The sequence below is a fragment of the Clupea harengus genome, chromosome 17 (assembly GCF_900700415.2).
Source record: "Clupea harengus chromosome 17, Ch_v2.0.2, whole genome shotgun sequence".
Classification (NCBI taxonomy): domain Eukaryota; kingdom Metazoa; phylum Chordata; class Actinopteri; order Clupeiformes; family Clupeidae; genus Clupea; species Clupea harengus.
The window spans coordinates 18,219,895-18,291,983 of NC_045168.1; the positions used below are offsets into that span (position 1 = coordinate 18,219,895).

Genomic DNA, 72,089 nt, shown 5'->3' on the forward strand with positions numbered 1-72,089 from the left:
CCCTGTTAAAATGTTGCAGATTCTTGAAACAAATGGCCTTAAAACAACATTCCCAAATATATATGTTGCACTTAAAATGTTTTTAACTCTGCCAGTCTCAAATTGTGAGGGTGAGAGGTCGTTTTCTGTTTTAAAACGAGTAAAAAATGCATTAAGAACCACTATGACACAGGCAAGACTTTCTGCTCTTTCTTTACTGTCCATAGAAAATGAAGTTGTTGAGGGAATGGATTTTGAAGATATTGTGCACGAGTTTGCATATTTGAAGTCTAGAAGGAAGGCCACTGAGTAATCTTCAATTGAGAACATAATTAACTGTATGTGTTGATGTGAGAAGTTTTAAAAGCTAAGATAGGTCATTAGGCCTAATAATTGAATTGTTTGTTTCTTCATGAGTTCAGTGTTGAAAAGAGGCCAGTTGTGAGGCATTAAGTGTTTGAGTTAATAATATGTGTTTTAATGTGAGAAAATAATTAATTTGTCTATATGAATTTATATAATATATATATGTGTATATGAATCCTAGTGTGTTAATTGTTACTGCTGGAATTGGTTATTGGTTGGAATGGTTACTAGAATTAATATATGCGTGTTAATGTGAGAAGTAAAGTAAAAGTAAAGATAGGTCATTAGGCCTCATAATTGTTTGTGTAGTCATGAGTTCAGTCTTTAAGGGAGGCCAGTTGTAAGTTCCATTTGTTTAAATAAAATAATAAGGATATATAGTAGTGAAGTGATCAACATCAAATGTTGAATTGTGATACAATAAACATGATCTTGACTTTGAAATGACATGCAACAGTGTAGCCAATGGTTTACTTTTACTCAATACACACTAATTGCCTGCTTCATGGCTGGTGATAATTTCACATTTTTGCATTTTTAAAATGTTCTCTGGTTTTAAGTTAAGGCTTCTCTAGCTGTCTGTTTTATTTCACTGTTGCAGTCAACAGATAGTTGATTGGCTACATATTGAAACATTCAATAAGTACTCATCAAGCCACCAAGTTCTGTGAAAGATTCATTGTAAAAAGTTATGCACAGTTGTGCATCTGTTTTGTCTTTTGAATGCATGCACTTTATGCTGAGGCTATTGTACACACATACATCTCCACTGAGCCATGCAGAAGCCTGATAGTATAGAGCTATATGATCTTGATGATAGCGACTTTGCGATTGTTTGGCCGAGGGGGGGGGGCCCTTGAGCTTTGTTGCCCAGGGCACGGAAAATTGTTAATCCGGCCCTGGTCTCATAGTCTCATAGATACATCCAGGGTGGCTACAGAAAGGCCTATTAACACTAGCATATTGGGCCCAGTACCTATAGCAGGCCCGCTGCTTTATTATAGGCTGCTTCTATGCTATGCTGCTTGCCGTTTTCACTGCGCTGTCCCTGGCCTGCAGGGCACAGTGTGCTCAACCTGACATAGATATCTACTGCTTAACTTCTGAAGTGTTTGTGTTTTCTCAACAGACCATTGATGGATAGCCCCTTGAAGGCCTGCAAAGCAAAGCCATTCTACTGGTGACCGTGCACCTGGGAATGTTGTCCCTTTTCTTTATATCTTGAAGATGTCTTGAAGTACAATTTCAGACCTACAGTAGCTGGGCTTTAAGTGGGGCTGCGTGGAGTTATAGAGTAAGCCTCGGCGAGGCCGTAACACTCTCCAGTCTTCCAACCACACATTTTCTCAAAAAAATTATTTCACAATGAGTTCTTACAGATGTTGATAATCTAATAAATGGCATCAAAGAAAATGTATTAGATTATGTGCAAAAATGGTATACATATGCAATCAGCCTTTCTATTTAGTTGTACACAAACCATCACATTTTGAGGTTGCATTACATTTTACTAATATTATGTCCACTTATTGTATTCTGTTTAGTTTCAGCTCTGTAGAAGAAAGAGAAGCATTTTAACGAGAGTTTGTGCTATGTAATGAACACTTCACTGTCTCACACATCACGTCTCAAAACCTAACGTGGTACACTAAAAGCCAGCTCTGATTCATTTTCTAGGAAACTGTTACTGTTGAGAGAGTCCTGTCACAGTGAAACTAACATGTCAAAGTGGAACTTCATGCTTTCATTGTATTGGATTGTTGGTTTGGATTCTGTTTGAGATACCACTTGGTAGCACAAATCCAACAGTATGCATACCAATTTAATTTAATTTAATTTAATGAACATAAAAAGGCAAATATACCTGCTGGAGATTAAATATTGGAGTATCATGAAACATGCAGTAACCACATCTATTCAAAGGAATCCGCTCATGTTCAAAAAATCCATATGCCCTCTTTCAGTTCATTTTCTGTCACATACCACGAATATTTGACCGGGCATATACAGCTGCCAAATACCTGCATGGACCACAGTTGCTTGATGGACCTACGTAGTAAGAAAAGTAATGTAATGGTTTGGACTTGGAAGGAAAAGTCAGATACCATACTTGCAGAAAAGTAATCATGATGTTGTGTCTGCTGAGATCTGGCACAGTTAGAAAGCAATTTCAGCCAAATCACTAGTTAATGAAACCCAGAGTCATGGGTTGTCCCCCTTATTTCCCCATGGACTTGACCAATCACAATGCTTTCCACAAACAGGCCTCACTCTCTGCTAAGTAAAGCCAACAGTCCTTAGACGTATTGCTGTTTCCATATAGTGGCACTAGCACTAGCTCCTCCACTCACCCCCCTGTCAAACTCAATTAGTACATCAATCTGCAGTCTAATTGCATGCTTCTTGTTGCATCTGGAGGTTTGTCAGGCAGAACAGTGGCCATGGATTGGCAAGGGAGAGTGGATGGGGGAGTTGGGTCTCTCTTGCTATGAACATGTATTCAAACTGCAGGTGTACTTGACAGCGGTATGAAACGTAACGGGCTGGCTTTTCTAGATGCAACAGTGGTCTGCCTGAATGGAAGGAAGCAGAGCGGTTGATTTCAGGTGTTTAGTGTGTATGGGGACAAGAGGAGAGGGGTTGGTGTCACACTGTTTCTGAGAAACATAAACTGCACCTCAGGTATTATGGTACCTGTCAGAACAAGCCAATCCAATTTGATCCAGCTTAGTGACTGAATGCACAAACTCAAGGTGGAGTCCCTGCTTACTCCTCCTACTCTCCCATTTAACCTGCCATTCACCCACTCTCACTTGAGCTTTGGCAATGATCCAATAGTCAGGGAAATTCCTGAATTTTCCTTTGCAACTGCAAGTTTCAATAATGCAAGTTTGTATATGGTCATAGGACACGCCTGAGTGAGCACACAGAGTATCAACAGCATCTACAGCCTCCTGTCTCATGTGCGTCATCAGAGGAGTGGCAAGGGATTCCAGGAAAAAGCCTGAGGCAAGTATGAGGCTGAGTTTGAGAACCTCCATTCCACACCACTTCCACTTTCATTTTCTCCCAGATGCAGCCTCAGTCTTTCCTCTCAGTCTCCTTCCTCTCAGTCTCAGGAGAAATGAAACAAAGTTTACTGAATGATCCCAAGCACAGGAGCTGGAATTGGATGACGTGCAAGAGCTAAATGGAACAGTTACAATATTTCCTGAGAGCAAGCAAAGTTCAATTCAATTCAATTCAATTCAATTCAATTCAATTCAATTCAATTCAATTCAATTCAATTCAATTCAAGTTTATTTATATAGTGCCAAAACAATAAAATTGTCTCAAGGCGCTTTACAGAGCCCAGTGCCTGGACCCCCTTAGAGCAAGCACAATGGTAACAGGGGCAAGAAAACTCTCTGTTAATCAGGAAGGAACCTTAAGCAGAACCACGGCACATAAGGGGGGACCCATCTGCTTGAAGTCGGCCGGGAGGAGATAGGAAGGGGGGGGGGGGGGGGGGGGGTGTTGTGTGGCAGAAGGGGAAGGGAAACAGCAAGTGGTAGATGTACATAATATACAAACATTATGTGGTATGGTACATGATACATACAAAAACAGCTTAGTGGGTAAACAGTGTGCTAATAGGGTTACTGAAGTAGCTTTTTTAGGTAATTAAAGAGACCCAGTTTGCCACTGGGTGCATGATTATATAAGTGACCAGTACTGGTAGCATTTTCAAATGAATTCTCATGGTATATGGCCATATGAAGGACAGATGAACACACTTGTCATTCCTAATAGCTGCCTAGGCTCTGCTCTCTTGAGCTCTGTGCTGCAGGCCGGATCACCCTGCTTTCACATGCACAGCGCTACATCTCCAACTAGATCGCCAGAAGACACGAGTCAGCATGCCAGCAAGCCTTTTATCAGAGTCAACTGTGCTATTGATGGTGGCGTAAGGTTTTTGCATGCCTTTTCAGCAGTTAGATTGCTAGTGTTCGACCAAAACTCTTCACTGATGCTTTAATGTGGGCATGCAAAGCCAAACAATGTGTGTGTGTATCATGGAGATACTTTATATCATAACCCTACCACATTAAATAATAACCATTCCCTTGTATTGTTGAACTTGTATTGTACTCCCCTTGTATTGTTGTACAAAAAGCATGTAATGTGGTTTATCTGACAATATGTCAATGTTTTCCACTTCTCAACCTGTCCGTTCAGTTTAGCTGGTGATGCTGAGAGAATCTTCCTGGTTTCACTTTGTGTCAGTTCGACAGGTGTGGTACAACTGCTCAAGCATCTCAGCCCTATAAAAGAACCAGGACCTCACAGACCAGAGTAGAACAGCACCTGGAATTACCACCACAAATCAAACAACAGGTAAGGGGTCATCTTTGTGTGCAATTTACCTTACATTTCATCAATACTCTCATACCATATATATTGAACTTTTTGTTATCACTATTACAAACATTTCCTTTCCATCACCTGCTGAAAGAACTATATTTACTCGCTTAGACAAATGTTACTTACTAAGACAAATATGTGTTTTAGTTTTAGTAAAATAATATGGGCTGGATCAAAGTGGTCATCCTCTGCTGGCTCATGCCTCTTCTGCATGGCCATAAGGAGTGCACTCAGAGGATCCGCTGGAAGGACCTTCTCACTGAGGTGGACAGCCTGGTAAATACTCTTGTAGTATTTTCTCAATATTTTATGGTCATCCCAGTCTGTATAAACATTACTTTGTGATCTCCAAGCATTTATCACAGGTATGCATTGGACATGATGAACTCCATTTGAGTACACCAATTATTGAATGCATTGAAATGAATGTCAGATCAGAATGACAATCTAGTTCAATCAAGTGCAACTTAAAAAAACAGGTTGAGAGGCTGAGTGTGTAGAATAGTGTATTTTCTCCAAATATTACCAACATAGTGTGTGTGTTTTATTGCAACCAGAACAGAAATATCTCCCCTGAGTGTGGACATGACTTTGATGAAACAGTCCTCTGCAACCCGAAGGAAATGCTTGACCAGGTAAAAACAGCTACTGTGAAGTTCATATTCCCCTTTGGGTATAGACTAGATAAAGGTTGTATTTAATTGGGAAAACGTGACTAGGAATACATCAGTACCAGTTTGACTTTCTGTCTGCAGATCAAATACAGCACTGTGGTATTTATGGATATCATGGAAAAGGCTAAATCCGTCTACGAGAAAATCAAAAATTCTAAAAACGTTGTTGAAGTGGTGGACCATACCAGACGTATTCTAAAACCCTGTGTAAGTTTCTTTCAAAAGTGTTTGATTTGTATTACTGAGTGGACAAAAATGTAATTTTGAAACACAAACCTGGTATTTTAATTTACTTCCCCAGGTGAAGTGATAGTAGTCAACTAATACTGTTACTTTGGCTCATCTTTTTGCAGGTCCATCAACCACATGGTGCTGTTTCTGAGCCGGTTGCAGCATGCTTCGCCAAACTGGAAGCTTTTCTCATGAATCAATCTCATTGTGCTGGGGAAATTGTGAATATCAGAGTCAGAGAAATCCTCCAAAGGCTGCAGAACAGGCTGCGAACAGAACGAAGATGAGGATGAAGATGCTGCTGAAGCTAAGGAATGAGCAATGGATGTCACTGCTTTAGCTAACACTGCACAAAGCATATCTGTATTTATTTAACATGTCATGTCATTGTTTTTAAGTAAAAACAGTTGTTTATTTAATCAAACCATCAAGTTTGGTTTATTGATGAAATGCAGTGTCAATTCAGGATTACAAAGAAAATTAGATTGCCAATAATATCCCAGTTTCAATAAAGCCATGCATAGAAACCGCAGTAAAGGTATCAATAGACCATCACAGATATTGCTGATATAAGCATGCTGTGTAAAATGTAGTTGTCGTAGTTTGCATCATGGCCACTAGATGGCAGCAAGATCATCATCCCAAACCATCATCGTGGTTTTAGTAGAGGGCGCCCATGAGTCAATGTTCTTCAAGTGTTGACACAGGTGATTGAAATGAGTGTCAGCAGGTGCCTTCATGGATTTGTCAACTTCCTATGCAATTCATTCATTCATTCATTAATATTTGTGGAAGTGGAATCATGAAAATAGGTAAAGCAAGCGGCTTTTATGAGGCTATAACACGAGGACACTTGGTGTTAATAGGCCTCCTAAAAGGAATGCTAGAAAATTAGAATAAGGGATGAGTAGATTCCCTAACAAGTTATCTAATGCTACCTCTCACTGACACCAGATGCAAGAAAAGTGTTTCTTAATATCTACAGACTTCACATCTTCCTAGTGCCTTGGCGTCTAAAGCATGCGCAATATATTTGTATGTGTCAAAGATCACTCTAATAGCTCCAATCAATTTACCATATCGTGCAAGAATGCGCTCGCTCAAGTGTTTCTTTGGGAATGAAAGGGGGAACATTGGAAAGGATCACCTTTTTCTAGGGGTTAAACAGCGGAAGGACAGGAAAGAACTGATCCTTCTCTGTGATGCCATATTCCACAAGATGATCAACCATATCAACTTGTCTGTTCATTCAAGATGCTGACAAGATATTCTGAGACCCAATATCGCTGCCGACAGCTACTAAACAATCCTCAACAGACACGGATTCATACGGCATACACTTGCATCCGTGCCGGGCAATCAATTTGAAAAAGACTATCTGAACCGGCCCCCATTATGGAGTTCAACGTGGACCAAAGTCAGCGTAATAAACTCCAATAAGCTACGTAAACAAACTAAAAGTCACTCCTAAACTCCGCCAATCACGTGCTCACACTCAGAAACTCACACATGTGCCAAGACATAGAGAGAAATACATAATGACCCATGTCGTAGTAGAAAAGCAACTCAAATCTCATAAACCATATTTTATTAATGGTTTATGAATTGTACAAGTGATGCAACATCCACTTAGACACATCACATCTTCCTATGCACTTTAATTCACCATTATCTGTATACACCGTCTAATGTATTTATAGTATCTTTAATGATCAGCTGATACATAATGACCCTGACATGGTGGAGGAGCAGCTAAACCACCATACACTTCATATTGAATTATAATGTATTAAGAGTGCAGATGATTTAACATCACTTTAGAGACGTCACATCTTCCTATGCACTCTGACTCACCTTTATCTGTATACATTGTCTACACACTGTCACAGTAGAAAAGCAACTAAACCACCATAAACTATACATGTAGTGAAAGTTTATGAAGTATACAGGTGATTAAACATCACTTTAGACACATCACATCCTATGGGCTTTTACTCTCTATGATCTGTATACACCGTCTATTGTATTTACGGTACTTTTCATGGTTGGCTGATTACATACTGACACCCTGCATGGTGGAGAAGCAACTGAAACAATAGATGTTTTGAAGGTTCATGAAGTGCTTTAACATCCCTAACATCTCCTAGAAAATGGAGAAATCTATGAATATATTAGCAACCCAATAGTCAGTAATATTTTCCTAAATTCGATAATAATGCAATCAGTCTTGGTTATAAAGTGTGAATATTGTTAAAACTCTTTATACCCTTATAAGTAGCCAAATAACTTAATCAGATCAATAGTTTTGCCACACATAGTTCCTCTAAACCAGGGGTGTCAAACTCAAATACACAGAGGGCCAAAATTAAAAACTGGGTTCAAGTCGAGGGCCGAACATATTCAATATTTATTGAAAAAAAAAAGATGTATTGTTTCATATGTAAACATGAACTTAAGTTGGCATAGGCCTATTGAATCTGGGACAAGCAGCCTAAAGCTTAGGCCTATTCGTTATTGCCTATAAACACAGATATCAAATTTCAAAATAAAATAAACATCAGTGGCATTCATTTCTTATGCGTCTCTTTTCTGCACATCGCAGGCGCTCCATCTGTGGTCAGTCCCACAAGTTTGTCCCGAGGCAGCCCCATTCAATTTACACATTTGGATACCTCTTCAAAGAGATCTTTCCCCTTAGTCGTGCCATGCATTGATTTAAATCCCAAAAGTTCCTCTGTAACGCACAGAGTCGAGTCCTTTCCACCGATGAAGATTGACAGCTGGGCAGTATCAGATGTGTCGCTGCTCTCATCCACAGTAAGGGAGTGTGAGATCAAATATTTTCCCTTTCCCATCAGCTGTTGTTGTAGATCGGTGGCAAGGTCACATACACAATCAGCAACGGCGTTTCTGCTCAGGCTCACATTTAAAAATGCTTACTATGGCGTCATTTTATCAGGGCACACAATGTCGCAAACTTTTTATCATGCAGTTCTTAACAAATGCTCCCTCTGTAAAGGGTGTGGCCGCTTTAATTCAATTCAATTCAATTTTATTTATATAGCGCAATAACAACACAATTGCGATTTTAGCGATCTCCGCTACTACAATAAAGCTTGCCTTCACAGTCTGCTGTGACACCAGCTTTCTTTTCAACTCCTCTACCTTCTGAAGCTTCTGTTTCATGTATGTTTGTACTTGGTGTTTCGTTTCATAGTGCCGTTAAATTGTATTCTTTCATTACAGCCACATCGGCTCCGCACACAAGACAAAACGGTTTGCCCTTTACATCGGTAAACATATTCTGCCTCCCACCTCTCTTGAAAACCCTTGTTTTCAAAGTCCACCTTTCGTTTGGCCATTTTTTGGGTGGAGAGGGACAGGCCGCAAGCTAAACTTTGACTTCAGGTGATGAGGCTGCAGACAGTGGGGCAAGGGCTCGCGCTTGCGGGTCTAAATTGACGTAGGCTACCAACGCACTGGCAGTGCATTGTGGGACTTGCAGTATTAGCAGTTCGTGCGACATACCTGCGGCTGCGGCAGGCCAGCTCTGATAGACATTAGATATTATCTGGCGGGCGGGCCAAATAAAATGACAAGGCCCACAGGCCTTGAGTTTGACACATGTGCTCTAGACCTAGCGAACCTAAACCTAAATGTGTCTTATACTAAAATAATGTATACTGTATAAACTGAAACATGGTGTTATGGCGTTCTAGTTTAATATTGTTCTCTTTAATGTGATAATGGATAATACTAAAATTATGATTAGCATATTTCCAAAGTGTTTTTCACAACTAAAAACAGGTATTATTTTTCTGTGGCATAACTGTAACATCCGTTTAAAACATAAAACTTAAATAATTCTGTTAACATTAGAGCAACCCATGTGAAACTAAGTAAGGTTGCTACATAATATGCCTGCAACAGTAACATGCAAGAATTTCACTTTTTGAATAACTATAATGACCTAGCTCCGTTACAGGTGATGGGTTATTTTGGTCGAATAATATGGTACTTTTGCATCCTCTTGCCCAGTGCTATGAAAAGATGCTCCGATTAATCAAACTGTTCGTTGAGGCGCTTTAACACTTCCTCATTTCCGATCGCCTTACTGGGGAATACCTCCCAATGTAGCGTTCAATTGGACAAAGAAGTGAGGGTGTATACGTGATCTGAACATCCATTGGACAATTTTACTGTCAAGTTATTGCAGACTCAAGTGTATGCAAATCACAGTTGAGTTTTGGACTGTAGGGGGAGTGATTCACCAACACCGGCTGGAAGATAGGGAAAGGGGGTGGCGTTGTCACAGCCCTCGCTGCGTAACCGGTGATTTTTATAGACTTTGCATTAATTTATATTCTTATATAATTGTCGCGTTAGTTTCTGTGGTGAAGATGGCACTGCCAGACAACAAGAAATTCTTTGAGAATCTTTCGGGCGGTGGGAAAGCCATCGCTGTGCTCACGAGTGGCGGGGATGCTCAAGGTAGGCTGCGTGACTATTGACAGTGAGAGAAAGCTGTGACATTGTATCAACGGATGGGCCCATAGAGGGCGAAAAGTACCCATCCAGACAGACAGATCTTGTGTGCGTGGTTACAGTCGCATGAGTAACCTTATGATAATGCCGGTTTGATTGTCACGTTAAACACAGAATATGTATGATGTCGGTTTGGAATTTTCAGGTGGACACTGTATCAGTTAGGCCTGGAAAGACTTAGAGGCTAGTTAGCCATACCCTTCAAGGTGAAGTCGCCTAATGTTGGCTTACCACCGGATTTATCCACATATAGGATGTTCATGACATAATTGCATAGGTCTGACATCGCGAGTTCTCAGTTCGTGCTAAGCCAGTGTTAATTACTATAGTATGTTCATGATGGCCTCACATTACTGCATTGCGGAGTTCCGTTCATTTCATGTGATCATCGTATACCCTCGCGTCTCTTCAGCTTCCGCCTAAATAGTAAGCTTCAAACCATCCTCAGCGAGGAGCTATCATCACTAAATTAACATCATCCGATCTATAATTGCACAGTGGTGTGCTTGACTTGCAAATGAAATACTGTGAATGACATGCGTGACTCTCAAACCAGGAAGTGGCAACTATTCGATACAATAATCAACAATCAGCGATTTAGCTGCCGTTATTTTTATGTCCACCATCACCCATTGGAAGCAGTTGTCTTACGATACCTACAAATAGGCCAAATAGGTGTTACCGCATGGTGCTCAGACGGGGTAGGAGCCAGAGCTAGAGCTTTATGTACAGTGCGGATGTGCTCCGTGAGTCATGAGTATGGTGGAGACCGATGAGTTGTGTAGGGATGTGTGTACGTGAGGATCTGCAGTCATCGCATACCGAGTGCGCGTACGTCATAGGGAACCTAAAGTCAGACAGCAAACTAACTTGCCATGCGTGAGCAAGATAATGACAAATGCTGCAATGAAGATGTCCTTGATAAAGTTGCCCACCATGTATGGCACCTTTACTGAATGATTCAGGTCTAAATATTAAACTCTCTGTGTGGGAATGGCATGGAAGTGGTGCTTCCTAAGCATAGCAGCATGGGCAAATAGTCATCAAGAAAATGGGAAGTGGAAACTCATATTAAGGCATCGTTTTCTAATTAATTTAACAAGTGTTGGGAACTTGGGTTGCTCTGTTCTTCAGATGAAAAGGATGAAGCCGTTTCCAGATGACTAATAAAGCAGGCCCACTGTCTTTAGTGGCAAAGGCTTTGGTAAATTCTGCCTACTCAACAGTCAAATGGGCAACAAGGTTCAGATAGAGAGAGATGCGCTGTAGAGAGGCAAGCACATTACAACCACCCAGTTTGACAAGTCTGTGAGAGGTTTATCAAGTACAATTTGTTTAGTTGGTGTAGTGCCTTCAATATCCATAAGTTAGATGTGCCTTTCCTAATTATGCCCAGTGAATTAAATTAGGCACAGGTGGAATCCAATCAGTCCAGTCATGGAAGCAGCTGAAGGACCATTGATAGAAGTAGGATACCCCCAGAGCTCAAGTGCAGGTGTCAGAACAAACGGTCTGAATTCAATTCATGTTAACATGAGGTCAGTGATTGAAATATTTGAGCCACCGCCCACACACACACACACACACTCAAACAAAAAGACAACACGAGTAAATATATTGTTTTGCATTTAGTAAACAGGATGTTCGCCCCATAGTGATAAGAAGTTGTTTTGTGATGAAAGTCCTGACCCACTGAATATTGAAACATTGTTGACTTGTAGCCTATAAAGTGCTACGAGACATAGTGTGCTACGCAGACATAGTGTGCCACTCAACGCACACACAGAGTCTTCCACTCGCACGACGCAGAAGTTTGTCTTTGGACTATTGAATGTGAAAATACATTTAGTTTTAGTGAGATCCGTGAGATTTAGTGTCACGTATGTGAGGCTTGAGAAATGTTGAGAGATAAAACGTGACACTTGACAGGTGAGAAGTCATCCAACATACTGACAGTACAATATAGCCTACATATGATGTGTATAGATTTAACTATTGACTACAGACTGTTGTATGGCATATGATTTATAAGGCTAAATGTTTTGAGTATGTCGTCCTGAAGGTAAAACATTTGTGGGGGGTACCAGTATCAAGAATGATGCATTAGCAGAGGCTGGTTCTGCACAAGCTACTTGTGTACACTTCATTGCTTATGCATTTTCTTGTAGGCCATGTTGCTTGGCAACAGCACTGGAGCTTAGCAGCTAGCATTTCAGAGTTCTGCCAATTTGGACAGCACAGTGAAACCAGGCCTTTATCCCATTGTTTATTTTCTCCCGGAGTCTGCCAGGTTCCACAGTGCCACTCCATTTCTTTGAGGGATGTCCATTGGATTACACACACGCGCACACAAACACACACAAACACACACACAAACAAACGCATGCACACACAAACGCATGCACACACCACACACAAACGCATGCACACACACACACACACACAAACGCACGCACACACACACACACTTAAACACAGAGAGAGTTCCTTAACTGTAAGTCCCACATTAGTATGCTGTCCTCTTGGAGCTGTTCTGAGTTCCTCGGAATGCCACTGACAAGCTTAGTGAGAGAGGGTAGGAGGAGTCAATGAAGCTTTTACCTAACATGGCATTGAGTCCTGCTCAGAAGCACTATGCATGCGAACACATACACACAAACATACAGAACACACACACACACACACACACACACACACACACACACACACACACACACACATACACACATACACACAAACATACAGAGCACATATAGTACAGTCTATTGGAGGATAACCTACACACACAGATACACATAGCATGTAGAGACCCTATGAGAAAACAAAGCCAGTATCTATCTATGTATCTACAGTATGTAAGTACAGCAAGTATGTGGAGTATGCGTGTTGTTCAGGAAGCAAAACTAGCTTGCAGTGCTGTTTCTCATCTCTGTGTAACACTTCCTCGTTACACAGTTTGAATGTTTGTCATTACCATTTCACCCGTTCTGCATTAATGGCCTTTTTGCCTGCAAATACTTGAAATGAACTGATTGCTGAATCTTTCTTTTGCTTGAACAGGTATGAATGCAGCTGTGAGGGCTGTTGTTCGCATGGGAATCTATGTTGGAGCAAAAGTCTATTTCATCCATGAGGTGAGTTGAGCCTCAATAATTTGTCTCGGCAAATACAACATGAAATAACATAAAGCCTGACTCATGGGAGATGGGCAGCATAAAGTAGGTTTATACAGAAGGCAGTGCCACACACTATATGCAGTTTAAGTTCAAGCTAACTTCACATGCCACAATTAGGCCTCTGGAAATGTTAAGCAAGACTATCAGTTCTTTGGACTCCTCGCATCAAGGCATCAGGGACGTGCACAGGAGGGAGCTAAGGTTGCTCAGGCAACTGCCCGTTTGCCCTTCTCGACTGAAGTTGCCCATCCGAAGGAAATATATATATTTTTTAAATAGTATTACGGCTGCAGAACTTCATGTATGCCTAGATAAGATAATTGCGGAATGAGCGTCCAGGGGACGGGGGCGTGGCAGCGGCGGTTAGTGAGAGTTTGAAATGATATAGGCAAAATATGCGTCCAGGGGACGGGGGCGTGGCAGTGGCGGTGACAAAAATTAACGTGTTGCCCCTTTTTTCCAGGGCAGAGCAACTGCTCTTTAGAATTCCTGTGCACGTCCCTGCAGGGCATGTTCGCAAAGACCCTACAGAGGAAGCCATTTATTTGTCATGCAAACACCACAGGGGCAGATCCAGCATCCTCTGCATACAGTCCTTATTTAGAAGCTGCAGGTCTGTGATTGGCATTGGCCTGGAGATATAAGCCATTTCCCCAGCTTTCCCATTTGGCCAGTTAATATACAGCCATCTTGTTCAATTTAGAATAGCATTCATTGAATGCACAGAAGTGTTAAGGGGTTTACCAGGTAGACGTGTTGTAGTGTCATCAACATCTGAATTTGTGGTTACAACAACGTGATCTTTCTTGTCAACATAGCTGTAAGCACGCAGTCCTCACACCATTCGGTTCTGGAGGTGTCCATCAATTCCCTTTCTGTTTCTGCTTCCAGGGCTATCAGGGTATGGTGGATGGTGGAGAGAACATTAAAGAGGCCTCGTGGGAGAGTGTCTCTAGTATGCTTCAAGTGGTGAGTGCCATGGAAAAGCATTGAATGTTCACAAAGATGCTTGCTTTGTGAGGTGATGAGCAAAGATTGAAGAATTGTAATTAGAAAAGCTGTTGACATGTATGAGAGAACTGGATGACTATAGTCTGAAACGTTTCATGTTAAAAGGTCTAGTTTAACTGTGGATAACAGCTCTGTAATGTAAGCACGCTGTGTGTTCTGTCCACTGTGTGCTGTTATGAAGGCTGTTTTATTGTGGCAACAGTGGTTTTGCCTTGAAATGCGTGAATGATAAATATATCGATAATGACAGTGAGTTGCCTTCTATGACCATATCTTGATATTCAGACCATTTTACTGGAATATGATCCTGTCATTTTTAGGGTGGCACAGTCATTGGCAGTGCCCGCTGCAAAGAGTTCCGGGCACGGGATGGGCGCCTGAAGGCAGCTCACAACCTGGTCCAGCATGGCATCACCAACCTGTGTGTGATTGGAGGAGATGGCAGCCTGACCGGGGCCAACCTCTTCAGAGAGGAGTGGAGTGGGCTGCTGGCAGAGCTGGTGGAACAAGGTGTGCAAGAGACAGGATGAGGCTGTGTAGGATGAGAGAGGATGAGACTGTGTAGGATGAGACTGTGTAGGATGAGAGTGTGTAGGATGAGAGAGGATGAGACTGTGTAGGATGAGAGAGGATGAGACTGTGTAGGATGAGAGAGGATGAGAGAGGATGATAGAGGATGAGGCTGTGTAGGATGAGAGAGGATGAGACTGTGTAGGATGAGAGAGGATGAGACTGTGTAGGATGAGAGAGGATGAGACTGTGTAGGATGAGAGAGGATGAGAGAGGATGATAGAGGATGAGGCTGTGTAGGATGAGAGAGGATGAGAGAGGATGAGAGAGGATGAGACTGTGTAGGATGAGAGAGGATGAGGCTGTGTAGGATGAGAGAGGATGAGACTGTGTAGGATGAGAGAGGATGAGGCTGTGTAGGATGAGAGAGGATGAGACTGTGTAGGATGAGAGAGGATGAGACTGTGTAGGATGAGAGAGGATGAGGCTGTGTAGGATGAGGCTGTGTAGGATGAGACTGTGTAGGATGAGAGAGGATGAAACTGTGTAGGATGAGAGAGGATGAGACTGTGTAGGATGAGAGAGGATGAGGCTGTGTAGGATGAGGCTGTGTAGGATGAGAGAGGATGAAACTGTGTAGGATGAGAGAGGATGAGACTGTGTAGGATGAGAGAGGATGAGACTGTGTAGGATGAGAGAGGATGAGAGAGGATGAGAGAGGATGAGAGAGGATGAGAGAGGATGAGGCTGTGTAGGATGAGAGAGGATGAGACAGGATGAGACTGTGTAGGATGAGAGTGTGTAGGATGAGAGAGGATGAAACTGTGTATGATGAGACTGTGTAGGATGAGACTGTGTAGGATGAGAGAGGATGAGACTGTGTAGGATGAGAGAGGATGAGAGAGGATGAGAGAGGATGAGACTGTGTAGGATGAGAGAGGATGAGACTGTGTAGGATGAGAGAGGATGATAGAGGATGAGGCTGTGTAGGATGAGAGAGGATGAGAGAGGATGAGAGAGGATGAGAGAGGATGAGACTGTGTAGGATGAGAGAGGATGAGGTTGTGTAGGATGAGAGAGGATGATAGAGGATGAGGCTGTGTAGGATGAGAGAGGATGAGAGAGGATGAGAGAGGATGAGAGAGGATGAGAGAGGATGAGGCTGTGTAGGATGAGAGAGGATGAGACTGTGTAGGATGAGAGAGGATGAGACCGTGTAGGATGAGAGAGGGAGCGAAGGACAGAAGAAAATTAGGCAGTAAATGAGAACTTGTAGAAAAACAGAGGACCGAGAGAAAAAAAGGGTCAAGATAGAAGTGAAAATGGAAGAAATAAGAGACTTGGCAGGAGGAAAAGAGTGGACAGGGAAGAAGATTGTGAAATTAACTGTATACACCCTAGACACGTGTGTATTACATTTACTTAAACACAGAATGACTACTTATTTACTTTCCCTTTGGAATTCAGAATGTCTCATTTTTATACATTTACATAAATATGTGATCGGAGACTTCGCTTTGAAATGTGTATGGTTACTTTCTTTGCATTATTTGACATGTTGCTGATGTTACAAAATATATTTTTTACTAGAGTAGACTACCATTGGTAAAAGAGGCATACTCTCAGAGATGGTGCTTGTAGACGTGTTTTTATTGTTCTCACCTGGGCCCTGTTATACCCATTATAAAGGTGTTCCTCTTCATGTAAACATCCTCTGGCTCTCCTCCCAGGCCTGATCGATGATGAAGCTGCCCAAAGGTACTCTGCCCTAAACATCCTCTCGCTCTCCTCTCAGGTCTGATCGATGAAGAAGCAGCCCAAAGGTACTCTGCCCTGCACATCGTGGGGATGGTGGGCTCCATTGACAATGACTTCTGTGGAACTGACATGACAATCGGAACTGACTCCGCCCTCCACCGAATCATTGAAGTTGTAGACGCAATCATGACTACTGCTCAGAGGTGTGGATCTGACTTTATGAAGTAAACCCATCCATTGTTATTGCTTGCTATACTGCTCGTTTAACTCTGATATAACTCACATTCAATTGTTCTTTCAGCCACCAGAGGACCTTCGTGCTTGAGGTCATGGGTAGACATTGTGGGTAAGAAACATAAGCGCTGGTTGCTGATGTTGCTCTGATGCTTTTAGCTTTGTTGTGTCTGTCTTTTCAGATATGTTGTTTATGAATATGTGTGATGGATACTATTGATTTGTTTGCATTGCCCATTTGTGTGTAGTTATGTGGTTAATTTGTTTATGAGAGGGAGTATTTATTGATATGGTAGCTCTTGGCGTGCTCACTGGCAGTGTGTTTATCTTTGTTTATTATATGGCTCCTCAGAATGCTGAAAAGGATCCATTGAATTGAATTGGCCATCCCAATGTTCAGAGGGCCGATATTTATTGATAATGACCGCTGAAAAAAAAATGAATGACTGTTATATGTAATATATAAATATATATAATTCCACAAGTAGTCCGTTTGCTTATCGTAACTCAAATGAGTTGTAACTGAAGTAATATGTTGCTATGCAACACCTGAAAGTTTTATTAGCATGAAGAACAATTTCTTTTCTCAGCGGAAGCCAGGAAACGGCAATAAAATCATTTAAATTAAATATTTATTTTATGGCTTCGCCAAGTAACCGTTTAATAAGTGCTGCAGAGGGTTATTGGTCCGTTCTGAAGTGATTTATTTTCCGATACTGACGGGCAGACTGAACATGGCCCCTTACATATGGACAAGGCAGCTCAGGCCCACATACTGTACGTGTGTGTGTGTGTGTGTGTGTGTGTGTGTGTGTGTGTGTGTGTGTGTGTGTGTGTGTGTGTGTGTGTGTGTGTGTGTGTGTGTGTGTGTGTGTGTGTGTGTGTGTGTGTGTGTGTGTGTGTGTGTGTGTGTGTGTGTGTGTGTGTGTGTGTGTGTGTGTGTGTGTGTAGCTACCTGGCTCTGGTGAGTGCCCTTGCCTGTGGAGCAGACTGGGTGCTGATTCCTGAGATGCCTCCAGAGGACGGCTGGGAGGACAAGATGTGTCAGAAGCTCTCCGCGGTAACCAGGACTCAGCCGACCCAACTCATCCAAGCACCACACTCATCTCAGTAACCAGGCCTCAGCCCGACCCAACTCATCCAAGCACCACACTCATCTCAGTAACCAGGCCTCAGCCGACCCAACTCATCCAAGCACCACACTCATCTCAGTAACCAGGCCTCAGCCGACCCAACTCATCCAATCACCACACTCATCTCAGCTCTACTGTACTACTGACCCAACTCATCCAATCACCACACTCATCTCAGCTCTACTGTACTACTGACCCAACTCATCCAAGAACCACACTCATCTCAGCTCTACTGTACTACTGACCCAACTCATCCAATCACCACACTCATCTCAGTTCTACTCTACTACTGCTCACTGATTTATTACAATTGCAGTATATCATAGTATGACAAGTATGTCATGTGTAAGTGCAGCTGATGACACAACTTTTATTCTTAACTTCACCTGGATATGTAAGGACAGTATGCACTACTTAACCTGGACATGTAAGGACAGTATGCACTACTTCAACTTGACCTGGATATGTAAGGACAGTATGCACTACTTCAAATTATCAATGAAATTATTCTTCACACTTTTTCAGTCTAGGGAGTCTTGGTTACATGTGGGTTAGTGTATTTAGATTTAGTTTAATATAATATATTATAATATGCTGAATATTAGAATATTTTGGAGCATGATTATTGTACATTATAGATAATACAACAAACAACGAACAATGAACGCTGTTTTAGTTTGAACTAAGGTAATGTTCTAGGCCCTGCTACAGTGAAAGAGATATCAAAAGAGATGTTGCAATTACAGAGTCCATTCAATTTCATCTGATTATCTTGGATTAAGCTACACTTAGCTTTAGACCGCTCCAAATCCTTTTTTTAATCCTTAAAGCACCCTGTGTATATGTTCTGGCTGTATAACAACTGTCTTAACTGTCTCAGACACGGTCCAGAGGATCCAGGTTGAACATTATTATAGTGGCAGAGGGAGCCCTGGACAGACATGGAAAGCCTATAACCTCTAGCATTGTCAAGGATGTGAGTACCTGGACATGTTGTGGGGGTGGGAGGCCAAAGGCACGGAGACAGCCCAACAGGTGTGAGGGAGTCACAGCCAAGGTGTAGGTGTCTTGGCAAGAGAACTATGGACAGAAAGTCTGGGGGGGGGGGGGGGGGGGGCAGATTTGTTAAGACCAGACTACTCATACAAAGGGCCTTGTCTCCAGCCTTTCAACTCCCACCCCGCCAACTCCTGTCACTATCTGTTGTAGGTAACGTGTGTTTCAACCTCCCCCACCCCTACTCCCTTAGAACCGAGCAGGCATGAAAAGACTGAATATCATAATTATAGCCGAGGGAGCCATTGATTTCAAGAACAAGCCCATAACGGCGGGCTATGTAAAGGATGTAAGTAGGCCTGAAGCCGTGCTGTCCTGCTCCTGCTCCTGCACTGGCCTTTCAGCTGACTCTTAGCTTGTGACCTTTGTGTGGCTTCCCTCTCTAACCGTCTGCCCCCTGTATGGAAAGCTGGGGTAAGGTGGCCTTGCTGAACCCCCTCTTGTTTTGTTTAATGTGTATCTTGCACTCTAACTGCTCGCTCTCTACTGCCTGTGTCATGCGGTATCAATGGAGTGTGTTGTCACCATTTCCCAGCTGAGCTTGTGACCTGTTTGATGTTTTTCAACATTTACTTGTATACTTGATTGATCTACTGTATATGTAGGATAATACAGACATATTTGAATAGTATATATATGGTACAACATGGTGTCAAACAAGGTGCAAAATCAAAGATGTTTAACCATCAGATGAATCATAAATGTAGTGAAATACCATAGGTCCTGCAGGAGTTGTTCCAGTAACTGCTTTGTACTTAATTCAGTTTCTGTTTATTTGGCCTTACATCATTTGATTTTGAAATTGAATTTTTCTGAAAACTGTGTTTAGACTACAAATGACTAAAAAAAGGGAACTTTTCTGGCCCTCACTAACCTCACTGAAGACGGTTGTGTTTAGCATGTAGCCTGCACTTTCTCCCTGAGCCTTTCAACTGCATGCATGCTTTCCCTTCATGAAAAGCATAATGAATTTTGTATTTGTAGTGTAAACATTGTAAATGGTTTTGACAAGTTATTTTTAACATAGACATCTGTAGAGTTATTATAAGTTTGTGTAGAGGCAGAATAGGTATAGTATATTCTCATTTAGAGTTTTGAAGGTACTTTGGAAATATTCCCCAGCACACCCGTCTTTGCTGTACTTGTCACATTTGTCTTGTGATGGGAACAACAAACTGCAAATGCACTCATTTGTCCTTCTGAGTAGTTAGCTGCAGGAGTTTGTTCAGTAGCACCGTGTGCTATTTCAAGAGCAGATAACAGTGGAACTGCTGTGGAATATTTCCCTGTTGTTTACATGTTTAATGCCCCCCATCAAAAGCCTGTGGAAATGTTTTTGACTTTATGTCTAAATCAGGCAAGTGATAGTCCCCACCTGATCTGTGAGCCTTATGCAGGTAAACCTAGTAACAATGGTCTCTCTCTCTGCTTCTCCCAGCTGGTTGTTCGTTGCCTGGGCTTTGACACACGTGTGACCATCTTGGGTCACGTCCAGCGGGGTGGCACACCATCAGCCTTTGACCGGATCCTGGTGAGTGGCACACACTGGCCTAGACTGAGGTGAGAGGAGGGGAGAGGAGCACTACCCAGCCATGTTCTCATGTTCTGAAGCTGACAGAGGTCTAGGATAAGGCCATGTTCTCATAGACATGTTCTGAAGCTGACAGAGGTCTAGGGTAAGGCCATGTTCTCATAGACTTGTTCTGAAGCTGACAGAGGTCTAGGATAAGCCTGTTAGTGGATTTGGCTGCTGGGAGTCACGTGGACACTGACACCACAGCTCTGGGAGCAGAGGAGACAAGAGTGGGTGGACACACTCTGTGTCTGCCCTCAAAACATGTCTAACCTGAGGAAGAGTGGGTGGACACACTCTGTGTCTGCCCTCAAAACATGTCTAACCTGAGGAAGAGTGGCTGTTTTTGTTCACTCCTGCTTTTAGTAATCTTTTTTGTGTTTTGACCTTCTGTCAGAGATGAGGGTGAGAGATAAATTCTTCGGGTTTATTTTTGGGGCTTTTTCCTTCATTCGGTGAACAGACACAGGAAATGAGTGGAACGAGAGATGGGGAGTAGGATTGGGAAGTGAGTGGAACGAGAGATGGGGAGTGGGATTGGGAAGTGAGTGGAACGAGAGATGGGGAGTGGGATTGGGAAGTGAGTGGAACGAGAGATGTGGAGTGGGATTGGGAAGTGAGTGGAACGAGAGATGGGGAGTGGGATTGGGAAGTGAGTGAACGAGAGATGGGGAGTGGGATTGGGAAGTGAGTGGAACGAGAGATGGGGATTGGGAAGTGAGTGGTACGAGAGATGGGATGTGGGATTGGGAAGTGGAACGAGAAATGGGGAGTGGGATTGGGAAGTGACTACGGGTCAGACTCACACTCCCTTGGGAACCTGCAGGGCACATAGTTGAGATGCTACCACTGCGCCACTTCCTATTTTGACAGAGGAAGCTGAATCACTGTTCTAGTGCGTGAGAAACTCAAAATGTCCTTTTGGAAAGTGTGTGTTTTAGGCTATGTAAATATATTTGATTCTCCATGGCAGTGTTTGTGAATTGTGTAATATGCTGTATATATTCTGTGTATATTTAAATATATATATATAATTGTGTTGTATTCACCTTTGTGTGTCTCTTTGTCTGTCCCCTCTCTTGTGTAATCAACTCTCTCAGGCCAGTCGTATGGGAGTAGAGGCCGTCATGGCATTACTGGAGACCACGGCAAACACGCCGGCCTATGTGGTGTCTCTGTGTGGGAACCAGTCTGTGCGCCTGCCTCTCATGGAGTGTGTGCAGATGGTAGGGGCTGGAGCACTGCCAAATGATCTCAAGACTCAGCGTGTGTGCGTGTGTGTGTGCGTGTGCGTGTGCGTGTGCGCGTGCGCGTGTAAATACATCATCTACACACCCAGCACACATACATCATCTCCAACCCAACAAGTTCATCAGTTCTGAAAAGGTTTATTGTGGGCATGACCAATTCCAGTGGCAGTGCAGTGATGCAATCTTCCTGTAACGTGGCCACACAAAGCCTCTCTGTGCCTCTCTAAGGCCTGGATGTCTCCATCTCCCACTCTGCTCTTTGTGTGCTCCACGTTGCCTTAAACGATCACGTCATCGCCCACTAGAGCTGTAGAGAGACCCCTGCTCAGATGAATGAGGCAGACTTTGAAGGCCCCCTAGATCTGTCTGATGTCCCCACTCCTCTATGAAGGCCCCCTAGATCTGTCTGAAGTCCCCACTCCTCTATGAAGGCCTCCTAGATCTGTCTGAAGTCCCCACTCCTCTGTGTGTCTTCCTTCTGTCTCTGCTTTGCATACCTGACTGACATAAATGGCAGTCTTGATTAGTTGGCACCTGGTTTAGCCATTCAGCTGCTTATAATTAGACTAACCTTACATGAGCTTGGAGCAGAAAAAGGTGGAACACATGCAGTACAACAAGCTCCATCATCAGGGTTTAGAACCCATACTCTAGGCTAGACACTAGTTGTGTTTGCATGCACCCTAGGATTCCTTTACTAATCTAGTAATAAGCTCAAATGGAATATAAAACTACTTGGGTAAACCGTTGAATCCGAAAAACTTCATATTGAGGTTGATTTATATGAAAGTTCAATCCGATTGAATGAGCTAACCCTGACCCCAGATAGTCTTTGAAATGGAACTATATTAAAGAGGAATTGCTATGTTATCGCTTGGATCTGACTGCCCTGCAGACACTTTGTACATGGTTATTTGTGCCACACATAGTACTGACATTTGATGAACATGGTTAATATGCAGTTAGAGCCTTCCATTCGGTTGAAACTCTTGAAACATAATACTATAATATTGTATAAAATACCACAATAATATTTGATAGCTTATGAGATTGCCTGAATAAGTATAATATACTTGAGGTGTTGTAACTTTGAGTCAAATGAAAACTCTGTAGATTGACTTCTTGATCTCCTCCTCACAGACTCAGGAGGTGCAGAAGGCTATGGATGAAAAGAGATTTGAAGAGGCCGTCAAACTGCGTGGCAGGTAACACGTCTTTACGTCTTTAAACCAACAGTCTATTCATAGAGGAAAAAGATAAGCCATATATTTTCAGATTCATTTCAGTTTCTATATCACTGAGATGGTATGTGTAACTGAGATTCATGTGATAGCTTGTTTCATGAAGGTCACCTTTGATGTGAATTGACTTTTAGCCTGAATGCTACCATAACAAAGGTACTGTGTGACCTACACACAAGTGTGCCATACTGGTATGACTCCTCCCTCTTGTCACTTCAGGAGTTTTGAGAACAACCTGAAGACGTACAAACTGCTGGCTCATCGTAAACCAGAATCGGATCTTCCCGTTGTGAGTGTCTGCTGCCATTGTTGTTCTTTTCTTGACCCTTGGTTTGCATAAACAGTACAGTCGGTCATACCTTTACTATCTGTCCCCTCTGACACTACATGGGTCCGTTTGCTTTGTAGTGTTGTACCTGTGTGTGTGTGTGTGCGTGTGTGCGCGTGTGTGCGTGTGCGCGTGTGTGCGTGTGTGCGTGTGTGCGTGTGTGCGTGTGTGTGTGTGTGTGTGCGCGCGCGCATATGTACACACAGATTACTTTGTCTGTAAAAGTATACTATTTTGGCTGTGAATTCTCTCCATGTAATTGACCTTCACACCACCAGAAATGGCTTCATCTCGCCACCCTGGCCTTGGGACCGTACTTTATTTAAACTCTAATTACCACTGGTACATTTAGAAAGCCTGTGTTTGGGTTGTACTGTGGAGACCTGAACTTCAGGTTCTATAAAAGCACTCAGTGTAATTGTGTTGGGCATTTGTGAAGCAGCACTCTTAATCACACGCACGTCACATTATCTCTGAGGTAGAATTATGTAGAGGTAGAGTATGATCCAGCATAATCGAGCAAAGAACTCCATTTAAGGTCTGTCACATAGACATAAAGGAATTTAAAATGAAATACTTTTTCTTTGAAAGCATTTTAGCTACATCCTGATTCGTTTCCAGTGCAGATGCTCCCATGCTATGATCTCTCATGACTGCCATTTTGATAGGATTCAGAATAATGTAACACAGGACCAACATTAATATTGGAAACCAATAGGATAAAATAGGCTCAGAGTGTGGGTGGATGTTTTGTAAGTCAAAGTTAGCTACATAAATGAAGCCACCCCCTGAAAGAGCGTCTAAATTCATCAGGTTGGTGGCACCCAGCGGCCTCAAATCAAGAGATTGCTTCTTGTGCCTGAGCTGTCCATATCTGAAATAGGTTTGTTTGTGGTTGAGTGGCGAGAGCAGGATGTGTATTGACTGTCCGTGCGCTGGCTGCCCGCCTCCCCTACTGCGGGACAGTCTTAGCTGAGGGAAGAGCTGGGCACTCTGTTGTGTTTTGGCAATAATCAATCCTCAGCCAAGGCTTCAGTCAAGCCTGAGGGCCTTCACACTCAGGGCCCCCACTGAGCAAGAAACACAGTGGAAAATACACACAGCAGCTCTTGATCTCTGTGTGTGTGTGTGTGTGTGTGTGTGTGTGTGTGTGTGTGTGTGTGTGTGTGTGTGTGTGTGTGTGTGTGTGTGTGTGTGTGTGTGTGTGTGTGTGAGAGAGATATGCAGGAAGAGGGAAAGAAGGGGGTGTGAGCTCTGTCTATGCAGAGTGATAGATTAGTTCAAATTACATTTTAGAACTTTGTGTTTATATTTTCAGGAGTATAAGTTGTGTACCATGGAGCTGTGTGAAGTTCTCATGGAAAAGAATGTGATTTGTGTGGGTGCATAGCGCTACTGTGAGGGCGTTGCATAACTGATCCTGAGAGAGTGATATCTGGTATCTGGTCCTCATCTCTCTCTCCCTTGGCAGAGCAACTTCAATGTGGCAGTGTTGAACGTGGGCGCCCCAGCAGCGGGCATGAACGCAGCTGTGCGCTCAGCAGTCAGGGTGGGCATATCCGAGGGACACAAGATGTTTGCCGTCAACGATGGTTTTGAAGGCTTCTACAAGGGACAGGTAACCTTCCAGAACTCTTGCCATCTCAAGTATGCTATTGTGCACAAGTTTAGTCTTCAATTCAGTTTCAAAACATTCAAAACTACTGACAAATATTTTTCATGGGTGAGACATAAACCTGTCCAAAACAAAACAGTCCAATCTGGGCTTTTCACAAGGACAAAACTGCTAGGGATGTTATATTTTTGTTGTAAATAAATCTGAATTTTGTGCCATCTAATTACAACTCAAACGGAAGATTATTCCTTAACTACACAAAAAAGTAATTGAACTACTAATCATTTTGCAAATATGAATGTCATTGAACTACCAGAAAGCTACTGCAAAGTGTATTTGAACTACTAGTGTAATGACATGTAGTTTCACACTGGGTGAAAGTTACAGTATATGGCTAATACTTACTGACTCCATCGTGTCAGGTGTTTGGTAGTCTCCCATGCAGATGAGTTTTGCAGGTCACATGACAGGTCACATGACAGGTCACGGGCTGTGTGGCTCTGGTCTTGGCACTCTGATCTTGGTGTGATGAGGTTAAGCAGCAATAGGCAGCTAGGAGGCCCAGATTATTCTAAACTACTTAACCTCACTTCCTCTGTTCTCACCTGCCTGTGTGAGTTTTGACCAACAGAGGGCGACATTTACCTTTTTTATTCAGACTGGTGAGCCATCATGTAACATGCCACTATATAATCTGGATAAGCACTTAATAAGGATTTAGGAGCAGCCCATCTATCTTTTTTATTTCCACAGACATATGAACTCAAAACGTTTGCTTTTACCCTCAATATCTGTCTAGTGCTTTATCCTCTATGTGAGCCCTTTCATAGCAAAACACTTTTATCAATGACCTTTGCATGTAACCTGCATACATACAAACTGACTACACAACTACTCTTCAGAACCAGCAACATGTATGCTCTGTCTTTGTTGTTCTACAGTTCATAAATGTGAACCATTCGTGTGGTCTGTGTATTTATGTAGGGTGTGTGTGTGTGTAGTGTACTAATATTGACCCTGCTTTTCTTAGAAAGCCAGAGAGATCTCTGGGTGGCCCTGTAGCTGTGTGTGTGTGTCTGTGTGTGTGTCTGTGTGTGTGTCTGTCTGTGTGTGTGTGTCTGTGTGTGCCTCTAAATAGGTCAGGCCAGCTCTTCCTAACAGGATTAGTGTGGAGAAGGTGACCGGACCACAAGACCACTGTTTCTGGAATGCAAGGACATAAACAAGGAATTCAATTATGTGTCCGAGCATTCACCACGTCCCATGCCAATCTAGGCTGGAGTGACGTCTAAGTGAAAAGTAAAATCTATTCTGGGCTCTGTCTGTTGAAGTGAATTTCCTGTACGACTCCTCTCTCACTTCTGGTGTAAAAAGAGTTGGTGGTCATGCAAGGAGCTGAGGAGCCATTTTTACAACCTCTCACTCAGCCTTAGAGTCAGCCTATGGCAGTTGTTAAAGTAGGATGACATAAGTCGTCATACCAGCTATTGTGTTAAGGTGTTTCACTGAATGTTACACTGATATCTCTCTCTCTCTCTCTCTTTCTCTGTGTGTGTGTGTGTGTGTGTGTGTGTGTCTGTGTGTGTGTGTGTGTGTGTCTGTGTGTGTGTGTGTGTGTCTCTGTGTCTGTCTGTCTGTCTGTCTGTCTGTCTGTCTGTCTGTCTGTCTGTCTGTCTGTCTGTCTGTCTGCGTGCACATGCTCCATCAGATCAGAGAGATCAAGTGGGCTGATGTTGGTGGCTGGACGGGCCAGGGAGGCTCTCTGTTAGGAACAAAGAGGTAGGTGAAGAATCTGCCCCCGGTGTGCCTGGACTCAGTGTGTGTGTGTGTGTGTGCAGTCTGCCTGGACTCAGTGTGTGTTCTGTGAATGGAGTAACATGCAGTCTGCCTGGACTCAGTGTGTGTTCTGTGAATGGAGTAACATGCACGTCTGCACTCACCAATGTCAGAGGCACTGTCAACCTCACGCCCCTGTCAATATGTTTAGTATGATTGTCAACTATGGGTTTGTCAGTCTTGACATCTGATCATTTCCTAAAATACAAGCGTACCAGTTGTATGTCTTCAGCTGAAAATCTATTATATCTATTCTATCTATCTGTCTTTGTTTAGAACACTTCCTGCTAAACACGTAGAGAAAATTGCAGAACAGATGCGGATCCACAACATCAATGCATTGCTTGTCATTGGTGGATTTGAGGTATGACTTTATTCATGTCTAAATTAGTTTACCATTTGAAAAATCTTTCCTTTATTTTTACCATACTAAGATACATTTGTTAACATAATCTTGGAACTTGACAAATGTGTGTGTGTTCATTAAGAAGTAAAGACCATTATATCCCTGTTGTTACTGTACTGTACTGTGTCAAATGTATTGAAATGCCTGTTTAACTAACCTGAGCCATCCTTTAACTCCAGTCTATTCCTTGTACTGGCACCTTATGAATTCATTCACATTCATACTTCAGATAAAGTACACCATTATCCATGCCATGTATGATGTAAATCCATTAATTGGACACAATTACTACAGTACACATTCATGTACTAATTTAAGAGATAATCAGTTTTTGGTCTTTATGTAGCCCTTTGACTTTTAGATTTAGAAAGATGTTAAACGCCTCCACAACCGACCCTTTTATTTCAACAAAACCATCATCAATACCAATTACAGACTGTGATTGTCAATCTCTCATGAATAGATTGCACTAAAGCCCCAAAGGCTTAATTCAAAAGAGTCCACATGGAAACATGATTCCCTCTATTAAGCCCCAGTAAAACTGACATACATGGAGAAATGAATTCAGCTGCTTTTTTCTTTTCCTTTAGTCATCTCATGCTTTTCTGTAAAAGGCTCATCCTCTATTCTCTCTTTTTCTCTGCGTGTGTGTCTGAGAGAGTAATGTGGTTGAAAGTGCACCTGTATGTGGTTTGTTTGTTTGTGTCATGTTTAAGATTATATGTGTCATATTTGTGAATGTCCATCATGTGTGTGAGTGAATGAATGAATGCATTTGTCTTTTTTTATTTTGTGTTCCCTCTTTGTATAATATTTAATGCATATACATCTGTGTGTGTGTGTATATATATATACTATATATATGTGTGTGTGTGTGTGTGTGTGTGTGTGCTCGGAGTGGTACCTGTCTGTCCTCTCGCTGCCCGCTGTGATAGCCTCTGGCTCCTCCCTTCAGTGCATCATCCTTCCCCACCTCTCTCCTAGAAACCCCCAGTCCCCTTTGCCCACCTCCACTGCCTCCTCACCCTTGGCAGTGCCAGTCTAAATGCCCGGCTCTGCCATGCCCACAGGCCTACCTGGGACTGTTGGAATTGTTAGCGGCCCGTGGGATATATGACGAGTTCTGTGTGCCCATGGTCATGGTGCCCGCCACAGTCTCCAACAATGTGCCGGGCTCAGAGTTCAGCATTGGCGCAGATACTGCACTGAATGCCATCACTGACGTAAGTCGGGCTGGCTGTCTGTTAACCCAGCAGCCAATCTCATCGGTTCGTCTCGAGAGGGGCGGGGCGCTGCTGCCTGACGCCACACCCCCTCCCTCTCAGCTCCCCTCTTTACCAGCAGCCAGCCAATGACAGCCAGCCAATGACACCTAGCCAATGATAGCTAGCCAATGACAGCCAGCCAATGACAGCTAGCCAAAAGCAACACAACCAGAATAGGCACAACGAGGTTCACCTGAGGAGCTCAACCGTAATCACAATAAAAAATTTGACTTAACTTGTCCTAATAATATTCACCAAATATGCCACTCACCAATTTCCAACAGATATATAGCTAAAGAGTAGTTGAACACTGCCTCACTTAATGCTGACTGGTGCTGACAGACTTTATTCATTGCTATTCAGCTAACTACTAAACCACAGCAGTGAGTGTTGAGCTTCACTGAACCCGTGTTAGCTGCGGTGGCTAGGCCTGGTAAAGCCTGTGAGGGGAGCTCAGGTAAGTGTGTGCTGATGACATGGAGAAGGCATGCTATGCTGTGGGCTGTGTCTGTGCCTGCCATGTTACTCCGCCTAATAGCCTACCCCTCTCAAACCACACCCCCACCTCATCCACCTTCCAACCCCATCAGTACACATGCTAACAAACACCTTCAGAAGGAATGTAGGTTTTAGCAAACACGTGTAGTAATTGCAGCAAAATAATTTGCTGATATAGATTCAATTTGCTCTGTATCAAATGACTGTTAACCCCCACTGAGTCAGGTAGCCATGGTCTAGACTCAAAGTGCTCAGCTCTGTCTGCTTACAGACAACTGTGCCAGTGTTTAGACTGTAAGCTCACTAACACCAGCAGCAGTGCGGACATTAGAATAGAACGTCTCACCCCTTCACAATTCTAACCTCTCACCTCTAACTAATGTTAACCCACTGAAGAGGTCAGAAAAGGATTCCATAGAATTGACTTAATTAGCCCTTTTTATATTAAGGTTTTGGAAAGGCTTGTGTGAATGCGGTGTGCCTACAACCCTAATCAATAACGAAGAGCATTGTTTGAGGCAAAAGTAGTGAGGAGAAGATTATGGATCGACTGCCAGAGAGATCAATCAGGAAGCAGAGGCCTATGACACACTGAACCTACAGATCCCCCCTGTGACCCACACTCCCACCAAGCTGTACTGGGCTGTGGACTGTACTGCTTTGTGCTCTGCCAAGCTGCTGCCACTGCAAGGGCCAATGTGTCACACCCTCTGCTCACAGTCCACAGGTTCCTCACACAATCACACACAATTTCAATCATACACAGTGTGTGTGTGTGTGTGTGTGTGTGTGTGTGTGTGTGTGTGTGTGTGTAGCTCTGAAGACCATCCAGACCCCCTTTTACCCCTTTACCATCCCCTCCCACCCTACCCCACCCCACCCCCCTCTCGTGGGGAGCCATGGTCGCCATCAGCGGGTGGGCGGCAGGACTCCGGGTGCTCTCTGTCTCCGCCAACACACACCACCACCCTCTCGCCCCCTCCACCACCACTGCCCACCTCAGCTGCTCTAACTGAAGTGTGTGTGTGTGTGTGTGTGTGTGTGTGTGTGTGTGTGTGTGTGTGGTGCTCTGGCTGTAGGCTGTAGAGTGCTTGCTGCAGCTCTATGATGCTCGCACCAGGTGTGAGGAGTTTTGCATCCCCATGTGTATGCTGCCTGCCACCATTAGTAACAATGTGCCGGGCACCGACCTTAGTATCGGGGCCGACACTGCCCTCAATGCCATCGTGGAGGTAAGCCGCCCGTGCCTTTCCTGGCTTGCACAATACTTCAATTGTCATTTTATTCCTGTTATATTGGCTTGTGGTTGCCTTGTGTACTTGGAGATTTAGTTGATTATTCTTTTGTTATTTAAGAGTTCTGTGTTTAAATGTTGTGTCTGAGTGCAGCACGGCACGTTGTGTAGTGGCATTTTATCTGAGGATTGCCCAATGCCGTCACTAGGTCTTGCAGTGGCCATGAACAGCCGAAATATTTAATAATATAAATATATTATATCCGTCACGGTGTGCAATGTCTGTGTTTGCTTAAGAATTTCAGATAAGATTAAGAATGTAGGAATGCCCTAGTAATATGTGTAGTGGATGTAGGGCTTTATGTGGTAGTGATAATCAAGAGGGGGAGTCCACTGGGCAGTACTAGTGTGGATGAGCAGATATTCAGCCTACCAGCCTCTACATACCAGATACCAGAATGAATCCAAAAGTGCAGCAGCGATATGTTTGCTTGTTTTTGCAGCCGTCTCGTGTTTTTGCAACTATTGTTAGCTTTTCCCTGGCCGTGCAGAGAGACACAAGGAGCCAGTGTTGGGTAATCACTGTTATGAAACACGGAGCATTCCGTAGGAGTGCAGGCCCAGTTCAGGAGGCTAACACTGTGTGTGTGTGTGTGTGTGTGTGTGTGTGTGCGTGTGTGCGTGTGTGCGCGTGTGTTTCTTTGCACGTGTGTGTGTGTGTGTGTGTGTGTGCGTGTGTTTCTTTGCATGTGTGCATGGTCCTGTGGGTGTTTGTATGCATGTGGATATGCACACGTGTATGCAGACATGTGACCGCATCAAGCAGTCAGCCAGTGGTACCAAGCGCCGCGTCTTCATCATTGAGACGATGGGTGGTTACTGTGGTTACCTGGCCAGTGTGGGGGGACTGGCAGCGGGTGCTGATGCTGCCTACATCTACGAGGAGCCTTTTGACATTCGAGACCTACAGGTGAAGTGGACTGATTGGGCCTGAAATGTTGTTTATCTACCTACTGTTCTCACTCTCGCTCTCTCTCTCTTGCAAACCTACAAAATATATATAGAATTTGTACAGAATTGAATATTCTGTCAGCAGTCAAGGAATTCTCATCAGATGTGATATAGAAATGTACAACATAACAAGTTTTAAATTCTCATCAGATGAGATATAGAAATGTGCAACATAACAAGTTTTTAATTCTCATCAGATGTGATATAGAAATGTACAACATAACAAGTTTTTAATTCTCATCAGATGAGATATAGAAATGTGCAACATAACAAGTTTTTAACAGCGCCCTCTAATGGTCATGTTCTGATGGAACAATGGTGCTGTTTCAGGCAAATGTAGAGCACTTGACTGACAAAATGAAGACCGGCATTCAGAGAGGACTGGTGCTGAGGTAATCTTTTTGTTTTATTATAGAGGTCATGGGCAAAAGTCAAAGAGAATGTGTGATTTAATGTTTTGCTGTTCTGCAGGAATGAAAATTCTAATGACAACTACACCACCGACTTCATCTACCAGCTCTACTCCGAGGAAGGGAAGGGAGTGTTTGACTGTAGGAAGAATGTCCTTGGCCACATGCAACAGGTTAAAGCACTATGCATACACATGCACACATACGCACACACACACACACACACACACACACTCACACAAACAAACAAATAACAATAACTATTCAATAAAGTTCAGCCAATAGGTGTCAGTAGTTTAGTATTTCATCTCCGTGTGTACCTGCCTGTACCTTACCCCCTAAACCCCAAGAGAGAGAGAGACAGACCCAGGTGTATATACCATCAGTGAGATTCCCATCACTAGTTGTCTGGATGCTTATGTTAACGCTATGCCTCACTTTACTTTATTAAGAAGTAATCCTGTTGGAATTACAAATCTGAATTCTGATTTGTGTTGTCTTTATATATAATGTTTTAAACATTTTGTCTCCTTTTTTCATTCAATATTATGCTGTGCACATGCAGGGTCATGTCATGTGCTTTGAATTGGAGAGAACCTTCCAGAGTTAGGGAGTATCAGTATATGGAGCCATGTTGAGATGGAGTTTGGCAATGGTGGGCTTGCACCTGAAACACAATTTAATTTTGGATTCATGTCCTTGGTGGCTTAATGACGGGAGGAAAGCAGTCTACTCAAGTGATAAATCCTTGTGTGCAGAAGTACAAAGCCCTTTCATGTGCTTGACATTCAGCACTGTCTAATTGCGTGGGACAGTCTGCCACTGTAGTCGGTCATGGTTAACTGAGGCCAATGAAACTGTCTGCACCAACAAGGACATTCCAGCAGTGAATAACACAAACCCCTCTGTCCCCTCAATAAAGGGAGGTGCACCATCTCCATTCGACCGCAACTTTGGGACCAAGATAGCTGCCAAGGCCATGCAGTGGATCACCAAGAAGCTGACGGAGACCTACAGGCAAGGTACAGTGAGGACTCTTTCAATTACACGCCAGCGGTCAAAACAAAAACGTACAACGTGACATAAACCGAGGTGTTCTATAGAGAGTTCTGTTGTGGTGCAGTATTGTTTTCGGCCATGGTACACATTTGAGTTTAAACAAGTGATTTACTACCGTGTGTGTGTGTGTGTGTGTGTGTGTGTGCGCGTGTGTGTGTGTGTGTGTGTGTGTGTTTTGTGCGTGTGTGTGTTGTTTTGTTTGTGAGTGCCTAAACCCATAGCTATGCTTGCAAAACAGGCAGACATGTTCTATGTTCCAACTAATTGTGTAAATGGTGTGTACAGTGTTGATTGTACTGTTAAAGTTGGACTTTTTCTGTCTTTGCTTTTACATTGCTATACTTTTGGATGACAGATGAAGGTAATTCATTTCAGCTTTACTTGGTTTTGTAAACATAAAGCTCAATTGCAGTCCCCTAAATAAAACTAACTGCAGTGATGAAACATAACTATTCAATTCAATGTGATTTATAAAGCACCAAAACTATCAAACTGTCTCTGGGCCTGAACCTGAACCCTAACCAACCCTGGAGCAACCACAAAGGCCACAGGGGCAAGGAAAAACTTCCTCTTAACCTTGAGCAGAACCTCAGCTCATATGGGGGGGGCCCATCTGCTCAGAGCCAGCCAGGTAGAGAGGTAGAGATAGAAAAGGAAAGGGAAAGAAGGGGAAGGGGAGGGGAGAGAATCAGAAACATGGCAGATTAATTCATACACGTAACAGGATAAGCGATAAGCATGCTAGCATATATGGAGCAAATGTACACGATACATACAAACAGAACAGTGGATAAGGTGGGGCGAGAGCATTCAAGTATTGTAGAACAGCTTAGTGGGTATACACTGTGCTCTTAGGTTACTATTACAATGGTAAGTAGAACAATGAAACAGAAAACTATGTTGATGGTGGCACGTATTTACATTACAAGGCTTATAGGCTAGCACATAATATGTAGATGTATCGTGAGTGGGGTAGAATTCATGCATGACTGAGGTGGAGGTGGATAGGTGTAGGCAGAGGGTCTCTGCAAGGAGATCAGGTGGAGAGATTAGAGCAGCATCCCACAGCGGAGACAGTCTAGACTAGGAGGGGAAGAAAGAGACAAAGTGAGTGGGCAGAGCCGGGCTGCCTAATATGCGTATTTATACATAATGGATATGGTGATGAGGAACAATATTTTAACAGCCAGTAGCATTTGTAGGCAAAGGTCACGCTATAAGAGAGAACATTTGGTTAGTAAACATCAATTTGATGAACAAATAAAGAGATAAATGCACGTAAACAATTAACAGTAGGTAATACGGCCACTTTATCAGTATTAATGCCTTAGCATAATATGATATAAAAGGAGACGGAGAGGGAAAGAGGCAGCCTGGCATGGCTTATGGGAATTTAGTTTCTGTTCAACCTGACAGTCGTTCTACTACATACAACCAGAATTAAACAGAGTTCATCCAAACTAAAGCTAGTGACCCGGACATATACTCTAGTGCAATCCTGTGTTTCATAAATGATAAGTGAACATAATTTAAAGTCAAACTGCAGTTAGTTTTCTGGGACTTCCTCAGTGCCCACCATTCATTCAACATTACAGTTTCAGTTTCAGTTTCAGTCAGGGTCTTTTTAACTCCATTAACTCTTCCTTCACTCACATGTACAAGACAGCTGGAATCATTTTGTCAAATGTGTTAAGTTTACAATATATCGCTCACTGATTTGTACACTATGTTTATCAAATATGTGTGTGTGTGTGTGTGTGTGCAGGGAGAGTGTTTGCCAACACAGAGGACTCTTGCTGTCTGCTGGGCATGCGCAGACGTGCGCTGGTCTTCCAGCCCGTGGTGCAGCTGAAGGACGAGACAGACTTCGTGTAAGACACCTGGCTCTCCTCCAGAGACACCTGGCTCTCCTCCAGAGGGACAGCCTTCCTCTGGCGCACAAACCTGCTTATCTAACCACATTTTCTCCCTCACACCTGAAATATGCCTATCTCTCATATTGCTCATTCAAGGGGTATAATCAGTTTTATTTGCAATGTCACAGCGATTATTAGGCAGTAAGTAACCATGGCTAGCACTCTGCTCGAGCACTTTTGCACACATAGTGTGAAATATGCATGCAATAACATTCACATTTTTGTTCTGCTGCACACTAAAAACTTGATTGTCCCACACAAATATTTTGACTATGCAGTAGTAGGAATTAACCTTAACCTTAAATGCTAGTACATTTGTTTTACACTTTCATAAATTCTTCAGCGCAAAGCATTTCCAAGTTAAGCTCCAAATGAATCCCTTCAAAGATGTCAAAACAGTCATAAAGTCATGTACTCACCCAGCGTCTTGCTGATTGGGTTATCATATGTACTCACCCAGCCTCTTGCTGATTGGTTTATCATATGTTTTCAGTAAATCTCCTGCATGAAGTGTTTATTATTCTAATTTTGCTTTGTGTAATCAGATCAATTCAGTAGTGCACGGCCCACACTAAACTGTCCTCATAGTTGCCTCTCCTTTCCTTTGCAGTCACAGGATCCCTAAAGAGCAGTGGTGGCTGAAGCTGCGGCCCCTCATGAAGATCCTGGCCAAGTACAAGACCACCTTCGACGTGTCGGACTCTGGCCAGCTGGAGCATGTGGTGCGCATCAGGCCCAAAGATCTGGATGCCTCCACCGTCTGAGCCCCCTCCCACTGCACGGGGTGAAAGGTCACCGGTCAGAAGGGCAGATGAAGGAGGGAGACGTCTGTGCTGATAGGCAGATGACGTGTTTGATTACTGTATTGTAACCCAACAATTGTCATTTCGTCGCGTTGTAAAATGTCATCCCCTCTTTTTTTTTTTTTTTTCTTATCGTTGAAGTTTATCGTAGCCAAATGCCAATGGCCAGTCCAGTTTAGGTGAGTCGAGTGTAACTCCTTACGCTTTTTGTCTGTTCTCACACCCTGCTGCCATGGAGATGACACATTATGTACATGTCAAATCCATAAACTGCACTTTCTCCTAAGAGGATAGATGAAGTTAGTTCCACCTGTCCGGGAATGAAGTTCACCATATTTAACTGTTCCTGTGGGATTGATCCCATGCTCTCCCGTATACAAGTACTGTTCGATGTGTGAAAGTGTTTCATCATCTAAAGAAAAGAATACCATAAATGTCGTTTGTTTGCTCAAATAATAAAATCATGTACACATGACTGCACAACTTGTGTCATTTTCTATTCTTTTTTAAATGGACTCTTCCATTGCCCTCACTCTGTGGTGGTCAAATGGACTTCCATTGGCCTCATTGTGTGGGGGTCAAATGAACACCAAGTCCAGATGACATACAGGAACGTTTAAACACTGGCTTCAGTCCATGGCTGTGCATGATCCCAACATGGTGGCATGTAATGTAGAGTTGTCACAGATCATGAAGCATTCTGCATCTGAGTCCATGAAACGTCAAGGAAAAGCCTGCAGGCACATGCTGAATTGTAATATCGTGGAACTGTCAGTAGAGGGCACTACAGCACTGTTACGGCATATAACTGACTTGTGTGAGGTGCCTCGACTATCCATGGAGAGGTACTGTCAAAAATGGCCTCACCTCCTCGTTCTTGTATTTATTAGAAACATGAATGTGTGTGCGAGTCTTCTTCCCTGCATATATGTGTGAAGTGTTCTAATTATAAAGGTGTATTCTGTCACTCTGAAAGGGGATTTCAATTTGACTGTGGTCCAGTAAAAGAGTGTGTGTTTATCTCTGTGTGCCTGTGTGTATAATTGGACTGCTATTTCACACCTAAATGGATTTTTATTAACAATCCTTCCTGAGTCAGGAGCAGTTTGGTGAATTTCTGCTTTCTTTCCTTGTGTGTGTATGAGAATGTGTGTGTGTGTGTGTGTGTATCATAGGATTGGGGACTTGCTTAAGCAACACACTCTTGTAAGCAGAAAAGAAAAATGCGACAAAGTACCCTGGAGACCGGGAGAGGGATCAGAATTAATGATCAGTAAGCCATGCCTTAGTAGGAATTAGACCCCTCGCCCTGTTTCTGTTTCTCTTTCTGTCTGCACTCGAGGTGTTCGCCTTTAGCCTGCTTCCCAAAGCACAAAATTAGCAAACCCAATCATTTGCTTTGATTTAAGAATGCAGAATGAGCCTGTGGGGGTCATATGCACGCATAGGTAATCAATAGCAATTACCATTTCATTTCTTTCTCCCCCCCCCTCTCTCAATCTCATGCTCAGGTCTAATCTCAGTGGATTTATTAGAAGTCTTTAAATGATGGACCACTGTGGTTACTTATCAAAGTGTGTGTGTTTGTGTGTGTGTTTGCCCCCACACCCCATACTCATTCAGCATGTCACTCCTTTTAAAACATGCTCCCCAATTACATGTTAGGGCAAACTCATGCAAATGACCCAGCAAATAGCCCATTTAGATGAAACAGACTTTCATTTCAGGAGGCTCCCAGGGAATGCTGCGGAAGGCAGATTTGACCCGTTGATTCCTCCACACGTGGCATTGGGAGCGTGATGTATGATACTGGATGAAATTCCAATGTTGTAAACAGAAAAATATCCACACTGACTAAAATAGATTAGTTGAAAGCCACTGTGATAACAATAGTAACGAGAGCCAATAAATCTCGGACTGTGTTATTAAAAAAGCAATATTTCGCTTTCCAATATATGCTGTGAGTGAGTGTGTGTGTTTGACATATAGACCGGGATGAATATTTATGAAGGAATAAATCTATGCTAAAATAAACGAGAGTAATAAGTTTGAGCGAGTGCTGTTTCAGGGGAAAACACCAGGTAGTCACGCAAAGTCAGCTCCAGAAAGATTTTCCTTCTCCTTGGTTGGAGACAAATTGAACACGTGTAAAGCACTGCCTCCATTAACTGTAACACTGGTTAAAGACTAGCTATTGACTGGTCAGCACCAGCCATTTGAAGCAGGCTGAAGGTAGCACACGTAAGGCACTGTGAGTTGTTTGGATGTATGGATGAATGACATGAGAGACAATGTAAATATTGCATATTGTAAGGAAAGGAAGTTGCCTTGTATAACTTGAATATGAAGTTTTCGGGGACCCTTTATTTTAGGGTGTGATTGACCTGATCTTCCCATGCCCACCACACAGGCCATGAGAACAGGGTCGAGGGTAGAGACATTACTGTACATTACTTTTAGATTGGGATCTTCCCCAAAGGTCTATATTTTTCTGCATAGGCCAAACACTTATAGAGTTAGCACAAAAAATGGAAATTCTGTCATCATTTAGTTGTGGTTGTGGAAGAGGAATAGTCTTACTTATCAAAAATGTTTCAGATGTTTTCCCTGCAAACGCAGTGGACAGCGGCTGCACCTTTCAACCTTCAGAAATGACCGTACAAGTACTCTTCTGACGCCATCATGTTTTGGGCAGGCTGATGCCTTTGCACGAGAAACAGTTTGACAGAAATGTGTGAAATAAACAGCAACAGTAAGGGACTCAACAAAGATGAAACTAAAAGGGTGACGAGTATGCTCATTTAATGAAGGAGGTTGGGTTGACTGATTCTGAGAATAAAAAAGTGGTGAAGAGCATAGCATTTGATTTCTTTCTTTCACTGGAAACCTTGCTGCCATCATCTCTATGTCTTTCAGAGCCATGGCATTTCTTCAGAGGACTTTGAGTATAAGGCACTTGTCAGGTGGATTACTTTTATGTTCATTTAATGAAAAAGGCTGTCGACATCCTTTGCCATTGTACGGAGAAGAGCTAGCTGGATATTGTCCTTTTGTCACACACACACACACACACACACACACACACACACACACACACACACACACACACACACACACACACACACACACACACACACACACACACACACACACACACACACACACACACACACACACACAATACACTTTTAACCAACATGAGAGGGAAAAGAACAACCTTTCACTTGTGGGTGAACTGTCCCCTTAAGATATAGTGCTGAATGGAACATTTTCACCTGTGGAATTGAATTCCTTTTAGAACCATCGTCGACTTTATGTCGCTGGCAACCTCCAGACATTAGTTTTTGTGACATTTCTTACCACCAGACATAATATTATTGACCTTAAGTCAAGCTTATAATCCTTGTGCCCTCTTGGCAACTGTCCCTTGGTAGCACCGCACAAACGACAGAGCAAGAAAAATTGTCAACGGGATTACTGTGTTCCATTGTGACTTGATTCATGCGTTGTAACTCTGACATTTCCAAAGACAGTCTCATCTCCACTCCAATTTTTTCCATCCCTCCCAAACTAGAGTGTATGAAAAATAGGCCTGGACATTCATTTTCTCTTTCTCTTTCTTGTTGCGCTTTCATCTTTGAGGAGGGAGGGAGTTCCCCGCTGTGGTGGTGCCGGAGAGGAACTTGCTGCAGTCTGCCACTGGCACAAGCAGGAGGGAGCTGCAGCACTGGTGAATCTGACATTCACTTGACAGAGTGCTGGCTAACATGGCAAGTCACTGGCAGTTCATAAGAATAACATTAGCCCTGTATTAGTATGCGTGTATGCAGTCTACAGCAGATGCCAAGCCCTTTCTTAAAGGGGGAGTGTGTGTGTGTGTGTGTGTGTGTGTGTGTGTGTGTGTGTGTGTGTGTGTGTGTGTGTGTGTGTGTAGGATGGGTACATGGGTTTGGGAGGTGTGTGTCTGTTTCTGTTTCGGGCGGTTTTGGGGCATCTGTCTATGTGTTGAGACTGTTTCCGGGAATAAACATAGCTAGACATAGATATAGCCAACCACACAAGGACAAGAATATCGTCCCCACCAAACCAAACCTGACCTGTTTTTCTTTACCTCTCTGCTGTATTCCAAAGATGCATTCTTCGGATAACTTGTTATGTTGCACTGCATTCCCAGGCAGCAGTGTCAGATTTATGACATCATAAAACATAGATACATTCACACATGCACACACAAGCTCGGACACAACCCGTGACTCTTGTGCCCTTGAGAGTAGTAATTACGTGTGCAAGTGCATTCACAACAAGGAACAACGGCGACACAACATAGCAAGTGATGGGGTAGGGTGGGGTGGGGTGGGGTGGGGTGGGTGGGTGGGTTCTCTGACCGAGCCAAAGACCATTACAGATCCCCATTAACACTAATCAAAAACCACTTTACTTGATAAGGACCCCGGGGTCGCCCAGCAGCAGGTCAACACATCCTTCTCCTGCTTGTTATTGACCCTCAACAAACAAGGTGCCAGTAATGCCCCAGAGTTATCAGGCTAATGTGGCGATGGTGGATGAGTGGGAGGATGGATGGTTGGGGGGGGGGGGGGGGGATTCTAATAATTACCAACTGATGCACCCGCCCACACTTTCAAATGATCTTTCCATGCAGCGGTTGGGTTATCTACCTTTGAAGGCCCGCTGACTGATTCCTCAGACTGTGTGTCTCCGCGTGCCACATCCACTCATGAAAAATGTAATTATGCTGATGTGCCTCGGCTAGACGGCGGGAGAGAGTGCCATCGTCGCTGTCACAGGCGTGGCGGCTGCTGTGCGGGATCCCGTCCCTGCGGAGATGTTATGTGTGACCTACATGAAGTGTATCCTTGCCAGGGGTGTCAGGACAGCAGGGGACACTGGTGCACCAGCCCAAGAGAGACGCAAGATCGGTTAGAGAGTACTGTATCAAGGTACAACATGGTGACAATGGGGTTGTCGCAAAACTACAATTTCCGAAATCTCCGAGTGTAGATGTTACTGCAAGAAATAATAATACAGCGGCCAACAGAGACGTGTAGAAGGAGGAGCAGAGGTGTGTGTTACACAAGTAGAAGAATGTCCTAAAGACTGAAAAGTGACTTAACAGAGCATTAAGTAGATATGTTGCAGAGGTCAAGAGGTCAATACACATGTGCAGGCTCACACATTTCGCTCTCTTGTATTTGTTGTGTTCATGTGTCCTTCAGAGGTGCAACATGGAGCAGGAGGCATGGCTGTCACTCTGGGGCATGGTGCAGCTTTAAGTGAGATATCATTGTCAGACAACAAAAGACTCATTGCACTCAACACACAGAGAGAGGCATGTGTGGAATGAGGACATGTGTATGTCTGAAATAGGGATGGGTCTGAGGTTATTTTGGTCACGGGGAGAAGGAACAGCAAACATTTTCAAAGAGAATGCCTCTTTGTGAAGGAGGCTGTGCTCAGTACATCAGCACATAGATACAGAGGACGCACTCAAATGACATATTGTCAATCGTATTAAGCTAAACAAAATACAAACTATACACTATTGTAAGTTTTTATCAAGTCATTGTTAAAAATGATGAATATATTACATTGCACTGCATTTCTGTGTAATGTATATACAATGATTGAATATGTATTTCCCCATGAATCCTTTTTTATGAGCACTAAGTATTCCTCCAGCAGCAGAAAGGGAGTGATATTGAGCACACAGCAGATTCACTTCTGTTCCCCGAACGGCCCAGCAGCTCCTAGCCATAGCTGCTACTGAGAGGGCATGCTGCTGGTCCACCCCACCACACCCCACCCTACCCCACCCCACCCCAGCATCCTTAAATGAAATGATGAATTCAGGGTTTGATGAAAGCCCGATCATGAAGGCATATTTGAACATTCAAAGAGAGCATTCCCAAAATTAATTTCATCTCCCGGGTTCATGCATATTTAATACACACCGCTAGAATATCACAGGGTAATATAATCTCAGCATGTGTGGAGTCGGGGGTGGGTGTGTGTGTTTGGGGGGGGGGGGGGAGACAGGGGAGAGCAGGAGAAAAGAGGGATTGTGACTGTTGTCATGAGCAATAAGTCTCATCTCTGCTCGGAAACCAGATCACCAGGATGCTTTTTTGATAGACGCAAAAAGGTTCAGCGATGTTAAGGTCACAGGCGTGGGGCTGTGCCGCGCTAATATGGAGGATGCCTGTGAGAGCGGCACACATGCGACTCAGGGTGGACAGACACGTTTGTGAGAGAGTGACAATACTAGATAAGCCCTGTGGACCTCGTCCCAGGAGTCTCCCCCAGCCTGCAGGCATGTAAACAGGCTAGCTCTTCCCCCTCTGTCTATCTCTCTCTTTGTCTCTCTCTCATACACACACACAGACACACATTCTCACATAAAGCTCCAGGTCTCACAATAACATGCGCCCACACATGCAAGGACTTATGTTTGCTGTGATGCTCGCCATGGAACCCATGCACTCTATTGTGCCACCGTACAGTACTCACAGCCAGTCACTTGGCACATGGGCACATTGTGTTGGGTACTCTGATTGGGTATTCACCAAGCATGTGGAAGATGAGGCATGAATCAGCGTTGTCATGCTGAACAGAATTTTAATTACAGGCTGAGGACGAGACTGCAGCCCAATAAGGGTAGAATAACAGCAAAAAGCCTTTCTAAAGACAACCTTGTGCCATTAGCTATATGATAGAGGGAGTGAGTGAGAGAGAGAAAGAAAGGGAGAGAGAGAGAGAGAGAGAAGGGAGGAGAAGGGGAGGGGGGGGGCTAATCAATTCCAAGCAGGGTGTCCCATCTGGAATATAAAGGCAGGCAAATGAAAAGGGAAACATATTTTTAAAAGGCGTTCATTTGCATTTAAAATGTGAGTTTTAATTGAGAGTGGTGGGATAATGAGGAGGGAGACAGGGAAAACTGCCCGTGTTACACACACACACACACACACACACACACACACACACACACACACACACAAACACACACACACAAACACAGGCCTTTTCGATTTAATATACACAGAAATTCCCCCACTGTCACACACGAATCTACAGTTTGACTCGAGAAAACCAGCACTGCATTTCTGGCTCAGCACTGCAGCATCCTTCATGGCATCCCCTTTCTCTCACTGGAACTCAGGCTACAGAGGAGTGAAGGGGCTCAACTACTCTGGCCTTATTAATAAGTATGACGAGAGGAGAGGAGATATGAGGGAACGGATGCTGTGTGAGACAATTGGGATTGGGCTGCGGGCTGCGGGCTCCCTCTCCCTCTCAGCACAGCAGGGTGTTTGCACTTCAGGACTGGGACCAAGGTTAAACACACTCTTCAGAACAAGCCTGTTCATTAGCAGCCCCTGCCTTCAGAAGACTCCTGCCAGAATCACGACAGAAACACACACTCACATACATATCACATCACATCATGTCAGCTCACCACATGACACCAATGCGCACACGCACACACACACACACACACACACACACACACACACACACACACACACACACACACACACACACACACACACATCAGTTAAGACCTTGACATACACACAAACATAGATACACACACACACACACACACTCTGCCTCCCTCTGAGGCTCACACAGTGATCACTGACTCCAGTGTGCTCTAACTCATCCGGGCCCAGGGGCTTTTGACACCAGCCTGTTTTATTTCCACGCAGCTAAATTGAGTCGTAAAGACGTGTAAAAAATAACAGCACGGCCGGCCGTGTCCCGGCCACCCATTTTTATTTTGCCATGAGTCCCTGGTGTGCCGTTTGTCCCCACATTAGAGCCCTGACACATTAACAAGTGTGGGGATATTTACGAACCCTGACCTCCCTGCACTGACGGCGGTGGCGTCTGGGGGTGTTGCACGGCGCTAAAGGTGAATGATTTCCTCCCCGTGCTGGAAGGACCCCCTCCGTGGTGTGGAGGTATGCTGCAGATATGGCCCCGTGCTGGAAGGACACCGTCCGTGGTGTGGAGGTATGCTGCAGACATGGCCCCATGCTGGAAGGACCCCGTCCGTGGTGTGGAGGTATGCTGCAGACATGGCACACAGCTGCGTGTGGAGTGCTGGCTCCTGGCTCTGGGGATTTTGGCAAGCTCGAGCGCAATGGTAGGTGGAAGTGTTGAAAAGAAGTGGCAGCTCAATGGTTGGCTGGTTAATCTTCAAGTTTAAGCAGGGGGGTGAGGCATGGAGGGGTGATAAATCCCATTATGACAAAGAGGGCTGAAATGTTAATACTGCCTTTTCCTTTTTAGATGGCCATTAACCAACACTCTTAATCGGGCCTACAGGCATAGCATTAATGTAGGACTCAGAATGGTGTTAAATGGCAAATGATTAGGTGGAGAATGTCATTCCAAACACTGTACAAAGAGAGGGCCAATTATTCTCACTGTGGGCATACATGTTCATCTCACTGTTTAGAGCACAAGACGGCACTGGAGCACAATTTTCAATAAAAAAAAAAACATAAATTCAATAGTTAAATAGTTTTTTTATTCACTGTCTCATTTTGGTTGCTAACATGCATGTAGGGAGATCCATTTTGTGGTACCTTATGCCCACCCTTTCCATCAGCCTAGTGGAGCATGTCTAAGTTAAGGCACGCTCGGTTGGTACAAATCTTCTTCCAAACATTAGCAACTCAAGTGTTTGTCCTCTGGTACCCCTCTGGAGGTGAATGCATCTCCCAGTACCCTCACTGTGCCAGCGCTGGCCTAAATATCGAGCTGCAGCCCTACAAATGCCCCTACCCTGGGTGGATGGTGTGCTTTATTGGAGACGGACAGGAGGACTACCCAGCAGCCTGAGTGGTTTGGTAATATGTGCGTGCCTTATCCTCCAGCCAGTACCCGTGTTCTCAGATCCTCCCGGGAATCGGATGTTCCATGTGTGTCCATGTTGCGTAAAAAGCTACACAGGCTTAATCTCCTTGAGGGCTCGGCCATCTGTAAAGGAGACAGACTTCTTCATGGTGGCTGCCGTGCAGGAGAGGCTCTGCCTGCCTCTGATGTCATTCTGCCTGCTTGTCATGTGCTTACTCATCTGGACCGAGGCTGTTCAAAGGTGCCATCATTGAGCAATGTCTTGGAGGTACACAGAGACAGACTGCATTGCAACAAATCAACCTCAGCCCTCATTGCAAACAAGTCAACCTCATCCCATAATAAGTCAGCCTGAGAACCCAACTCTCATATAATTCATGGTATACAGAGGCTTGTTATTACTTGCCAGATCATATTACTGGGAGAGCAATGGAAAGGCACAGACAAATGAATCAAGAAGGAATGACAGCTGTGTGATGTACACATTGTGTCTGATGCGCACAAGCAGAACTAGCACAAAGATGTGCCTTGAATCCATCAGCATGCTCTAGAAAGATCCCCTCTGCATGAATTCGAGGAGCACGATTCAAAGAGCCTGCAACACTTTTTTTTTGGGGGGGGGGGTTACTTCAAATCTTTCATTCAATCTACAAGTAATTCTTTTTTTTCATCCTTGTGTTTCCATGGAAACAAAGTAGAGATGAGAAGGCGGTGATGAGGGCGAATGGAGGGGCTTTTTGGAGGAGGAAGATGCAGGGGGTTAGTGTGTGTGAGAGAGAGAGAGAGAGAGAGCGGATGTGTGTGTGTGTATGTGCATGTGTGTGTCTATGTGGGTGAATGGCTGCTTGGGGAGGGGTGTTTTGTTGGGGGCAGGGGTGTGTAGAATTAACTGTCAGGATCGAGAGAAGGGTAAGGTGTCTCCAAGTTTTCTTCTCTTTGCTCTCACTTCCTTGTCCTTGACAAGAGAAAAGGAGGGAGAAAGAGAGAGAGAGAGAGAGAGAGAGAGAGAGAAAAAAAAAAACCTAGTCTGCCACTTGCGCACAAAGGTATTTATCATTCGCCTCTGCCATTAATTACCATCCAATTAACCATTCCCTTTGTGGGAAACTATTGTAATTCCACACAGTGTCGAGTTTCCACGGGGTGCGGACCAAGGAGGAATTTTTTGACACCTAAAACGTTTCAGGCTTACCCAGTCCAAAGCAGTCCCTTGCCATCACTCGGAGTGAATGCAAAGAGAGAGAGAGAGAGAGAGAGAGAGAGAGAGAGAGAGAGAGAGAGAGAGAGAGAGAGAGAGGAGCCAGCCACACTGCAGAAACCCCCTGCTAAGTAGCATCTAATTACAAATGTTCATATTCACCCATCCATTTGTAAATGTGAAGCTCATTTCAGAGATTTGTCACTAAATGGCCTTTCTTATTGGTCAGGCTGGGCTGGCTTAAGCTTCATGGGGTTTGACGTGTGGTTGGCTGAGGAGGTTGATGTGCTTTCATGTCCTTGTGCTATCGCCCCCTGAGACACTGGCCCTTTTTACTGAAGTGCGCAGACCCCCTTCATCCCAAACGCTTCGGCGGCTGGAGGTTCACTGGTTCACTTCTCGCCCACTTGACAGACGGAGTACTATCCCACTAATTGGTTCGCTTTTAAAACAGGCCGGCTGCCTGGTGAGGAGAGTGGCATCTTTTGGGCTTTTTGGGGGGTTGTATGAAATTCTCCACGCTTGTTTCAGCCAGCTAGTGTCAATGAGGCCTCTGGGCATTCCCAACTGTATGTAGAGTTTTAAAAGTGTGCATCACCCAAACAGACAGAAGCCCAGGATAGCTGAAGAAAGGAAGAGAGCGTATAAACAGATCACACGGTATAAGCTCTTTGAGCCCCAGCAGGAGGAGCAGGCCACACATCCAATCACATCTTCTATATCTTCATGATGTTCTTCAGCCACCTATTTGTTTCTATTTATTTCTGTATGTGTGCATGTATAAGATCATGCACAGGGTAGCATGTGTGTCTGGCATGATACATATATTAGAGGTCAGAAAGAAAGGAAAGCTGTGAGGATGAATCTTTTAGGGCACTCCACAGCATGGTACCCCTCGCCATGGGGCACAGATGTGTTTTCACTTCCCATGTTTGGATGTTTATCAAGGAGAAAGATGCAAAGGGTGGGTGTGTATATCTTATGTGTGTGTGTGTGTGTGTGTGTGTGTGTGTGTGAGTCTCTGTGTGTGTGTGTGTGTGTGTGTGTGTGTGTGTGTGTGTGTGTGTGTGTGTGTCTGTGTGTGTGTGTGTCTGTGTCTCTGTGTGTGTGTGCGTGTCTGTGTGTGTGTGTGTCTGTGTCTCTGTGTGTGTGTCTGTGTGTGTCTGTGTCTCTGTGTGTGTGTGTGTGTGTGTGTGTGTGTGTGTGTGTGTGTGTGTGTGTGTGTGTGTCTGTGTGTGTGTGTCTGTGTGTGTGTGTGTCTGTGTCTCTGTGTGTGTGTGCGTGTCTGTGTGTGTGTGTGTCTGTGTCTCTGTGTGTGTGTGCGTGCACAGACCCCCTGGACAGCAGTGTGTGCTGACTACACTTTGAGGTTCTGTGGTGTGGACTGCACATATGCTGAGTCCTCCATATGAGGAGAGGAGAGGAGGGGAGAGGAGAGGAGAGGAGAGGAGAGGAGAGGAGAGGAGAGGAGAGGAGAGGAGAGGAGGGGAGAGGAGAGGAGAGGAGGGGAGAGGAGAGGAGGGCCCCCAGCCTGCCCTGCCCTGCCTGTCAGTGGGCCTCTCTTTCAACGTGCAGAGCAGAGCAGAGCAAACATGCGCCCGTCAAACACAAGGGGAAACTGCACAAGCACCACTACAAGCTGTTTCACTACAAGCTGTTTTTAGTGCCTGTTGCCCCTTATCCCCCGCTATCCTGGTATTAACCAGGGCATGCAGGTATATGCATTGGCCTTACTTCACACTAAACAGTTGGTGTCTAAAGACGTATTTCCCCCAGACACAGTAATATTCAGTATTATTCAGATAATCATATCATTATCTCTCATATGTTCGGAGAATAAAACACATTTTATCCTCATATGCAAACAAAAACTGAATTACAAAATATCGAAACCATGCAGTGTTTTAAAAAACATGCATACGACTTTGCATCTTCCATGCTAAACATGATACTGGCCCAACATCTTTCTGTTAGGGGTTTAAATTGACATATTACCTCACTGGCCAAAACCCTTTGCTTGTCCTTTGGTTGTCCCAATTGAGAAATGTAAATACTGTAGTTTCAATGACTGATGTCTTATTTCTGAGAACATAATTTCAGTGCTTGTGGTGTTGTTTCCCATTTTATTTGTATTGATTTCTACTGAGTGAACAATCTCAGCACTCAAGTCATAACCTCCATCTAAGCAGCAAGCATATCTGTTGCCATGGATACTGTGTTAGTTCAAAAGGACATGCACAGTTGTCCTTGGAATGAAGTAAAAGGATACGGTAATTTCAGTCCCATCCAAGAAGCACATGAAATGTGCAAAGTACAAACACTATATTTGGAAATTGCCTTTTTTTATTTTAGTTCTAGTTTTGGCAGACCTCTCATATGGACTAGCATATGAGGATAAAACGTGTTTTATTTGAATTATGTGTTTACTGTAAAAGCAAGCATTTTGTGTTTGATGGCTTTGAACCAAGAAATGTCTAGAAGGTCTACTAGCATTACACCTAGTGTAGAGACTAGATAAGGACTGTGTCTGCAGTTGTCTGTTGTGACATTTGATTGCAGCACTAGTTATTGTTAGAGAAGGAATATTACAGTTTCACCCTATGTGTGAGAATGAATCCAACTAAAACGGTAATGACTAAACGTATTAGATAGATTTGAGCATGCTTGTTTGTATGCAATCTGTGAACAGCGGCAGCTCAGACAGCCCATACCTATATGAGAGAGCAGCAGTCAAACTGCATGCAACATTCAGCAAAACATGTTAGCACGTCATATCTGATGAGATAGGAGTTTTTACTCTGGCATGGAAAGTTGCCTTCCCAGAATACAGGACCTCTTTACATAATCCCTCCCTGGAACTATCTCAATAAAAACACATACAAATTCTGTTTTCATGGTATGTGTAACTATAGCCAATTGACTGACACAATCAAAATCAGAGTAATTGCCTGGGAAATAACCCTGCCAATCAACCAATCCGGCTGTGCCCCTGAGCGATGTCATTGTCATGTGGTGACAGGGCTGACTGACAGTATCAGCAGGAGTCACAGAATTAACACCTGGGCTAAGCTGGCAGCCTCCAACACCCAGACCAGACTAATTATACAAGTCCCAAAAACACACAAGCACCAGGCAGAGACAAAATGAAAGAATGAAAATGAAATATCTGTTTTCTTCTGTGCCGCTGGTGTTGATCTTTGTGTCGTGTTTTTCCTTCTGGGGGAGGGGGACAAATGAACAATAAGTAGGCAGAAAGTGATGGTGGAGGAAATTGGTTAGCTGTGCTGGAAATGTTCACTCCGCACCTCTGTGGGTGCATGTGGCCGCGGGCTGACACCACCTGTGCTTCACCCCAGCTGATGCACTCCTATTTGCCTCGCTCTGGTAATCTCCAGGGTGCATTTTACCACTCAGGACTGTGTGTTGGTCTCCGGCATGAACTCTCAACCTCAGGGCTGGTTGCTGTAATGGGGGCCAGGGAAGGAGGAGCATGGAGCGGAAGAAAGAGAGACCACATCTGACCAGCAACCAAACATACATACACGCTGAGAAAAGAAAAGGAGCCAGTCATAATCCATTGATTCACTGATTTTATAATGAAATCATAATCAATTGATTCACTCTGATTTTAAAATGAAGTCATAATCAATTGATTCACTCTGATTTTAAAATGAAATCATAATCAATTGATTCACTCTGATTTTATAATGAAATCATAATTGATTGATTCACTCTGTTTTATAATGAAATAATAATCGATTGATTCACTCTGATTTTGTAATGAAATCATACATGTGTAAATGATCCATGTGCTGTCATGCAGTAGGTTGCATGACTAATGTTGAGGTAAGGAATATAGCTTAATGTTCTAGAACCTTCTGTGTCCCTGAAATGTCTGATTCGAGAGATGAAGAGGCTAAAGACTAAGTTGGACAGATTTACTTTTGTCTATGAAATTAGTTTATTTTGTCCACAAAATGAAAAGCACGATATGAATCATCCGTTTAGTTTTCTGTGCAAGAAAGAATGTGCTCTATTCATTATTTAATGGACAAAATGCTTACATGTTTGTTTTTGCGTGGACAAAAGATATCACAGTGTTACATGTTTTCGTAATAAATACATGCATTTGGTAGCACAGAATAAGGTCTGTTACATATGGCACCCCATAATATCGGGTGGTTTAGCAATATTACATTGTGTTGATCACTTACATTAGACTGTCTAATGTTTCTTCCGAAAAGATGGTGGATCTTGTTGCAGTAATGTTAGGGTACCACAACGGGTGTATAATTAAAGAAAGTTCAAGCTCAAGATACCTGTTGATCGTAACACCATCATTTTAAATACACGTACACCTACCGTAGGGTGATTATATACTTATTAGACAAACCTATTTATATATTTATATACAAATAGGCCTTTTGGCATGTACTCTGTAGCTTGCCTATACGGTGATATAGTTATGTTCCACAACCTATGAAATGTTGCTTAAGCTTAATTCATTTTAAGTTAAACTTAATTAATTTAAAGCATTTCTTCATCAATGTCTCTGCGACATGCCAAAGCTGTAAACGACACTGACTGCCCTCCTCCTTTTAGTGCACTATCCATTAACCACACCGTAAACAACACAACCCTCAGAAATGATCACATCTTATCAGCCCGGGATATGGGGGCCTCTGAAGGTTTAGTCAACACTTCAACAGCTGTTGGCAGATGTTCCCACACTGAACAGCACATGGGTGCCTCCAGAAGAGCACAGGTGGGAGAGGGTTGAGAAGAGAGGAGGAGAGAAGGTTTCCTGTTCCAGCGGGTGTCTTTCCCTCAGGTCCTACCCTTCTGATCGGGTGGAGGGAGACAGATGACACAGTTTCTCCTTGTATCACTAATTAACGCATTAGTAGCACGTCACAGCTTTAACACTTCAATATGGACAGAATTAATGTTGGGGTTATTTTGCCAATGTGATCTGAAAGTAAAGAGGTTGAACCAGCAATATTTCTTCATCTACATAACAGATATAGCTACCATGTGTAAATGTGTGATGGCAATGGAGGTGTATATTTTTTGAGTAAATAACACTATTCATGTCTTGCACAGAATGGGATGAATATATAGGCCTTCTAGAGATTCATAGATTCATATATCTTCTCCTTTAGGCCTATTTTACTATTTGAACTTTGTTCCACCATATGTCTGCCCTAGTTATGTTATAGGGATATGTTATAGATAGAGGACAAAGAGTGACATGCATACCAAAAATATCCTAATTTTTAAAAAAATATCCTAAAAATCAGAGATTTATGGCAAATCATTTGAACCAAATCTAATTTACATTAATAATTGTTTATAATCATATTTAATTATGCTTTTCATGCTAATACGACTATTAGTTAAAATGTAAATGAAGACAGCCTTTACGATTTATAATTTACCAATTCAGATTACCATGCCTTGCTTAAGTGTGACAAAAATGAATTAACATTAATTAAATTCATCCCAGAGAATGAACCAGCCCCTTTCTCTAGTGGGAAATGAGGATACAGTGACCCCCCCCCCAGAAGAACCCTCCCAGAGAGTAGAGGTGGGGGCCTCAGGCTGAAAAACACACAAATCACTGCGGTGCCAGGAGCTGGGGGCTGGGTGTATGATGGAGGGCAGTAGTAAAGACTAGGGGGGGGACCAGAGGGATGTGATTGTGAACAGGGGATGGAATGCGCACGGTCCCCGCTGTGGTCATCAGGAGGCTGGTCATTAAGAGTGTGCTGAGGATCCAGCGCAGTGACCTTTCGCTGGCGTGCGGCACAGCCGTTAACTTAAAGGTCAATATAAATGGCACATTAAACATTACACGCGGCCGCACCTTGTGCTTAAAGACAGCGCGCAAGGCCACACACACTGACTTTAATGGCTGTAATCACAGTGTACAGCGAGTACGACAACAGAGCGCTTCGGAGGTCCTACAGATGCCACGCAAACATTATTAGGAGCAGAATTGGAGCATTAGCCTCTTCAGTGGTTTTTAGACTTTTTATGACAATTTACGGTCAGGTTTTGAGTACCCTCTTAGGCACAGTGAAATAAAAATCTTTTGAATGTTTGCTTATGACGGATATGTGAAATGATAAGGACTTCACTTTAACCATCCACCCTCTACCGTCTTCTTACCCGCCACTATTTACCCATGACAGCATTCAGCCTAGGAATCAGATTTTCAGAGATATTTCCTAAATTGAACTGAATTGCATTAGATTGCGCTGAACTGAACAGAACAGTTTTCCGGGAGGAATTTCCCCTCTATCAAGTATTTGACCTAGGACTTTTTGTGGCTGACACTCTGCATGTTCAAATTTACCTCAAGTTGTCAGGAGCATGAGTTGACCTCTCTTCTAAATGAATAATTCACCCGGTGATTGGCCCTGCACTTAGATGCCCTGCTTTATCTGTCAACACTGCTGCCCCTGCGCTGATTGCTGGTCCCCTCAGTGGCAAAAGGGGCAAATAGAGTATCAAATATTCACCATGGAAAACACCTACACAATTATAGTCGACTTAATAGAGTTTGCCAAGGCAAGAAATGGTGGACACACAAACACAAGCATGCACACACACACACACACACACACACACACACACACACACACACACACACACACACACACACACACACACACACACACACACACACACACACACACACACACACACACACACACACACACACACACACACACACACACACACACACACACCTGTGGCTGAAGAGTCTCAGCTGAGTGTTGAGGTGACCTTGAACAGAACAGTTCTGGGTTATTAAGCAGTCTCCTTGCAGTCTTTAACGAGGACCTCACATGAGGATAATCATAACTGCCACACTGTGAAGATTACCATGGAAAGGAGGTTTTTTATGAAGGCCAAAAGGTTTTTTGAAAGAGTAAATGACACTTCATGATCAATGGGGACAAGAAACCTTATGGAACAAACAAAGCATTGTGGTAAAAATATTGAAAACAGAACGGTTATCAAACCTCTTCATTTCATGCCATGTGCAAATAGAAAAATGTTTTCTCGTACTACCAGTCCCTTTTTCCACCTCTACTCTGTCTATGTCTTGGTCCTCCTCTTCTCTCTTGCTCTCCTCTGTCTATCTCTTTGTCCTCCGCTTCTCTCTTGCTCTCCTCTGTCTATCTCTTTGTCCTCCGCTTCTCTCTTGCTCTCCTCTGTCTATCTCTTTGTCCTCCGCTTCTCTCTTGCTCTCCTCTGTCTATCTCTTGGTCCTCCTCTTCTCTCTTGCTCTCCTCTGTCTATCTCTTGGTCCTCCGCTTCTCTCTTGCTCTCCTCTGTCTATCTCTTGGTCCTCCGCTTCTCTCTTGCTCTCCTCTGTCTATCTCTTTGTCCTCCGCTTCTCTCTTGCTCTCCTCTGTCTATCTCTTTGTCCTCCGCTTCTCTCTTGCTCTCCTCTGTCTATCTCTTTTCCCTCCTCTTCTCTCTTACTCTCCTCTGTCTATCTCTTGGTCCTGCTCTTCTCTCTTGTTCTCTGTACTCTCCTCTATTCCGCCACTCTTTCTTGATAAAGGCGTTCTGTAATTTTTGCTTATTTGTTGGCTTGGGCCAGGGCTCAGAGCAGAGGCAGCTCATCTTTGATATGCATTAAGTTGTAATTGCATTAAATATCTTTTACCTATTACATGATGCTTAAGTGTGCCGGCAAATTGCAGTGAGGTCAAGCTCAAATTGATATGGTGGGTTTTAGTGACTCCCAGGGCTGCCATGCTTTGATAATTGGCATTTTGAACACTAATGGCATGGTTTGATGGATGGGCTTGGAGAATGAGACACAGAATATGCATTTTAAACTGTCAGGGAAGTGAAGTGACATACAACTCTATTCTGATCACTGGGAAATAGTACAAACCCACTCTGTTTAATAGGCCTGTCAGGTTGAACATATCTTGTTTTGTTTAGAATAGATGCAGCAGAGAGAGAGAGGGGCTGGCTGAGGTTCAGACTCGTCTCCAAAGGATGAGGGGTTAGCTGAGGGTTAGACAGCGTGGGGATGAGGAGCTCCTGCTGAATATTAAGATGAGGCTGGTCTGGGGGAAGACTCATGCTCTCTATATATTTTCCACATATTCTGTTTTCCCAGCCAGTTAGTGAGTAAACTGTGATGATTTATTCCCATCGCTAAGGCAAGCCCAGAACACCCCCTTTGTGAAACATTCATGCATTGTTTGTTATGGTATTGTTTTCCTGCTGTGAGAGCATTCAGTGCTCTGCCTTTAAGAGAAACACCAGGAGGTCCCTTTAGTTTTATCTTCCGCTGCAAAAAAATACACTCACAGTGCTTGAGCAGTTTGAAAAACAACTAGGCCTTTGCTAAGACCATTCCAGCTCTAAAGCAGTCTGACAGTGTTTGGAATTTGGTTCAATTAGCATTTACAAAAAAGGAACCAAAACAGAAAAACAACTGCGGAGAAAACATAACGAATGAAGACACTATTTGGGGTTATTTGCCTCCTTTTGCTGTGCGTTGTGGCTTTTGTGTGTGTGTGTGTGTGTGTGTGTGTGTGTGTGTGTGTGTGTGTGTGTGTGTGTGTGTGTGTGTGTGTGTGTGTGTGTGTGCGGCTGCCTGTGGTTATCACCTTGAGTGTGTGCGGAGCATTAGAGCTCTGGCTGAGATAAGACACACACAGAAATATTTTCATTTGGAAACAGTTTTGGCACATCCTGCGCCCACCACAGTGCCACCGTCAAAGAGCAACCACCAAGATGTGCACAGCAGGCCATCACAACATGAAATAATGAACAGAGCAGGGAGAGAGAGAGAGAGAGAGAGAGAGAGAGAGAGAGAGAGATAAGGGAGCACTATTTAAAGTCTGCAACAAACTGAAGTACTCCTACAACAATAGTGATGACAGATGAAAAGTTGAGGGGAGGAATGGAGGGATGAAGCAGAATGGTGGATGTTTTGGTGAGAGCATGGTGAGACTACCGAGCGAGCGAGAGCGCTACGCCTGCGCCTCCTGTCTCATTATGCATTCTGCGTTTGCTCTAAATGATTACAGGCCAGGTGGGCTTAGGAGGGCCCCAGTGGAGTCCTGCAGAGATGAGAGAGAGACTGTGTGTGTGTGTGCGTGTGTGTGTGTGTGTGTGTGTGTGTGTGTGTGCGTGTGTGCGTGTGTGCGTGTGTGCGTGCGTGTGTGTGTGTGCGTGTGTGTGTGTGTGTGTGTGTGTGTGCGTGCGTGTGTGTGTGTGTGTGTGTGTGTGTGTGTGAGAGAGAGAGAGAGAGAGAGAGATGAATGAGACGAGAGAGAATGAGAGAGTTGTTTTTCTGTTTTCTCCTCGCCCTCTCACACACAGTCTGAAGGCCTCAGAATAGACTATGGATCTTCATTTCAAGGGGGATCCCTCAAATTTGAGGAAGACATCATCCAGAAAACCTGATTATCTGTTTGCAAACCCTCTCTTGGTATTTATATGTAGCTTCTTTAAAAAATAAAGCTCTTGAAGAGGATAATTTCTTATTCAACTTTGTCATGCCAACAATATTTCTCTTTTCATTTCATTTCATGTTTGGTTTGCTTTGGATGGGGTCCTGAAGCACTCATCTTTATAGGGCCAATAGTGAGCTCTATCAGGGACACTAAACATTTTCATTTTTAAAACGGCCAATTGTTAGCATGCAATTTTTTATCATTGAAAGCAGAAACCAAATCCCAAACTGAAACATCTGGTCTGATAATGACCAAACATAACATTGCACTTCCTATCCACCATGAGCAAAGGAAACAACAAAGAAAAGAGAGAGAGAGAGAGAGAGAGAGAGAGTGAGAGAGAGAGAGAGAGAGAGAGAGAGAGAGAGAGAGTGAGAAAAGAGAGCTGAGAATGGGTATTGACTAATCCTACGAAACCAGGATCTAGGTCTTATTGACTAGCTGTCATCATAATCCATATCATAACCATCTGCCGTAATGGTGTGAATAGCTGAAGATGCATTAGACTCCAATTTGAGCTGTCCTGTGTGGCATAGCCTGGGGTTAGGATGCACTGCAGTTTGGTAGAGCTCAAGGCATCCTAATTTGTCTACTTTGTTCACTCGTGTGTAGCTTCAGATGCAAAAAAGGCCATCCCTAATTATTCAAGAGGTCTTTGATCACACACATTTGAGCTGAAGGTTTGGGGAAGGTTGATTGGAATGAAGAGGCGCAGTTTAAATTTGGTATTTTTGGTCAAATGTTCATGCAATGCCATGCAGACTGTCCAGAACGTGCCCTACTGCCTCAGAACATGCTCACATTTGCTTTGAAAACATCAAGGTGAAAATGATTGTGTTCCAGTCCTGTGGTCTAAATGATTGTGTTCCAGTCCTGTGGTCTAAATGATTGTGTACCAGTCCTGTGGTCTAACAGGTGCTGTGCGCTTAGTGCCAGATTTCTTTCAGTATAACCACTACACCACAACTTTTGAACAACCACTACGAGATAAGCATTGTCATTTATGTCAGAGTCCAGAACTTGTAATTAATGCAATTAGACATGCTGATTAGCCATCTTACCCAAGCATTTGCCCCAGTCATCACTTGTCTTAAGTCAAAGTGCATTTAAGGGAAGAGGTTTAAGACTGTTCAAGGTTCTTTTTGCTTTTATGAACCCTGAGATTGTATGGAATTAACAAGGAAGCCACTCATTTTATGCACTTCACAGGGCAGAAGTCACTCACTGTCCATCACCTCAGATAACCCCCATGTTCATCCCCTGCCTGCCTGCCTGCCTGCCTGCCTGCCTGGCGTGCTGGAGCAGAGCTGCTGACCGAGGGCATTCCCCAGTGACAGGCCCATAAAGGCCACATGCAGCCGCTGCCATCACCGGCCAAAGCAGCTCCACTGAGCAGACACACTGCCATGAAAACAGCAGCTTTTAATTGCCTGTGTCAACTACCGGCCTATTAATATGGTCCTTGTGCTGCCAGAATGATCATTATGGATCAATTTAAAAGAAAAAAACACATAGTGGGATCAATGAACACGTATAACTCTATGTAAAACTATACCTTATATCATATGAAAAGTACTCTGTACATGTAAAATACACAGTACCTGTTAAACTAGATTAAGAACGCTACATGACCTTCAAAATATGCCCCTCAAGTCATAACGATTCATCCAGCCAGTTCTCCCTTTCTGTTCTCTCTGCTGCCGCATGGAGACTCAGGTCCAGGTTTCCCTTTGTGATTTCTGTGCTCAGCCTTGAAAAACATGGAGCTTTTAAGAGCTCCCTGCTCAGGCCAGTGGAGTGGCATTGGTAGCGTTACCACAGTCATTGTTGGTTTAGTTGCAAATTACACTCTTCATTTTCCTCCTGGACTTCCCTTTCTTTGACTGAATTTGAGCTCTAGGTTTGTATCAGCCTTGTGAATTCCGCGTGAAATGATTCAATAAGCATAAAAGGTAGAACATAAAACAGTTTGATTCCAAGGCTGGTTTGAGGCCATGCGATTGAGTCTTTGTGAAGAGTGAACAACAGCCTCCCAATGTGGTGCTGATGTCCTGAAGAGTTGGCTTTCTGATGACCTCCTCACTTCTTCTTTGCGTGTTAATGCGGCCCACGCCTAATGTCATGCATAGAGAGCTAATTGAAAGCTTTCTGTGGAGAGTCATCAGCATCCCTGGGAGGTGGCGCTATCACCTGCACCAAGCTACAACTACAGTAAACACATGACATCACTGCTAAATCAAGCCAACCACAAGCAACCCCCTGGAGCAGCAGTGCTGTAAAACAGAACCCTAGTAATTAATATATGTGAGCGCACAGACTACATCTCAGCCACCCACGTGCATCTCTCTCTCTTCTCTTCCCTCTCTCTCTCTCTCCCTCTCTCTCTCTCTCTTAGCAGGGAGGCCCAACAGAAGGTACCTCAGAGGAAAACTTTGAGAAAATGCAGATTATGTGTGAGGTGAAGATTCCTGGAGGAAAGATTGTCTCTCTCCCGGTGTGTGTGTGTATGTGTGAGAGGGAGCGAGAGGGATTCATTTTTAAATCATAAAAGAGCGCAACACACACATCTTGTTGAAAGGAATACCATGGGGGAAGTCTCTTTTCAAAAATGAAGATTAAGCTGTTTTTCTTAACCAGCTAAAGGAATGCTCTCAGCTTAGTGAGATGAATAGCTGGACCTCAGCTAAGACAAATCTGGCCATGTTGTTCGCTTTTATGGATCTGCTCTCTAAACCGTCAACAGCACGCTCGCGGCCATTTCAGCCATCAATCAGCACCTTGCTGTGAAGGCCAGGCCTGATAATTAATGATAGATTTACGGTGCTACGCTAATGAATGATTTACAGCCTGAAAAGGGATACTTGGCAACAGATAGCCAGCAGGAGCCGCCTGAGCTATGATGGCCAGACAGACATCAATCTTCCATCAGGAGACAGGTGCACATAATGGGTGACCAGGCGAGCCAATGACAATTGTAGGAGAGGGCATAAAAAATGGGCGGTCGTCACGGACACGCGTTGACGTACAGCAGAAGGGAAGCGATTGGCAAGACAACTCGTGACAGTCATTTAACTTTCAGTCTTTTCCATGTCTGCACACGCGGCGATGCCTGGCCACGGGGCCTGACCACGAGGCCTGACAGGGAGATTTCATTCAAACACCAGGCTGGAAGTCTTCATCGACTACGTCCTCTTTTTTCCACACGCTGCTTTCATTTTATCACCTTTAAAAATCCACGCTTCGCTAGTTACCAGCGCAGAATCCCTATGCAGCTGGTGGCTTATTAAGTTGCCATGGCAACGCTCCGCATCCACTTGCGCGCTGTGTTCCACCCAGCCGAGACCCCACAGGGTAAATCCAGAGGAGAGAGGGTTGGGGGGAGGATGTAGCAGGCGAATGGGGAGGGGTGGATGCTAAGTTGGGGCAACATGGTGAAACAGGCAGTGTCTGAAATATAAAGTGTGCACTTCTGCCTGTTTTAACACATAGCTGAGCATTAAATGTAGGGATTCCTCCCTCAGAAATGGGGAATACCCTCCGTTTGATTTCACAGTGATAAGCCTGACACACACGCCCTCCTGCCATAGCACACTGATACACAGTTAACACCACTGGAAACGGATGAGAGGACATGGCAAGATGATTGCACAGTGATTGCTCTTAGCGTGGGATCATCCATTGACATGAAAAAAAAGACACAGCAGGGAAACTGTAATCTTACAGCGATCCAACAACAGCATTCAAATTTGCCAGTGAGATCAGTCCTTGCTCTCGCCAGTCTGCACGCTTCCTTGTGATCCATTTGCAGCGCATGGAGCCCATAGTCACAGTCAGGCAGCGTACAGTACGTTTGCAGTTGTGAAGTCATGAAGAAGATGCCATTTCTGTGTAGTTTTTCTACCAAGGCTGAAATGGGCGATGTAATGCAGACAGCAATAGACAGCAGTAGCACCACATAGTCCCTCCTCTGCATGCAGAGGGCAAGTTGCTTAAAACAGGACTGGAATATTTTTTGCTGTTGAAGATTTGTGGATAGCCATGGAGTGCATTTTGGGAAAAGATGAAAAGACAAAACCTCCCACTGAATCATTCAGTGATCCAAATGACCTCTTCTCAGGTCCCAGATGTGAGACTGCGCTCAATGCTTAATATGAGTGTTTAAGACTTTTCAAAAAAGGAACCAATTAGGACACCTCTTAGTAGCACGTTCTAATCTATATGTACAGTTGGGGCTGGCCCTATCTGGAGGATTGATTATACCCTCTTTTTTATTTTAATGCTCAATTCTCTAATAGTTAAGAGCCAAATAATGTAATCCAGCATAATGTAATTCAATAATTCTGAATTCATTAGGCGTTTTTGTATTTTATGAGCGATCTAAGATTCCCATTAAAGACATTTTTTTTTGCCCACAGATAATTAATTATTCCAATGTCTGAAAAGAATCAGTCTTATCTTCAATTTACCCTTAGAGGTGGAACGGCAGATTAAGTATCCAAAGTAATTTAAAGCAATAATTTCAACTCTCTCTCTCTCTCTCTCTCTCCCTCTTTCTCTCTCCCACCCCCCTCTCTCTCTCCCCCCCTCTCTCCCTCTCTCTCTCTCACTCCCTCTCTCTCTCTCTCTCTCTCTCTCTCTTTCTCACTCTCTCTCTCACTCTCAATGTGTGCACAGGATCATTAATATCTAATAAGGAGAAAGGTCTCCATACATAAAACTGCAATAAAATGAAGGGAATAAATTTGAAAGCCATCTCTGTTATTCTTGCTCATTTGATGTCTTATGCTGTATGCCTTGAGCGTTCACATTGTTCAGAATTCTGCATTGAGCTTACCCACTCTGAAAAAAAGGATGAAATATAACACCACAAGAAGCCGGCACTGGCATTTCTAATAGAGTGCATTGGAGTGGGTCTGGATTTTCATGTCTTTTGTGCAAACTGATTGATCTGCACATCCCTTGTCAAGATTAGCTCCTCTTACTATTGTGTGATGTTCAGGACAAATTCAACAGTCGTGTTGCATACAGCACGTACAGTAAAAGGTAGCTTACGTCAGTTACAGAGGTAATTACTCAGACGTCAAGCCTTCCTCAATCATTTGCATGGCTTTCCTCACACCTGTTGAAATGTTTCTGCATCAGATTGTCCTGCAACAGTGTAGTGTCCATTCTAACCAAATTTGTTCGAAGCAATACTTCAATTGCACATCCTGCGTTCACAACCACAGGAAACCCAGCTGATCACATAGTACATCCTTAAACAGAGTTGTAGGCTTGAACACATATGAACACATCAGTGCTGCATAGCTTCATCTGTACATGTTCATCTCCACACAGCATGAGGGATGACTACAGCACAAGTCATTATCCTTGCCCTGTTCCTTTTTTAATATTCACTGTGCTCCACTCTCATTTGTTGGGTGAGCTGTGTTGTGTGAGTGGTTGAATATCCTTTAATAAACTGGAGGTTGAGAGCAGAAGAAGAGATGTGGGCATGAATGCTTCCAGTTTTGTCTCAAGGTCAGGCAGTGACCTCCAGTTTGAGGGCGACTCCCCCCTCCCCTCCTTGTGATGAACTCCTTGTGATCCAAAGACATAGCCATGGCAACCTCCCGCCTTTTCAAAGGACTCTTAGAATAAAATAATCAGACGGCATTGAAGGAGGCATGTCTGCTTTTGCGGCACTGAGGAAGTTGATTGTGTGTGTGGAAGAGTGTGTGTTTGTGTGTATGTGTGTGAAAAATAAATATAAAGAGACAGACAAAGAGAGAGACAGACAGACAGAGAGAAAAAAAGGAGGATCCCTCCCCATTGAACAATCCTGTCGGAACTTTGGATAAGCCGCAGAGAGGGAGTGCCTGTGTGTGTCTGTGTACGTGGGTGTGTATATGTCTGTCTGTGTCTGTGTGTCTCTGTGTGTGTGTGTGTGTGTCTGAGTGTATGTGTGTGTGTGTGTGTGTGTCTGAGTGTATGTGTGTGTGTATGTGTGTGTGTCTGAGTGTATGTGTGTGTGTGTGTGTGTGTGTGTGTCTGAGTGTATGTGTGTGTGTGTGTGTGTGTCTGAGTGTATGTGTGTGTGTGTGTGTCTGAGTGTATGTGTGTGTGTGTGTGTGTGTGTGTGTGTGTGTGTCTGAGTGTATGTGTGTGTGTGTGTGTGTGTGTGTGTGTCTGAGTGTATGTGTGTGTGTGTTTGTGTGTGTGTGTCTGAGTGTATGTGTGTGTGTGTGCATGAGTGGGTGTGTGGAGAGGGCTCCTGATTAGCTGTGCGAATGTGAATGTGTATTTTTATTGTCAGCTGCGTCAGACATTCCTACTGTAATCTATTCACGGCCTCCGAGCTCCCTGGGCGACAAAGGAGGTCATTCTCTGAATCACGGTGATCTCATGGTCCAGGCATGCCGTCGCGCTCCTGGCCAAGGACCTTGACCATGGATTGGGTCCGAGCGTGGGCAGAGGAGGAGGAGTGTCTGTGTTATCTGTCAAGACAGTGTTTTAATGGCCCCATTCACCATGCCCACCCCACCCACCTGCGTCCACACAGGCCCTCTCCTCCCCGAGTGCTCCACACCCTGCTGTGTGTTTGCACGAGGTTGGTGGAGGAGTGGGATGGTGTGGGTGAGGGATAGAGGAGATAGATGAAGAGATAGGAAGGAAAATAGAGAGAGAGAAAGAGGAAGAGAGGAAAGAGAGAGAGAGGGAAGGGAGGGAGGGAACACACATTCCATTAGGCTGTAAATATTGACTCAGCAGTGGACAACTGGTTTCTATTGCACAGCAAACAAAGGCATTGTGCTGCCGCTGGGCCTCAATGGGCTTTGTGTGGACATTATGCTGATGCTGGGGAAGTGAGCTGGCCTCATACGCAATATGGGGCTCCATTCTCTTCTGGTCAACCTGTCGTCTGAAACAAACAAACAAACAAAAAAACAAACAAAAACACAAACCATATTTGTATTATGAAGACACACATGTACACGCCACATGAAACTCTACATGTACACGCTTCCTTATTGAAATGTTCAGGCTTAATTGAATTAGTTGGCTAACATCCACAGATGTTGCCATCTGTTCTTCCCATCCCTTCTAGCCCCGTTGTCAAGCAGTGACGGTGAGAGGTGTGAGAGACTCAGAGGCTCTCGTAGTCCAGCCTCCAACAGGAAGGCGTTGGAGTTGACATCCCTCCGACTGCAATCTTGAGGGTGTGTGTGCCGGCTCGGAAAACTGAACTTTGCTCAGCTCCTCCTCAGCACTAAGACAAACAAAAGTGACCTGTGTGTGTGTGTGTGTTTCTGTGTGTGTGTGTGTGTGTGTGTGTGTTTATGTTTGTGTGTGTGTGTGTGTGTGTGTGTGTGTGTATGTGTGTGTGTGTGTGTGTGTGTGTGTGTGTGTGTGTGTGGGTGTGTCTGTGTGTGTGTGTGTGTGTGTGTGTGTGTGTGTGTGTGTGTGTGTGTGTGTGTCTGACAGATAGAGAGAGAGAGAGAGAGGAAAAAAATCAAACATGGCCTTGCGCCACCTCTGGGTTTTGACAGCTTGGTTTCCACCCTCTTCCTGTGATGAAGTTTTTGATGTATGACCCTGGTAAGCATGTTGCACCATACGCATTACACAGCTTTTTGTCAAGACACAAACACACACACACACATACACAAACACACACACGCACACACACACACACACCCACACACACACACACACACACACACACACATGTGGTTTTTTTTTAAGCAGGTGGCGTAACATATGTGGGTGTGGAGATGCTCAACATGAGAATGTCTTTAATCTGCAAGGAACCCGCATGTCCCAGCACTTCAAACGACCCATAGCAAAACGACAGCAATGTGCATCGCAGGGAACCGGCATGTCTTTAACATGGGATATTTACTTCTGGAATAGTGGGCTGTCCTACCTGTTAAAGGAGCAGTACAGGTCTGTGTATGAAGTGGACTTCAAGGTGATTCTCTCATTCTGGTTCACGTTCTGTTTCCTCTTTTGTGATTTTCAGCATGCTGTGATGGAACACTGGTGCATCCAGTGTGATTGGCGAATTCTGAATCCTTTTTTCCTCTTCCTGTGGTGGGAGCCCCTCAGAATGAAATATTTATTTCCCCCAAAAGAAATCACAGCAGGGCATACAGTGTGCCTGTCCCCAACCCCTTACCTCTGAGCTGTAAACCAAAGGGGCACACACACACACACACATACACACACACACACACACACACACACACACACACACACACACACACACACACACACATACACACACACACACACACACACACACACATACACATGCCGGCATGCATTCACACACTCATATATGCAGGTACACACCCATACACGCGCACACAAAGACACACACGCACCTACACGCACGCACCCACCCACACACACACACACACACACACACACATCACAGACAAACGCACGCACACACACACACACACACACACACACACACACACACACACACAAACGCATGCACACACACACACACACACACACACACACACACCACACACAAACGCACGCACACCCACACACACACACACACACACACACACACACACACACACCACACACAAACGCATGCACACACACACACACACACACACACACACACACACACACACACACACACACAAACGCACGTACGCACACACACACACACACACACCACTCTCTCAGCAGCTAAATGTCACATATCAGGCAGAAAAAGAGAGAATGAACCTAGAGCATCATTTGAATAATGTTTCTGTCAGCTGCTAGGCCGGTACTTCACCACACACTTCCCTTGGGACGAATCTGCTACGATTTACTGCTGCAGCAGTACTTGCTACGCATACACACATGAGCAAGAGTGCACACACACACACACACACACACACACTTGCACATACTCAATATGTGCCTTGGGGACTGAGGGAAAGAGAGAAGTTTTACCGGGTCGAATTTCACAGAGAGCATCGATTTCTTTCCTTCTGTATATTTTGTTCACATATAGTATTTCTTTCTTCTGTGCATTGGTATCAGAAGTGATGCTTTCGCATTAATGATGGAAATGTCATTTCAAAGGGCTACTGCAGCTATTGTGGCCTGATATGGAATCATGTGGGTTCTTGATTGTAATCTGATCTGTTGGGGTTGGAGAGGGGTGGAGGTGCTTGCTGGAGGCTCATTTCAGACCCAGACCCTCCCCTCTGGTGCAGAAAGGAACAAGGGAACAGGGGGATGTAATACAGTTCTGCTACAAACTGAAATAAAAGCTCTCTCTCTCTCTCCCTCTCTCTCTCTCTCTCCCTCTCTCTCTCTCTCTCTCACGCTCTTTCTCTATTTTGTGATTTGCTTCTGAATAGTCATATTGGAAGTTCATGTAGTGATACTGAGGAGAGCACAAAAGGGGCCATGCTGATGACACTGGATATGAGGCCAAAGCAGGTCAGGCTCAGCTCATGAGGATGGACACGGATGGGAGTCCAGAGCCACTGCTAGTCCACCACTGCTAGTCCTGAGCCACTGGTGGTCCAGAGCCACTGCTAGTCCAGAGCCACTGCTGGTCCGAGCCGGGCTGGGCTACAGGGTTGATATGCAACAGCTGAGGAACACCAGTAATCAGTGCATCAGGGAAGTATGTAGCTCAGGAACAGTGGCGGCTCCTGAAAAAATTCTCAGGGGGGGCAATTTTTTTTATAATGATTAAGGCGACCCATTCAGTAAGTACATTAAGTTAGCTGATTAACTCATACAGCAATACCTTTTTGTCCACTATTGGCAGCACACAGCAGTAATATGTCCCCTCTTGCTACATAGCTAGAGTAGCAAGTTACAGGTGGAAAGCTATGGAAGAAAGTTGCATCCAGGAGCCTTCATAAGCAAACATGATGTGGCTCCACATTAAATTATCCCACTTTTTCATTATCCACGTGTCTCAAATGTTGTATGATGTAACATAGCTTAACAGGACACATGATATGTCCAGTAACATCATAAAGAAGGGGTAACATAAGTCAAAAACAACAATATTTATTGACTGATGTTGAAAGTATTGGCTTACAAAAGCAAAATAAGTCATCACATAAAAAATTATTCAGTGTTAGTGCAAGAAGCGAACTGTGAAACACACTGTAAAACCTATGAAAAGTGACAGTGGTATATGAAATACAGACCGCATTAGCCACGCGATTTTCTTTCGTTCCAATTCTTGGATGTAGGATTTCCCTCCCTTTGTAGAAACCTGTTGAATGGATACATTTGGTCTAGGAAATCCTAATTGTTTTGTTGTCAATTTATCTTCATTAGTACGCCGACTAAAAAGGAGTTTCTGTCAAAGAGCGAATCGAGTTATTGCACTGGACAGGGCAGCCATCTTGACAGAATATGCCTCCGTCGAAGCTGTATGACGTTCGTATAGGCTTTTACGTCCACTACTTATGACAAGACCAGGAGGGGCGAGCCCTCCCGGAAGCCATAGAGAATGCATTGAGAGCTCTGTTTTGTGAAAAAAATGGATTTAACATGGGAGTCAATGGGAGAGGTCTGGGGCGATTTTCATTTCGCCCCAAATCGCCCCAGAAGGGGTGGGGCCATTTGAAGCACGACTTTAGGCTGACTGAACGACTGTTACCTGATTCGACAATGACATACAGAGGCAGATCAGACGGTCTAGTGGTAGAATCCGACAGAAAAAAAATTATTACATTTAAATGTACGTGTCATTTACGCGACTTACAAGGATATTGCGTTTATACATAAGGAGTTTTTTTTTTTTTTTTTTTCCTTTTCCCCTAGGCAGTGCGTCGCCCCAATCGCCCTTATGGACGAGCCGCCCCTGCTCAGGAACACTCTGTCCAACACACACACACACACACACACACACACATGCACACACACACACACACACACACACACACACACACACAAGCGCACACACAAACGCACTCGCAAACGCACACGCACACGCACACGCACACACACACACACACACACACACACACACACACACACACACACATGCGCATGCACTTTACCTATAGAACTAATCGGTGGAGTACAGAGATAGTGAGCAAGAGTTAATGAAGGGTGAGCTTCTTTTTTTACCATTTCACTTTCTGTATCATGTTACGGTATTTAACTTCTGGTCAGGTCATGCACACTTGAGGTATATCATTATATTAAACTGAAACAGGCCATCAGATAAAACATACTACCTGGAAAAAATTGTAAACTTTTTTAAAACAATTACATTTTTGGATCCTCCACTGTAAATATACTGTATTGCCAAAAGTAATCTTAAAACATTGTCTTGTCACGACTATGATTACACCATCATTCATCAGTGAGGCTTAGTGGCTTTGAGCCACCCTTCTGAGAATAGATGACAGATCATAAGGTGGTAGGGAACAGACTCTGTACAGTCTCATGCTTTGCATTGCTGAACTATTGTGACAAGCTCAAATGTTACTCAACATGAGGCTTGGCCCTAAGAGGTGATGTGGTTTGTAATTAGATGCCATTCGTTTTGTAAGACAAAGTGATTTCACATAGTTGAGAAATACAGCATTGGGAAGCCACAAAGACAAAGAGAGAGAGAGAAAGAGAGAGACTAGAATGGGGAAAAACCATTGAGACTGAGAAGAGAGAGAGAGAGAGAGAGAGAGAGAGAGAGAGAGAGAGAGAGAGAGAATTTCCACACCAGAGATTTACCACACCAGGGCTTGTCACACTTTCGCAATGAAAATAACATGCCCTTTACTGTAGTAGATGAGCTGTGAGTGTGTTAGCCAAGTTGGACTTGTCTAAATCCATAGTCCACACAAGCCCACGCCATCAGTCAGTACCTGTCACCATGTGGAGTGCAACTACTGCCCAAAGTCATCATTTATTGACAGTTGTTTTCCTCAATAACAATGTCTACTGTTGCCATTGTGAGTCATTGATGTGAAGTCCATATTTCACACATATAATTAATCAAATTGAATTGGACCACTGTGTCATTCAGGCATTGAGCTGTGCCGAAAATTAAATGGATTTTAATTGAAATGCAGGTTAATCTATGAAGTCATCACAACATGCAAGTTTAATTGTATTACATCAGACCGTGTACAGAATCAACTGTACTCCCTTAGCGATTAACAACAGCAGTGCATATTTTGAGTATATGTTTAGTTACCTTGACAACAGAGATTAAATTAGGACAAAGTGCATAGGTGTCAGGTCTGTTATGCGAGATATATTGTCTGGCACTTGCACAGATTTGTCTGTGATATCCCTTTCGAGCCACATAAGCCCTTCATGTCCTCTTTTGGTCATGACATTTAAAGTATGTCTTTTGGTCAAAGAGCAAAGTTTAAGTCTTCAAAGTAAAGAGTAATCTGTCTGATTTCTTTTTGGACCCAAGTTTGAGGACAAAAACAGCTGGTGGAAAAAAGAGTCGCATTCACATTGTGGCACAGAACAGATGCTTCGGAGAGAGGGCTGCAACGGTGTGGTCAAGGGCACAGAGTGGGCAGACCCAGGCCAAAGTTCATTTGTGAAAGGTTTGGGTAAACTCGACCAACAGCGTTGCCAAACATCCTTTAAACAGACCGTGTCAGATAAGATTGCAATGTAAGAATATGGCAACATTTCCACCAGTTTTTGACAGTATGCTTTTCCAAGGAATAAACCGCAATGCTTCTTCTGTTGTTCAAAATAATTGACACATAATTATAGCTTGACAGACATGTTTTACAATCCTCCACACTCCACATTCCTTCAAACTAACCGTTATATTGTTGTTTAATCAGGGTATGTGATTATAGATATTGTTCTCATAAGAAACGAAAGTGACATTGTTGTCGAGATATTTTTGTCCTATCCAAAAACCACACCCATTCTGGAGAATTTATTTAGCCTAATCCTTGCATGTTAAATGTGTAAACATGCATCACATGTACATCAGATGTAGGGACTGAACTGAAACATGCATCACATGAACATCAGATGTAGGGACTGAACTGAAACATGCATTACATGAACATCAGATGTAGGGACTGAACTGAAACATGCATCACATGAACATCAGATGTAGGGACTGAACTGAAACATGCATCACATGAACATCAGATGTAGGGACTGAACTGAAACATGCATCACATGAACATCAGATGTAGGGACTGAAACATGCATCACATGAACATCAGATGTAGGGACTGAAACATACATCACATGAACATCAGATGTAGGGACTGAAACATACATCACATGTACATCAGATGTAGGGACTGAACTGAAACATGCATCACATGAACATCAGCTGTAGGGACTGAAACATACATCACATGAACATTAGATGTAGGGACTGAACTGAAACATGCATCACATGCACATCAGATGTAGGGACTGAACTGAAACATGCATCACATGCACATCAGATGTAGGGACTGCAATGCTAAATGTTTCTGCAGACATCCTGGCACTCGCTGCAGTCCGACTTGTATGAGCAGGAGTGTTCATCTCGATTTTCTTTGGAAATAAAAGTTTTGAGATGGAAACACTGGTTTTCTTAGTAGGCTATTTTCACTCCTTTCCCTAAAAAGATATGTACGGTATGGTGGATGCGAAAACATTTTCTTAAACGTTTAATACAACATCATATTAGGTTTGTCTCTATAGGTAGGTCACTATGATATTTGATGTTAATCAGATTCAAATTCTATCCTTTACCCTCGACTTTTACTTCAAATGATTCTGGGATCAAACTGTAGGCCATTCGGTGCTGTGAACACATAGAGCAGAACCCCAGAGGAATCAAACAAGTGAGTGAAAGCCTGCTTAGCTGAGCATTGGGTCATCGGGAGAGAGTAGAGATATAAATGTATTCATTTTCATGATGCAATGCTACTGGTGACTGTATGTGTAGATCTAGCCTACTGACACCTCTCTGGGATATCCCAGTGACAGGGCTCAGGGTTGGAAAGAACCGGATGTGCAGCTGTGACCATTAACCTACAAGAATGCGGAGTGCAGGATATAGGATGTTGTGAGCTATATTTATGATGAAGAAGTTGAACACCTGGGCCAATTTAAATGCAATGCAATGCGGCCATGCCAAGAAAAGAGACCTCTTGTGTAAAATGTGCTCTTGTGGCATGGCATTTCGTCTTCTGCTGTAGTCTAATTAGGTTATGTTATCAGCATAGAAGTCATTATTGGGTATTTACATCATGGCTGACATTCGTTTACTGCTGACAACATTTAATTTAAGTTGGACAAATTACACTACCTTTTAAGGTGTTTTAAGGTGTTTAACCTTTTAATTTAAACAAACATTAAAGCCTGCCAGGATATGTATTAACTTCAAGGATAGTCCAGCTAGATCAATTGCATTAACCAATCACACAGGGCCGATCCTTCTTCCTTGCTACTGCAGAAATACAGGCATAATGTGCAAATCTCCAAATAAAGGGAACGCTTTTTTTTTTGCCAGATATATAAATCTGAATTAATTCGTGATGGTTTGGGATTGGCACATACAAATGGTCCCTATCAGAGAAATATGTGCACCACACCTATATCTAAAATCCAGGCTTTGATGCCATTTGTTATTGTATTGCTGGAGTTTATGAGAAGAACAGACCTCCGCCTCCAAACTAGGGCCCTTAGTGTGCGTGTATCTCTATCACACACACACACACACACACACACACACACACACACACACACACACACACACACACACACACACACACACCCTTTGTGTGCGTGTATCTCTGTGTCAGGTTTTGGCAGTGTACAGACAGAGCACAGAAAACATTCGTCTCCTGTCTCCTTCAAGCATTAGGTAACATATAATTGCATTTCGCATGGCAGTGGCAGTAGCGTCAACAACAACCTGCCAGGGTGTCAACAGTAAACAATTCTGCACACGGGTGTCCACGAGAGCATGGAGACTCTCTGGGATTCCTGGCTGTGTCTCCACCTCTCTGTGAACACTACCTTCCCAGGTACACAGTACACAGAACCACCAATGAGGAGCCTGAACGCGATGTTCAGATTTCAAAACATGAGAGGTGAAATAACATGGGTGTGTCGTCAAATTCCATCTGATTGAATAGCTTTGGCAAGCGTCCAGGGAACGCCGTTGCAATCTGTGCCAGTTAAAACACAGATAGCAGGGATACTGTTGTTTGAGTTTTATAGAGGAACTGGGATTTGTGTGAGCAGTAGAGCAGTGCTGAGGCTGTCGTGGGTTGGATTGGATTTTTGTTTTTGTTTAAAAAATGTTGGTTGTTCAACCAGACAATTTGACGAAGAGGTTTTACTAGGGAGGATTCCTGACAGGGTGTTGAGTCAAATATAAAACAGAAGGCATGCTGCAACTAGTTCAGCATAAATATTTACACACACACAAGTGAATCAACAGGTTTAGGTCCTCTCCTTTGTGCAACACAAATCCGTTATTTCAGCTTAGCGAACCAACACAAGGCCACACAAATACTAAAGGGCTTATTGTGTGTGTGTGTGTGTGTGTGTGTGTGTGTGTGTGTGTGTGTGTGTGTGTGTGTGTGTGTGTGTGTGTGTGTAGGTGTTGGCTGGAATTCTCACCTTGCAGGTGCAAGGACTTAGGTGATTTATGCTTCAAAACCCAATAACATTTGTGTTCCAAACTCTGATCCGACAAGACTCCAGCTGAACGTAATAGAATGGAAATGTGTTTATTTTAAACATGTGGAGAGAAACATTGAATTATCACCTATATGCACACTATTTTGGTGAGAGAGATAAGCTTGGCCTTCCTGTCCACTGTTTAGTCAGTGCACACACATTAGAGCCAGAGTGGAATCCATCAGTGGAAAAATCTGTTCTATCTAATGAGATTGTTGAAATTAACATTCTTGTTTGAATATGAAATGTGAAAGTCTTCAGTGGAATCATGTATAGATCATGTCCATTGTTTCTTTCCAGATTCCATTGCAACATGAGATGAGAGTGCTAATAGAGGAGTGAGTAAAGCATGTGAACTCCATGTGAACAAAGCGTAAGAACTCCTTCCTGCTTCTCTCACTGCAGCACCTGAAGCCTGAAGTGGGCTCCTTCTCAAATCTCTTCCTCTCCTCCCCCGGTCTTTCTCTCTTTCAAACACACTCACATACACACAGATACACACACACACACATATACACACACACACACACACACACACACACACCCACACACACACACACACAGACACACACACACACACACACACACACACACGCACACACACACACACACACACACACACACACACACACACACACACACACACTCACATACACACTCTAACTCTCTGAGTGTGTAATCCCCCATCGTACCTATCTTGTTCTCACCGCTTGGAGTGTGTACATGTGGGTGTGTGTGTGTGTGTGTGTGTGTGTGTGTGGGTGGGGTGGGGATCCGACGCAAGCCCAGGGCAATCTGATCTTTGGCAGCTAAGGCTGGGAACAGCCAGAGGCACTCAAGCATCAGCAGGGAATGTTCCGTACAGTTCTCACACCATTCAAAGCACAGAGATCCTCATTTATTTATCTGTTTGTTGTTTGTGAAAATATCTTTACCCCCTTTTCCCATTTCATTCTTATCTGGTGAGGTTTCATCATCACAAATTCCCTGCATTATTTGTATCAAGTTAATGGTCAGTGCTTGAACATGGACCAATGACTGAAATGGCTCTTTTATGTACCTGAAGAAAGCAAAGATGAATCACAGGTGAAATCAGTAGAGCTCAGTGTCCTAATCATCCCTTGTGACAACAGATGAAAGGACAGGAAAGTCATAATCAAGTATTATTGTAGACCCTGAATCAAAGCCCTCTAAAAGGATATAGACCTGCAGTACAGCTTTGAATCCTCCCAGTAATATAAACTAAGCTGCTAGTACTGTACAATTCAGTCTACCAGTACCTCAGTGCCAGTGAGCCACATCTGACCACTGGCCTAACCTCCATTGTGTGAGCTTGTGAGATGTTTT

General features: G+C 43.7%; 1 protein-coding gene across 7 annotated transcripts; it reads left to right on the forward strand.

Moving 5' to 3' along the window:
- The first annotated feature begins 9,903 nt into the window (after positions 1–9,903).
- Positions 9,904–36,002, forward strand: pfkpa (phosphofructokinase, platelet a). 7 transcript variants are annotated; one of them, XM_031583578.2, is made up of 23 exons: positions 9,904–10,145; positions 13,260–13,333; positions 14,267–14,344; positions 14,707–14,896; positions 16,692–16,857; positions 16,956–17,000; positions 17,840–17,948; positions 18,902–18,997; positions 20,516–20,608; positions 21,751–21,876; positions 23,041–23,105; positions 23,361–23,430; positions 24,941–25,087; positions 26,793–26,863; positions 27,197–27,284; positions 28,397–28,549; positions 31,129–31,293; positions 31,665–31,726; positions 31,806–31,917; positions 32,667–32,766; positions 33,159–33,164; positions 34,569–34,674; positions 35,330–36,002. In XM_031583578.2, the coding sequence occupies exons 1-23, from the start codon at positions 10,055–10,057 to the stop codon at positions 35,481–35,483; spliced, it is 2,367 nt and encodes a 788-aa protein (XP_031439438.1). In that variant the 5' UTR covers positions 9,904–10,054; the 3' UTR covers positions 35,484–36,002. The 7 variants fall into 7 exon arrangements, with proteins under 7 accessions (XP_031439438.1, XP_031439441.1, XP_031439442.1 ...); XM_031583581.2 differs by lacking the exon at positions 28,397–28,549 and adding an exon at positions 30,169–30,321; XM_031583582.2 differs by lacking the exon at positions 18,902–18,997 and adding an exon at positions 19,271–19,366.
- Positions 36,003–72,089: the final 36,087 nt, after the last annotated feature.

Bases quoted from the DNA above. Each gene is read 5' to 3' on its own strand.
- pfkpa (XM_031583578.2), top strand. From the start codon at position 10,055: ATGGCACTGCCAGACAACAAGAAATTCTTTGAGAATCTTTCGGGCGGT. The intron at 16,858-16,955 runs GTGTGGATCTGA...TTGTTCTTTCAG, and splicing joins ATCATGACTACTGCTCAGAG to CCACCAGAGGACCTTCGTGC. The intron at 28,550-31,128 runs GTAAGTCGGGCT...ACGTGTATGCAG, and splicing joins CACTGAATGCCATCACTGAC to ACATGTGACCGCATCAAGCA.